This window comes from Amphibalanus amphitrite, unplaced genomic scaffold, assembly GCF_019059575.1.
Source record: "Amphibalanus amphitrite isolate SeventyFive unplaced genomic scaffold, NRLGWU_Aamphi_draft 001344F_arrow, whole genome shotgun sequence".
Taxonomy (NCBI): domain Eukaryota; kingdom Metazoa; phylum Arthropoda; class Thecostraca; order Balanomorpha; family Balanidae; genus Amphibalanus; species Amphibalanus amphitrite.
The window spans coordinates 113,823-185,911 of record NW_024882837.1 but is presented as its reverse complement, the minus strand read 5'-3'; the positions used below and the strand labels follow the sequence as shown (position 1 = coordinate 185,911).

General features: G+C 48.8%; 1 protein-coding gene across 1 annotated transcript; it reads right to left on the bottom strand.

The window, feature by feature from the left end:
• Positions 1 to 30,768: 30,768 nt before the first annotated feature.
• LOC122372316 (zwei Ig domain protein zig-8-like) lies at positions 30,769 to 63,669 on the bottom strand. Its single transcript, XM_043349385.1, has 6 exons — positions 63,072 to 63,669; positions 45,710 to 45,870; positions 44,023 to 44,233; positions 42,518 to 42,645; positions 40,856 to 41,018; positions 30,769 to 31,637 (listed from the first exon to the last, which is right to left on the bottom strand). Exons 1-6 carry the CDS (start codon positions 63,178 to 63,180, stop codon positions 31,534 to 31,536), a joined length of 876 nt encoding a protein of 291 aa, XP_043205320.1. The 5' UTR covers positions 63,181 to 63,669; the 3' UTR covers positions 30,769 to 31,533.
• Positions 63,670 to 72,089: the final 8,420 nt, after the last annotated feature.

Below are 72,089 nucleotides of genomic sequence, written 5' to 3'. Positions count from 1 at the left end.
AAATCTTACAAATCAATATCGCATCACCGTTCACAACACATCTGGCGATCCATCTCACAACTATTGTTTGGCAATTTGGCAGAGTCTTAGGTAATTTCCGCCTAGCGATTAACATAGCAGCGAGGAAGGAAGTGAGCTCCGACAATCAGGAAATGGCCAGGCAAACAAATAGATGTCTGTCCGCTGCAAACAAAACCACAGATATAGACGTTAGATCCAAGTCGGATGTCGGTTCGATTAAGGTAATTATACATAGTCTGCAGGCGTGTGGGTGATATTTCTGGTCCCTAATTTCCAGAAAGTTTCATTGCTACAGTTTCATTGCTAGAAATTGTATTGCTTAACCCTATTCCTGGCGGGGGGGGGCCTCAGGAGCCCCCCCCCTGAGGTTTTTTGGTTATATCTCCCAAACGCGTTGAGCTAGGAAGCTCAAATTTTCTGACTTTTCCTAAAAGGCTTCTACGCAACATGTCTGAAAATTTTGAGTTGATCTGACCTCAGGTCAGGTCACCAGAGGCGGTTTGGTGACGCTACCTCAGAAAAGTTTGCAATCACGCCAGAGCTAGAGTTTTTGACCGATCAATTTCTTCTCTTCAGGGTTTAGTTAGGGTACCAGTATGTGCAATTTGTATATCTCGGAATTTTGATATCGGTGACCTAAGGTCAGGTCAATTTCGCGACCTCCCCTTTATAAGTCAATGGGGGAAAAATCAACTCCCTGTTTTTACCACTAAAACGGGTCGGAATGGCCCCATATACCATACATGACTTCATATACGATCAACCTTCACTACCTTGAGGTCTGTTTTGCTGTTGGGCAGCTGTGAGGTCATGTGACGTCATCAAAGGTCACCAAAGGTTTTTGGCCAATAACTCCGTACAGGAACAAGATACAGACGCTTGGATGGTCTCATTGTGTTCAGCTCGTCAAGACGCATCGAATGATATACATGATGACCTCGAGGTCACGTGACCTGAGGTCAACCTTTGACCTTGACCTTTCGAGGTCAACATATATATCATTCGATGCGGATTGACGAGAGGATCACGATGATGCCCTTAGTTTGTTCCTATCTTGACTAATTCGAAAGTTATTCGAGAAAAACTATCTCCATATCTAGTGCCGCCATTTTGACTTTTTCGACCCCTGTGACGTCATCTTTGACCTGACCTGAAAATGACCTTAGTAAAAATTGTAGATCTTGGCCGTGCGTATCCGATGCCGTTTACCGCTTGTCGCTATCTTGCTTCGTTCTCGAGATCTCAGGGGGGGGGCCGAATCGGCCCCCCCCCCCGCCAGTTTCTTGTCCCGGCGGAGCCCGCCAGGAATAGGGTTAAGCTCATAGAGCATCCATTTTATTGGAAGATAATCATCATCTCCAACAACAGTTGATACATAAGTTACCGGTCACTCGTATTTTTGTTGAAGTGCGATAGCAACGCCAATGTAATTTGGGCTACCTCTCGGCTCTTGAAAAGGCTTTACAGGTGTTTCAAACTGTCGCTATTACTTTCATTCACACCTAACCGAGAGTGGTGGATTAGGCCCGAGTAAGAAGCCTGGTTGCGATGCTCTCCATCAGTACCAACTGTTTGCTCTCACACAGGCTTTCAGACAGCTTACCTCTCTCACACTGTGCGCCAGACAGTATCACTCACCGGCTCGCCCCAATCGATAACAGAATGTCGAAAACAACGGCAGGAGCACGTGGTTGCAGCTCTAGGCTCGGACCGCCTGTTCTGCGCACAAAACAGGCGGTGGGTGACCCTCAGCCGTGAGAATGCGAACTGACAGTGCATGTGAGGTGATTTAGTGGAAGGGTGGTTTTATGCACATAGTCTTCATTTGATGCGCGATATAAAGGTTTGATTTTAGTGAGTTGCCGAGTAACTCATTACTCGGCAACTCACTAAAACCGCATGCAAATCGGGTGACCCTCACTAAATTTGAATGCTGCTTTTCGATACTCAAGAAGTCTGTCTTTGCACCTGATCCGTTCCTTTAACCCGCGCCCCGCTGGGCTATTCAGCCATACGCGCCCTGCTGGGGGGGGGGGCAGATTCTGCCCCCCCCCCTGTCTAACTTCCGAAACGATGGTCGTAGAAAGACGGGGAAAACGGCAATCGAAAGCTCTCAACAAGGCGGATCTTAAGAGCCCAATTTGTTTTGCTTAAGTAGGTCAGAGGTCAGGTCAAGGTCAGGTCAAGGGTACAAAATGCAAGTTTCTACAGTATCGTCCTTGCACCGTAATTGCCAAAGAATAGACTGAGACTGATTGCCCAAAACGTGTTCTTAAACTACCAAGACAATATTCGTTGCATACAATGTCATTCAAAGGTCAAGGTCAGGTCAGGTCAGGTCAGGTCAGGTCACCTAAAACAAAATATAGAAAAGGGCATGTGCGACACATGTTTTATGGGTCATTTTACTCATAGAATTCAATAGGCACACTCAATAAGTGATATGGACCACCTCTGGATGAATTTCAGGTCGAGGTCAGGTCAAGGTCAGGTCAAGTGAGGTCAAATTTTGAAGTTGGTTGTTAAGGCCTAAAAAGGTGTCTATCTGATGCAGTTTTTCACGGCGAATCGAATGGTGCTATTTTTGTTTCCGTACGAGGTCTAGAACTTTCAAAAAAATCATTGTTCAAAATTTTGTGTGTCATGACGTCATAAAATTTTAAATAACTCCCACATTTTTTAACCGATTCTTCTAAAAATTGGTATGTAGGTACACATAGACCACTTCTCTGACATATATTCCGGTTTTTTCGATATACTCAAATTTTTGGATTTTATAATTATTTTCCCAAAAAAGTCAGTTTTTTGAAGAAAAAAAATTGACCAAAATCCAAAATTTTCAAAATTCCGAGATAGCCATTTGATAGACAAAGTAGAATCACGTATAACCTTTTTTTGTTACGTCTTGATTCTTTTAAAAATGAAGATGTTAGCGGCGTTTGAAATTTTGCCGTTTTTGAGGCGAAAATGGCGAACATGACGTCACTAAAACGTCAATTTCTCAAAAATTTCCAACGGATTTCGCTCAAATTTTCAGGGAACGTGTCAAATTGATGTATGATAAGGTACTGAAAGTTTGACGTCGCTGGCGTAAAGCGTTTAGAAGTTATTGGTGAAAAACGGGAGGGGGGCAGATTCTGCCCCCCCCCCCAGCGGGGCGCGGGTTAAACGTCTACTTCATTGTTGCCTTGTGAATACTTTCCTCTTTTCCATTTGTTATTTTTTTAAATAGACATAATTACAGCCAGCGAGTTCAGACAAAAAAACAGCAAACTACCTAGTACCGGCTGTCTCTCCCACCCACCTCTCCAATCTCCACACGGATTGTGTCCAACTATCCTACCAGTAAAACGCCTTTTGGGCGAAGAACGAGCGAGCGAGATAGTGAGCCCTGCACGTGCGGAAGGGCGAGAGAGTGCTTCCAACGTGAACGGGCTTGTGCAAAGCACCCTTCTAACCGGTCGCTAGCGGTGTGCCAAATTTGAACGCAATCGGCCCAGCCGTTCCTGAGATCTGGAAGCGGCATTCTGCACGTGCGCACGTGCAAACGGGGTCCAAAATGACTTTTGCACGGCACCTTACTAACTGGTCCCCAACCGTGTACCAAATTTGAGCGCAATCGGCCCAGCCGTTCTCGAGATCTGGAAACGCCCCTTGCACGTGCGCACGTGCAGTAGCACCCTAACCACAACACATGGGAATGCCTTGCCTGGTGGGTGCCTACCTGTATGCCAAGTTTCAGCGAAATCGCCCCAGTAATTACCGAGTTACTGAAATGGGAACAAATTTGGCACCTCTTATTGTTGTATTTTGCACGTGCAGTGGGGGTCACTCACATAGATCAAAAGTATCCGACCTTTGGTAAAAGGGATGAAGCTACGCTATAAAAATGACCGCAAGACAATCGCTCAAGCCGCTGCTGAGATATGGGCCTCTCAAAATCATTACTTTTGCAAAACTGCTTGAACACCCTTGACTTTTCACGTGGCACGTGCCACGACGGTCACTGAGATGTATCAAAAGTAGTCAATTACGGGGTAGAAGGGATGGGGCTACCCAGCAAAAAAGACCGCAGGCCAATCGGTCCAGGGGTTGCTGAGATATAAGCCTCTCAAAAGCGTTACAGGCCGGGCCGGGCCGGGCCGGGCCGGGCCGGGCCGGGCCGGGCCGGGCCGGGCCGGGCCGCTCATACTGAGATTTTTCCGTTATATTGAAAAGACTCACTTCGCTCGCTGCGCTCGCTCGCTCGTAACAAGACCATGCCCCCAGCCACCGCACACCGTGATAGGCGGTGGCCTGTCGCGGATGACCATGACCCGCCGCCACGACCGTCTGGCCTCCCTCTGATAAAGGTCACAGTTCGGAACACTCGAATTAAGCTATGGCACCCCACTGTTCCCAGAGCAGCTGCAAAGTAGGAGCCCTAGAATACGGCGGGCCCAGACGCGAATCATCGGCCGCACCGACTGGTTTTATGAGCAATTGATGCCACAGAGGACCGTTCAGAGATCTGTGTTCGATGTTCCTACGACGATATCAGTCGGCGTTGCTCGTCTTTTGTGGATCAATAAATTGACGGTCAAACTGTCTGTCTGCCCTTAATGAGCGGTGTGATTGCCTGGAACCTGACGCAACCGGACGGGGCCGGTGGTATTTTTGAACAGTCGTCAGAAGTCGGAAGTCGGTGAGAATCTTGTCTGTCACGTTTAATTATTCAGTTTGCGTGACGACCTGGCTAGGTTAGCCAGTTAAGGCAGCTACTTTCCTTCCTATATCGAGAATGGAGCCCAAGAAATCACGTTTCAGTTTCCGTGGATAGCATGATGAGCCTTGCTTGCTCAACACTTGCATGTCACTGACATTGAGCAAACAGGATGCCTGCTTTCTCAACCTGGCTGATGAGAAACATGTGGTCTTACCAGACACACCTTATCCAGCCCCTCTCTCTCCTCTCTCTCTCTCTCTCTCTCTCTCTCTCTCTCTCTCTCTCTATCTCTCTCTCTCTCTCTCTCTCTCTCTCTCTCTCTCTCTCTCTCTCTCTCTCTCTCTCTCTCTCTCTCTCTCTCTCTCTTCGCTCCAGCCACCAGGCAGTCACACAGCCCGTCACCTTTGACCTTTGGCCGCGCGGACGAGATGACCCCCAGGCCCTGGGGGCAGAGGCGTCATGCACGCACGCACTTCCGGCAGACCTGCGCGTGACTGTCACCGCAAGGAGGTAGACCCATTTGTTCGACTGCCGCGTGTCTGGCCCCATTAACTGCCCGTGACCTGATTTGGTCCAGCCAGAGGTGTGCGGTCATAACAGTTTCTCGGGGCATTTATGTAATTATACAATATACATTATACAGCAGATCAAAATATGCGATAATACTTACTGTCAGTGCAAGCACATAACATTATCACTGGAGTGACATGAATGACAATAACATGACATATTTGGCTCATAAAACTTTTAAATCTTATTCATTAGGATTCACCCGTAATAACATTTCAAAATAAAGCAAATCATGAAAACCTCGGTGCGCTCCTTTCCTTCTATGCTACAAAATTAGACGTGCCAAATCTCCATGGTCTTCGCGCCTCTATCCCAATATGCAGCTCCGGCCTGCTATCCTCACCACCACTGGGGCATTCCACGTCAAATCAAACACCGAAATCCGTCATCCCCTTCGATTTTTCTGAAAATTTGTAGGCAGACTGGGCATGGTTCAAAACTGAGTTACGTATAATATTTTCGAAATTTGATTAAGTTTCGCTGAGATATAGGTCATCGAATATAGCCAAAAATGCCACACATCAATTTTTGAAATGTCTATAACTCTGGTTCCTTTTCTGGTATCAAAATGATATTAACAGGGTCTTGTAGGCAATTGATAAGGCTTTATTTTTTAATTATAAAATTAAATTGAAATGACCTTAAAATGCATTTGACCTTGAATTAAAACAGAAAAATGTAAATAGCAAAAAACACGTCACCTTCGATTCGGGTAATTTTTACATATTATGTCCGTCACAATGTTCCTAACCATCTGTGAAAAAATTGGAGTGGGCCATTCATAACTCTCGCGGCAAACGCCGTTTTCATGCATCAACATCACGCAACCGCGCGTGACCTTGAAAGACAGTCAAGACATGCTTGCTTGTGTACACTTTCTGAAATGACTGATTGCTGATTAGTGATATCCCAAACTCTGCGAGAATGGAAATACATAGTCATCGTAGTCAAGCATTCAAGTTCCATAGCACAAGTGTCTCAGGCAAACGGTATTTTGCGGTGAATTTTGAGCCGTGTGAAAATGCATCATGAAGCCAAAAATTCAACGAAAACATTATCACGCAACGATATCTTCACGTCTTTTTATCTTCACTATACGAAAGAATAAACATTTTTGAGTATGTATGGGGAACTTCTAGTTAATCCAATAATAAATATGGCAGTTAGAGACCTGCTAAGAGTAACATGTCGCCGGCTGAGGTGGGATCGGCCGACGCGGGAAACGCAGCAATCACAATTTTGTGTTTACACGTTCATATTTCAATTGTTTACCAACCGATTTTCAAAATTCTTGCACCATAAGATTGCCTGTACATTTCTTAGTCTTCTCACAAAATTTGACGCGAATCGAACGTAATCAGCGGTAAGGAGCGCGATGTAAAGACGGAACCGTTCCGTTCCGTCCCGGCACAGTCTACAATTCAGGCGGCGGCTAGCGGTCGGCGCCGGCTGCCGAGTCGCCGCGTCGCCGCGGCGACAGGATGTTCACTTTACACCGCTATTACTAGACCAGTTGTGAAACGATTTTCTTCTTGCTTGCACGATGAGATGTGCAATTCAATTTTGGACAGGTAGCTATAATTAATTTCGCATTAATACTATAAGATATTGGCGAAAAACAGGAGGGGTGGGGCGAAATTCACTCTTCCCCCTCCACTGCGCGTGCTAACATACGTTTGCATATGCGCCATTTTCTTCAAAACTTATGAATGGCCCACTCTAATTTTTTCACAGGTTGTTAAGAATATGGTAGGCAATAAAATATATGAAAATTAGCCAAATCGAAGGTGACGTGTTTTTTGCTATTTCAATTTTTGTGCTTAAGAACAGAGTTAAGCAAATTTCAAGGTCATATATTTAAGTAGGTGCAATTCTAAACAAATGCTTAAGAAATTACCTAAACAGTAAGGTTTATTTCATTCAAATCAAGCAAGTACAACCAAAGTTATGGTCGTTCAAAAATATAAAGATGCAACATTTTGTAAAAATTCGATGCCCTATATTTAGCAGACCTGTGGTCAGAATGTGCAAAAAACATCAATGTAATGTTCGGGGCGACACAGGAACTCGCTCACAAATTTATAATGAAATCGCTGATGGTAAGGTGCAAAACAGCCGATTTTTGTTCGATTTGACGTGGAATGCCCCCACTATCCTCAGCTCTCTGAACTCCTCTCACTCTATCGCGCGCGGTCCGACCTCCACCTCGCCCGGGGCGGCGGTCAAGGGCCACAACTCAGGTCAAGGGTCATCGCATGACTCCTCTGGGAGCGCTGCGATCTCTCGACCGCACGGAGCTCGCGCGCAAAGCGGGGTGAGAGAATGTTTATGTGGGGCCCGCGCTGGAAGGTGTCCAGGAGGTCAGAAAACGGTTCGGGACTTGAATTAGAACGCACTTAGTGTTCTATAACTTTGCTGATAGCGGTACAAAGTGTAAATCGTCCAGTTCAGAGAGCTGGTGGTGGTCCGCTAGCTTTGATCATAATTTCATTTGGTTTTTATTTTGGTTATTTTATTCGTAGACGTTTAGCATAATCCTATTTAGAATAATTCGAAATTTACCAATCAAAGTGAGTTGTATAGTAACGTTATATCAGTCGTATTCATGCCCGGTGCTGCGATGTGTTACCAAGCACCAGTTTATTAAGTTACTATTCGGAGTTACCAGTCAGAGTTACCATTTGGCGCTACCAGTCGGTTAACAGTTTTCGTCAGTGTTACCAGGCTAGTTATCAGTCATCAGTTGGTATTACCAATTACCAGTTACCAATGAGTGCTAGTATCGGTTACCACTTATCAGTTCTTGCTCAGCATTCACCTATTACGGCAGCCGGTGTTACCCGTTTCCAGGCAACAGCTCCGTTTCCTCTGTCCATTCGACCTGCCCCTCTGTGTCAAGCACGACGCACGGCGGCTCGGGTCAGTCATCGTCCGCCACTAATGACTCTGCCCGGCCCGTTTATGTCAACAGAAGACACTAATTAACATGATATCGGGCGACCCCCGGGGCGGTGGCCCGGTAACGTGGACACCGGCCGCACTGGCCCCGAGGGCACAGTCAGAGCTGGGGTTCGGAGGGGGTCGCAGAGAGGGAGTTCGGTGAATTTTGCTACCGGAGAAAATCGCTGCTAAAAATATAAATATTTGATTAAGCACGTTAGACATTTTCCCAACATTATGGCCTTATTTGCTCGCATATGAACAAATGCAAACAAGAAAGGCGCACTACAGTCGATTTTTTAGCAATGACCACAAATCCGTTTGTGATGTTTTACTTTGCTTATGATCTTTGATAATTGATACATATTTACTCTGGATTCGAGTTAAAACAAGTTATCACAAAAAAAACGAAAACCATCAATTTCTTCAGAATAGCGTGGAAAACAACCGTTTATCTCAAAAACCTTTTCAGGAAATCAAATTCTTTGCGAGACGTCAACGTTGCGAAAGGAGCCATTTCGTTCCCTGTATTTTGAGCAAACAAATCCGTGGAGAAACGAGCCATCTCAGCGACTGAATTCTGCTGCTTCGATTGAACGAAGCCCTTGAGAAAACAAAGGAAAGGTCAGTGGACGTCCCACGAACCTTATCCATAGTGTGCAAAAGATGACGGTATGCTGCAGCAAAGGATTCTGCAGGCTTTGATCCTGTCAAAAATATGCTGTACGGGAAAGTGGGTTTAGCCATAGTGTAATAAATATTTAGTACACTATGGATTATCTTCTCTGACAAGGATTTGCATATTGTTATGTATGTTTGATTGCTTATAGGCATAAATAATTTCTGGAAAAAAATCACTTTTCTAAATTCTACATATCTCATTTTTCTTGGATGCTGGAATACCTTTTGAGAGATAGCTTGTTGAACATTAAAGCCGGATTATGAAAGCCAATGGTAATGCCGTAAGCCAAGTAATTGTCCACACCCCCTCCCCCTCCCCCCCCCAAAAAAAAACTTTTCCTTTTCTATAAAATTATGCCTGTGTGAGCCTGATTGAACCGATCGGCCATTTCAAGTAAGTCCTGAACATGCTTTACAGGGATATGATTCGTATAAAACACTATAAAAATTCCAACAATCAGTTCTTTTTAATTGCACACTCACGTTAGCTTATTATATATGTCGGTCAGTAGGTATGTGTTTTCGGAGTCAATCGCAGCGAAGTCTCATGTGAAGTGCTCAAACAGAGTGCATTGTAATTCTGGAATATGTTTTGATCCGTTGAGTCATTAGCTTAACAGTTTTTGTTTTTACTAGGCATGCGGAAATAAGGTATGCACACGAACAGCTTAATCGGCAACTAGCATGTCAAATTGACTATTTTGATTTATCTTGTTCAATTTTAAGCATCACCTGTAAGGTTACTTACGTAATCGCTGTAATGAACCATCTACCGGGCACATTCAGAAACCATACCCATGTGCTTGTAACAAAAATAGCTCTGTATACATATGTAGTTTCCACATTCCTACGATATTCATTTGTCAGAAATTACGCGTCAGCTGGCGCAAAAGTTATGATTGAAGGAGTGCTGCATATGGAATTTCAGTGGGCGTTCAATCATTTTGCGCAATATCGCCTTCATTTGTGAGAGAGCGGAGTATTACGCCCGATCTGCGTCCCGAGTCCCGACTGCAGCCGTAGAATTCATCAAAGCTCTGCTGTTTTGACGGAACGATCCGCTGCTGCCATTGGCGATGAAGGAGCCCTGTGTATAGTTTGATTTCATAACCAAACGAGTCCTCTTGTCATCGCCCAGCATTGCTGATGTTACCTGTTGTTGGTATACAATGCCTAACGTAATGCCTACATGCTTGGTGCATGATAATTTGTCGTCTTTGACAGCTTTCTATAAACAAAAAGAATTTTCATTGCGATGTGAATAATTGCTGACAAATTTGTCATCAAATGGAACCTTTCACCGTTTTGGTGGTCCAAATAAATTTGCTTTTCTATTAACATCCATTTTTCGCAGATGTGTATGCGCAGTCAGGCGTTCGTCATTGCATCCACTAATGCATACATATCAACCCTTGACAGAGCACACACACGACTAAAAAGAATGTCAAGCAACAGATCCTTCTTTCTTGTTTCACAGTCCTAAAACACATCATAGTTAGCTTAGTAACTGTGAAGAAATGCAGAACAAGATTTGCTACAAATATTCAATTATTAAACAGGCCCGGCCTGAGATCTGGCTTCTGTTGTGTTTAACGTCACAGCTGACGTCAGAGTGACGTCATAACTCCACGGCGGACGGTTGTTGATCGGTTAAAACGCATACATCAGTGGGTTCGAACAACGATGCTGACGTCGTTCAGGGAATACTTGAAGAAAGTTGACAAAGCATGATCAAATGCGCCTCTAAACACGCTCCCTTGCTTTACTTTGGATGTCATCCGCGCCCACTTGAACAGAACTGATTCCGTTTAGAGCGGATTAAGGTCGGAGGACAGAGCACTCTATTAATGAAAACGTCATTTAACAGCTTTAGATATTTTGTCTAGTTTGGATCGCAAGGGCCTTGCATTGACCTGTAAATGATGCTCCCTTGTTTATCTTTCAGGTAAAATGAAGTATCCTGTACCCCCAAGTATTATCATCTATTTATCAGGAGAATCCTGTTCTCTTTAGCTCTGCAATAAATTTATGAAAAGAAAAACAACAAGCAGCCTGGTTCCGCAAGGTTTTATGTAAATTTTCATAACACTTGTGGTGTTGACCCACCGTCCAATGCTGATCTACAAAGACGTGTCCCAGTTTTTTTTTTTAGCTTTCAGAATGAAGAGGTGTTTTGTTGAGAAGTGCGTGTGTGGCGCAGCATCCTCTTGCCTGTTTATGGGACCGGAGTCTGCTTCCGACTTGGACGTTGAAAGGTGTAGGTGGCTGGTGAGCAAGGGAAAGAGCGAGAGCGAGAGAGAGAGAGAGAGAGAAAGAGAGAGAGAGAGAGAGAGAACAGACAGACAGACAGACAGACAGACAGACAGACAGAGTGAGAGAGGGAGGAAGAGGAAGAGAGGGAAACAGCCAGCTGATCACACACCTCAGAGTAGAAGAGCTAACGGTGCTTGATCCAGCTGCCGAAGGAAAGAGCTGACTCGTGAGTCTGACTATGAGTCTGAGTCTGAGTCTGAGGCTGAAACACTAGGGGAAGTTGGGGCAATGCCGGAGTTGGGGCAAAGCCGAAATTCGAGATATTTCGAAAACCGTACGACATGGATGCCACCTGTCAGTGATACTCTGAAGCTTAAGTGACTACCAATTATCGCATGTTTGTTACCAGTCGTCATTCGGAATACTTCGGCTGTGAGGGCGCCAAGAGCGTTTTCAAGGTACGTTTCCTTTGCACTACATGCGTCTTCGAAGCTGCATTTCCTACTCATTATGCTACCGTTTGTCTGGCCAATTCGGTCAAGTAATCTTCAGCACGTCTTTGCATAAGTGTGCTGCCTATTCGAAATTTATACAGCACGTTGAAAAGTTATTGGCCTACAAGTGAAAGTATGGCTGGCTGGGGTAATGCCGAAAACGTGCAATTACGCGCGTTAAAGCACGCTACGTTAACTTTACCGCTGCAGAATAGCAACGCGCCTATTTTAGTCACACAAATTACACTTTTAACCGACACAACGGCCTGTTACCATAATGAATGATTTACCTGGCCTTTTCTTATTATATCACACAATTATAACTTCCAGCGTGCACCAAGCGTCCTCAAGCTCTTAAAACGCGTGTCAGCTTTGACGAATTCTGGATAAAATTTGAGATAAAATAGCAAAACATCAATTTCGGCATTCCCGTAGATCATTTCTTCCATTTTCGGCTTTCCCCGCAGTCCGGGGCAACGCCGAAAAAGTCACTTCGTTGATATTTTTAGTTTGTGCGCTTAACGGTATGCGAATTCATCAAATGCGCCTGGTATGTTTGAAAGGCAAAAGACTGGCCTCTCGAATGACGCCAACAAGAATAGCTTATGTTGTCTACCTTGCGTGCTACGGGCGTCAGAAAAAAAGTATTCGGCGTTCCCCCAACTTCCCCCTGGATAGATGCTGAAGAGATGAATTTCAACGGCAGGACAGGAGATCAGCTGACGGCGGCTGCTCTTACATTACCCTATGGAGAATTCGTAAGTACATACATTTACATTTGAGAGACAGACTACATGGTTTCCGTAGATAGCATTTCGGTGTGTGGTAGCCTGTGCATTTGCATGTTTTAATAATGAGCATATTATCATTTGCACAGGACATCTATTTTCAGTTAGCCATATGAACAACATTAGGCACATACATGAATCAGAGAGTCGGGTAATAATATAATGCAACGTCTCCAAGCATCTTTGCCGTGGGCGTCGCCTATTCAAACTGATACAAGACAGTGCACCGTTTACCGCCTTGCTATGTTGAAGTACTCGTATAACCACGATGTTCGCTTCATAATCACTCCTTGACCCCTGCGTAACTACCCCTGCACACCGCGTAACAACCCCCAGCATATCCTCTAACCAGCCGCGTAACCATCCTTTGTTTTTCTTTCCCATTTACTTGGCCGCCCTGAGGCAACAATCGCCTATGCGTGTGTACGTACGCGTGTGTGTGTACTGTGTACACAACAGAATCCTCGCCTCAGACGGAAGCACTTGCCGCGCGCTCCACAAATGGCAAACCTGGGCAACTTGCGTGTGCCGTTCTTTGGGACAGATGCCGTTGCCTGCGGTGCAGTTTTGTGAAGTCTGATTGTGAGCGCGCCTATATACTGTAAAATATACATGGAAAAAAAAAACCAGCCGCGTAACCATTCCCTCCCCTCTCGCTAGCGAGCCGACCGGCGCGGCCACGGTGGAGCGTTACCGAACATGCGCACGGGAGCAATCGGTCGTGTCGGTCCATTATTTCGCCCGACCGCCCCCATCGCCGCGCCTCCCCTCTCCCCTCTCCCCCCTCCTCTCCCCCCTCCCCTCCCCTGTCATCACACTTCCTCGGTTCCTTTGCTTCTTATGCGTCCCCGTCTCCTTGCTTTCGTTACTGATCCTACTATTCGCAGTGCGCGCATGTCTGCAAACTGGTTGGCAAAACCACTGTGGTTTGGGTCATCTGCATATTACTTAGTGGATAGGTAGTTTTCATTTGACAAATAGAGATAGGGAGAGAGAGAGACAGAGAGAGAGAGAGAGAGAGAGAGAGAGAGAGAGAGAGAGAGAGAAAGAGAGAGAGAGAGAGAGAGGAGAGAGAGAGAGAGAGAGAGAGAGAGAGAGAGAGAGAGAGAGAGAGAGAGAGAGAGAGAGAGAGAGAGAGACGAACCGACCCCTGACATAGCCCAGTATATACTTCTAGTACTCATGTTTTCTCAGGCCCAAGAAAATGTCGTTTCACTATATGCGCATCGTATACATGCGTAGCATAACTTCTGCAGTGTCCGGAATAACTTTACTGCAGCTCTGGAGAACAACTCCGACTGAACGCCAGAAAACTATCCATCTCAACGCAAAGTGGCCGGCAAACGCTAGGTTTTCTCAGTCAACTGTGGTTCCGCCAACTATTACACTCCTACAGACCGAGAAATGCACCGAACTGGGACCGCTTTTAGTGAAATCTGTCACTGGGGACAGAATGTCGAGCTATTTATGTAGTGGTCCGGACGAAAGCCTACTCGTGGCCACATTTCTGGACGCTATTTCAGTACCATTGACGGAGTTGGAAAGTGAAGTAGCCGTTGGAATGTATTCTGATGTTGGCAAGAATGTCAGGCAGCCTGAGCGAACGGCGCCAACTGCTTAGAGTTTTGCCGGCCGACCGTCCTATCTTTTAGACCTTAGCTCCTACGAGTTTCCTCCAAACGACTCCGCTTGGCTCCAGCTCACATGCATTCTTTCAAAGTTTGAGAATAGATCTGCATCAACATCCGGCTTTCAATGGCTTTTACTTTATTTTAAGCTTCGATAGGCCGAAAAAAAATAGCGTAACTGGTGAAATCATATTTTATTCAATCAAACGTGTCTAAGAACAAACTTCGAACACGAAAACAATTTCCGTCCAGTTCAGTACGTTCCCCGCCTCCTCAATGTAGCAGCCCACAGTAGAAAAACGCCCCGGCGCTAGACAATGTGTCGGCGGGCCTGCGGGACACGCCGCTAGCAGAGTGGATGGATGGGCGGACGAATATCGCCCTGCCTGCGAGGTGGTGGCTTGGAAGGAGGCCAAGGGCGGTGATGACGGTGACAGAGTGATGACACACGACACAACGGGCATACGTCCGTGGCGACATGTAGGGAAGAGCTAGTGGAGTGGTAAACTCTATAGGACTAGATCCTGGTGTGGAACTCGCAACTGCCACGCTACACATCTCTAACTTCTCCTGCTATTTTTCTCACTCGTTTTTTTGGTGTATTCCTGCCTGGTGTGCTGTCCCTCTCCAAATCTTCCCCTCTCTCCCTCTCCCTCTCTCTCCCTCTCCCTCTCTCTCCCTCTCCCTCTCTCTCTCCCTCTCTCTCTCCCTCTCTCTTCCTCCCTTCCCCTCTCTCTCTCACACACTCACTCTCTCTCTCTCTCTCTCTCTCTCTCTCTCTCTCTCTCTCTCTCTCTCTCTCTCTCTCTCTCTCTCTCTCCATTTCCGGCGTCTCACCTTCGCTCCGTGCTCCGATCGCTCTCTAATTACAACCAATCTCGCGTCGAGCACGACTGCTCTTACGGCGGCTCCTTGGACCCAGCTCGGGGACAAACAAGTCATCAATGTGAAGCACCATCTGTCGGCGTCCCCAACAAACACTGGGCTACAGAATGGAATGCAAATGAAGACGCAGCGCTACAGGACATAGTGCTGATGATTTGATTAGCCGCCACCGGCGCTGTTGTGTTAGGTGCACACAGCGAACGCAGCGGAAGGACCCAGTGGTGCGCATAGGCGGAGGAGATTCATTGTTTTGTTTTGATTTTGATGTTTCTCCGTGCTATGGTTTCGATTTGCAATTATTGTTGGAATGTAACTTTGCTGAGACAAGAAATATATGTCTCTCTCGACATCCAGGTTTAAGACAAATGCAATATGCTCTAAAGCCTCTTTCAGTAGTTAGGTACCTACGTAATATATACAGCCGCATTCCACAAAAGGCGATATCACTTATACAAGTTTTACGAGAAATCAATTTCTAAATTTGATATATTGCAAAGAAATAGAATATTTTTTATTTCTCTAAGCCGCACTGTTTTTCAGTAATGGCGCGAAATTATGAGTTATGTATTATCCAATCGTTAGGTTAGCGACCTTGAACAGCACTTTTTCAATCATGTTCAGGGGCCAATCAACAGCCTGTTTGAGCAGTCATTACCAAACATCAAATCACGGTTGATAATGCCAGCCTTCTATCAATAACCAGAGGTGAGGTCCCAGCACGCTATTGGTTAATAACCAGCCATGGTTCTGCGTAAACTGCTCGCCAACAGCGCTAAATTCTGATTAACTGTCCGTGAGTCCCCGGCAATTATATCAAAGTTCAGCTTTATTAGGCCGCGGGTTATGTCGTTAGCTGTCGCCGGGTGTGAAAACGCGTTGACAGGCCGGCTGGTTTATGTAAAGTGGTCGAATGTACCCAGCGACATAATCCATGAGCCAGCACGTTAGTTTATGTCGTGAACTGAAGCTGCCACTAACTCTGAGCAGTGAATTAATTACACCCGGAAATTATCATTTCTAAGATTGAAAGCGGTCCTACAGCAGGTATTTGCTCAATGCTGGAGCGAGATTTGGAGGGACAGGTTGAGAAATCGATTTGGTGGTCAGGCCAGCCACTTTTCGAATGTAAATACCTGAGTGTTACGACAAAGTAAGAACTGTAAGTACATAGGCAGTCGTTCTTTAATAGTTGCCTGTCGTCAAAATCCATGGAATGGTGTAAGTGATATGAGTTGATTTGTTTTCATTAGCTACAAAATATCTGTTATTACGGTTATTTGTGGCATTGCTGCAAGGGTCGTACCTTAGTTTGCAGCTAAGAATATTATTGCTTACGTCGTTGATGCCTACGTGCACGAATAATAAGATTCGACGTATTGTTCAAAGCAACTTTGAATCCGCTAACTCTTCTATAAATAAAGCAAGTATTTAGACGATCTTTATAATTCCAGGCTGAACAGTTCAAACCAATCATCAAGCTTGTGAAGAGGGTATGTCCCACGTATTCTATCTAAAACTATTTTCTCTTTGCTAACAAAAGAAGCAGCGCTGGCATTGATATGCAAGAATAAATATTCCAATAATTTCTCGTGTTTCTGAGGCATTGGCTTCGGACGCACACTTTGCACAATACACACCGTGCATACATCGACAGCAGTTATGGACAACAATCTAATGACTAAATTCATTCGATACATTATTTCCCCATTATTTATACTATTTCCCCTCCCCAGAAATTGTTCGCCAGGGGCCCGGCACCTCCCCTCCCCAAGGGCTAGGGTTCGAGGGGACCCCTCGGGACACGACCCACCGTGGGACTCGGGAAAAACATCACGGCTGGTGACAGCCAATCACGGTCGGCACTCAAGCTGGCCCCCAGGGTAAAGGGAGAGTGCAACTGATCCTCCCTCCGCGAGACAGGAGATGGATCCGCCGTCCGTACACAGTACACACCCAATCACAGCAGAGGAATAGTGGCGAGGTGGGGATTCGGGTGTAACTGTAGGGGTATGGGTCGTTCAGTGGATTCTTCAATTCGGGTTCCTTCAATGTTTATCATGACATTGATGATAGATGTCACCTAAATGGTTTTGTCCCAAATTACGCTTTTTTCTTTTTTCTGTGTTTAAGGTGCGATATGAAGCAAAACATTCATACTATTGTATAACATCCTGATTTGAAGAAAACATGGCATATGTTCATATAACTTAGAATATGATTTGCTATCATTCGAAGCACTTAAACAGTTATTCAACGAATTAAAATTTACAACATGTTTGGAGAGCGATCGCCCGTCCTTGATGCCCGTAATATTCAGTGTTCTGGAATGGTGTGTGACATTTGCATCATCCAAGAGATCGCTGTAAAATGAATGACCATCGTAGGCCTCTGGTACCTGAACACACGTCTTCAGCAAATACATACCAACATGTTCGCATGTTTGCTGAGCAGACCGGCGGGAAGGGAACCACTAGCACACAGACCTTCACCACACTGCAAACATAACTCGTTGTGACTGCCGCAGCCCATCGCCGGTTCCAATGTGGGCGTCTGTGTATTTTTCCGCCACACAGCGTGTTCGCAGTCGGCGACATTGGCGAATTAATGCTGCTCCAACATAGGGAATGTTTGTGGGGTGAGTGTACCGCCGGTCAGGTCACGCCACAGAGAGGTCCTGGGGCAGCTCCGGTCCAGCAATGGTTCAGCTACGGTCCAATTATGGTCCAGCATTGGTCCAGCCGCGGTCTAACTAAGCACACGGTCAACTTTGGTTTAGTACTGGTCCGGCTCAGGTCCAGCTATGGTCCACCACTGATCTAGCTCAGATCCAAAAAAAATGTCTTACTCCGATATATAGCTGCAGTCCAACGTTGGTCCAGCTACGTTCCCTTCCCCATTGTCTAGCATTCCTACAATGTGTAATTCCCGTCAGAAAAAGACAGGCATAGCGAATGTCGACTTCTGTAACAGCAGTAGCACCGACGCGATGGTCCTCAGTAACAGGCATGACCCTACCCGCGCTCCGGATGGACCGAACACGTAACATTGAATGGGTGCTGCAGTGACCTTTTGTGTTACCTCGAACATATAGCCTCTGGGTCGTTGTTGAAGTGATTGCTTTTATCAAGTGGTAGGTCTGAGAAGAAATGGGTTCTTTTTACATGTAAAATGTGCGCTGTGTTCTACTTTGTAAACTTTACGCTCTTCACTATTGGTCTTATATGTGTAAAAGTGTTGTTCACTTCGTTGAACACTGTAATAAAAAATAAACCAACCAATTGAAATGTGTAATGAAAACTAAAGCAAAAGCCATTCATCAAACAAAATACCACTATTGCACGCCACTTGGATGCATTTTCCGTGTTAGCCGGCCTTTATTTGTCGTCAAGCTGTGAGTGAGCACGCCAATTCGTTCACACTTCGCGTCCCTAACACACAAGTAACGTGTCCAAACTATGAAAAACGCCTCCCATCTTCTGCTGTCTTTTGGCATATCTTCGCAGCCTCGGCGCGTCTGGTCTTTCTGGTTTCATTTCCAGCCTTCTGAAATGTTGGCAGCCTGCAGAACTTGAATGGGCGACTGCGAACACTGCCAACGAGTCGTAAAATGGTGCGAGTGAGACGCCTCTGGGCACCACGTGCGGCTGAGTGCCTATTTGGCAGCCACAAACCGGTACCTGCGGGATAGGAGGGAGGGAGGGAGAAAACGATGGCGACCGCGGTGGGGCCTGCGCCTCACCCATCAGCAAGATTTGCCGCTGTGTTGTTTTGATCGGGTGTGAATACTAAGTAGTGTATAACGCGGATTGGTTGTGTAGCGGGATTTCGCGGCGTTGCGGGGCTAACCGGGCGGTCGCTTCTCAGCAGGTGGGCTGGCTCGAGTGGGGGTGTTAAAATCGGCCTAGGTGGGTGCGCTTCTACTCGTAAAAGCCCTTCTCGGTTCAGCCCCTCGCGAACTCGTCCCGACTCTGTCTTTGCATTCTCCGGGGCGATCAATCATCGGAAACACATAGGCCAGGGTTAGGGAATGGGAGATAATGATAAATGATAATCAATTACCCTCGATCATATTGGTATAGAAAATCAACTCTATTTAACAAAAAGTCCCACTCTCAAACAACAGCGCCTTTCCTAGCTGAGGGCTATCTCCCACCGGATATACACAACAATCATACTTCCACTCGTGCATCCCTTCTCACTTCTGTCATACGTCCAGTTATACCTCATAATTATCAGAGTTAGCCGTCTCCGATCCCTCCCTCTTTGCCTAACTTCCCCCGGTGGTGCTAAGGCGTGCGCAAGTCATTATTGAGTCATTGGCCTTAAATTTCATTAACCGTTATCCCTTCATAACCACAATGCTCCGTACATCAGACAAACGCTTCATAATGCTCACGCTACACGAATAGAATATACGAACCACCACAGATTTCGGCACTCCGCCCTTGAATTACGCGACTTATAGCGGGTCCAAGACCATGCCGAACTACCTACACACAAATAATAAACACACACGCACGCAGGTTGTTGAGCGAACAATGGACTTACAGCATGGGCCGGTAAACCTTTGCAACAACGTACGCAGCCCTTGTCTTACTGCCACTCACGCGTGGACCTACCTTCTGCTGCCAGTGGTCAGTCAGCATCTCTAACACACTCCAGCCCACGGTTCCGGAGCTAGAGCTCGCAGGGCACTCAGTAGCCCGGGCTTTCCGCGGCGGACGTATCTAAAATTTGAAAGCCGGGTTGGGTAACTAAAGTCCGTCCGTGATACTAATGACCGCATCTCGCACCAGCCATAGTTCAGGGTTTCCGGGCCAACCCGGCGACCTAAAAAAAGGTTAGCTCTCGTCGGCTAACTACAAAGACGACACGCGTCTTCCACGCACGCAGGTCCACTCGGGGATATCCTGCACTCAACACACATCGTCGACTACCAGCACATAGGCGTCCAAAGCCCTATCTATCCGTGGCTGGTAGTTAAGCTGTCGTCACAGACCTATTCGAAAGGACCAGAGCATGGCCGGAGCTACTCGACTGACTGCGGGTGGCCAGCACCGTCTGACTGCGATCACCCGACTCGAATGCTCGGTATCTAATGTTCACCCCCGTCTTGCGGCATTATACGTTCCTTCGCGGGGCATTACTCTTCCGGCGGCATACGATTCCCTCGCTAAGACGCCCGGGGTCCTAACCACCTCCGAAACTATCTATGTCGCTCTTCAAATGACGTCCCGCGCCGACCACTTGAGGGACCGATAGCGGGCCTACCTATCTTTTTGAAACCGGGCTGGGTAACTAAGGTCCATCCGTGATACTGATGACCGCATCTCGCTCCAGTCATAGTTCAGGGCTTCCGGGCCAGCCCGGCAGCCTAAAATCTGCCCAGCCTCCGAGGCTGTTAATCCGAGACGGAACACCGTCATCTCGCGGCGGCCCACCCGCCGATACACATCCCAGGCGACGGCCCACGTGACCTTAATTATCACCCAGGCCTACCCTGGGCCGGAACAATCGGGCCACTGGTCCCGTGTCCCGCTAGCCAGAGGTTAGACAGACTACAGCCCGTCGTCCCCTCCGAGCCAGGACACGAGGCTGACCGGGTAACATTTCTTGAAACCCTCCTCGGCGGTCTGTGCCCGACTCGCCTTCATCCTCACGTTTAATTTCGCGACTTATTGCACGCATCCAGGGCTTACTCAATCGAGGCCTTATATCTAGTGGGGTCTGTCCGAGTTTAGCGCCATTCGGGAAACCCGATTTTTCTATTTGTACAGTCCGCGTCTCTACTCGCGTCTCATCTCCCTCCTAACCCATGGCCGCGTCGGTGGATTCTCCACGCACAGGGGCGTGACGTGCATCATCTATCTCCCCGGTTCCATCCCTTGCAGTGTCCATGTAGAATAAAATTACATATATATTTCGTGTGCAACAAGGTCTAGTGTGTTGCTTGTGTGCGGACCGTTGGTAAATTGATTAGTGGAGTGCCAGGAAATCCGCTGGCGAGGGCATTTGGGAGTCAACCGGAGGAGCTCCAGTATCGGTTGGGCTAGGGAGGTCCTGTATGTGTTGTGTATAATCGCTATCGTTTGGACCGTGGGATAATTCGGGGAGGATGGAGTGCCAGGAAATCCACTGGCAAGGGCACTTAGGAGTCAACCGGAGAAGCTCCAGTATCGGTTAGGTCAGGGAGGTCCTGTGTGTATTGTGTGTAATCGCTATTATTTGGACCGTGGGATAATTTGGGGAGGATGGAGTGCCAGGAAATCCACTGGCAAGGGCACTTAGGAGTCAACCGGAGAAGCTCCAGTATCGGCTAGGCTAGGGAGGTCCGGTGTGTGTTGTGTGTAATCGCTATTGTTGGACCGTGGGATAATTTGGGGAGGATGGAGTGCCAGGAAATCCACTGGCAAGGGCACTTAGGAGTCAACCGGAGAAGCTCCAGTATCGGTTAGGCTAGGGAGGTCCTGTGTATGTTGTGTGTAATCGCTATTGTTTGGACCGTGGGATAATTTGGGGAGGATGGAGTGCCAGGAAATCCACTGGCAAGGGCACTTAGGAGTCAACCGGAGAAGCTCCAGTATCGGTTAGGCTAGGGAGGTCGTGTGTGTGTTGTGTGTAATCGCTATTGTTTGGACCGTGGGATAATTTGGGGAGGATGGAGTGCCAGGAAATCCACTGGCAAGGGCACTTAGGAGTCAACCGGAGAAGCTCCAGTATCGGTTAGGTCAGGGAGGTCCTGTGTGTATTGTGTGTAATCGCTATTGTTTGGACTGTGGGATAATTTGGGGAGGATGGAGTGCCAGGAAATCCACTGGCAAGGGCACTTAGGAGTCAACCGGAGAAGCTCCAGTATCGGTTAGGCTAGGGAGGTCCTGTGTATGTTGTGTGTAATCGCTATTGTTTGGACCGTGGGATAATTTGGGGAGGATGGAGTGCCAGGAAATCCACTGGCAAGGGCACTTAGGAGTCAACCGGAGAAGCTCCAGTATCGGCTAGGCTAGGGAGGTCCTGTGTGTGTTCTGTGCTCCCCGTATAATCCCTGTGTGCACTGTGTAAAATCAAACAGATAAAGAAAACTGATCGTTGTAAATTACTCTGGCCAGACACCTTGGAAACGACCTCTTTCCTGACTGTGTGGCTGGCATATGGCCTGTTATGTTCTATCCTCCGGTCCCTGCCCTTCATCACTTGTCACACTCGTATTACGATATTTACAAGTCCCATTTATTTACATTCTCCCTGACACAACGCTTTTCATTCCTTTACATGCCAAATTTTACGAAACGTTCTGGGACCAGGCCGTCCAGCAATTGGAACTCACACGCCGCGCGGTGCGGCACAAAGTCGCGTCGCCCGCCCGTCCCTTTCCCGACTCCCCACGGTGCATAATCCCCTCCGTCCGCCTTAATCACCACGGGGCGCCGGACGAGGGTTCACGTCGGCACGCGTCTCGCACCACGCGCACAGTTACATAATTGACCGAATTGAATGGTTAAATTAAGCTACCTAGACTGAAGGTTCTCAAAATAAATTGAACTACCTTAACTGAATGGCCTAATTTATTGCGTAATGACACCAAAAAAAGGGAAACATAATGTGGCTCACATAGCAGTAACAAAGGGGGGGGGGGGGGTATTTGAAGGATTTAGGGACTAGGTGCGTGCCCATGATCACCGTGACCTTACTTGAGATGGAGTCGCTGACATGATGGCCGTGTCCGTCCAACGCCCGGCCAGGCGGCCGGAGCCGCCGCCGGCGCCGTTATGCCAGCCGCTGGTGTCTCGTGGGCTGTCCACGATGTCAGCTGTGAGCCGAGAGCGAAGAGCGGCGTCCAATGCGTCGTCCGAGGGAGTGCCAGAGAGAGCGTTCCAGTTCCGTTTCATCAACTTATACTTTTGATGACGTCATACTTCAGAGGGCCGGGCAGCATCTCCTTGTCCAATCTTCGTCCTCCATTCTCAGAAAGTGCGTTTGGCTCCGCCTTCAAACGTTCGTGATTTGCTGAAGTTCGGCACCCCCGGCCATGCAGTCGCACCCTTTCACGTAGCGATCGGGTGGAATTCGCCGCCGGCGCTCACGGCGCCTGAGGTGCCAGGTGGCGGGCCTGGCCCTCCGCTCCCCCTTGTTTTGAAGTCAGCTCCGGCCAGATGTCCTATATTTTGTCGTTGGCGACCGAGTTCCATTTCATCCTGTTTTCGTACCAACCGGGTCGGTCCCCGCTCCCCTTTCTTGTTTTGGTTCAAATCAGGGCCGGTCTGCACTCCCCTCTCCTTGTTCTCTGGCGGGGTGCCGAGCGTGGGACAGAGTCTTGTCTTCCAAAGGCTAAACTGATTAATGGCTCGAGGCTGGCAGAATGGCGCGTTTCGGTATGCTATTTGTTGGCTTCAGATCCGGGTTCTCATGAAGTGGGGTGGTCATCTATAGAGGACCCCTGTTTGTCAGAGCCTACTGCGCCGTCTGTGTGGACGCCAGCTGGGACGGAGAGAGGGTATCACAGCCGATTTAGCCGGCTGACCGTGTCTGTGCGGCGCTCGCAGATGGCCGTGTTTCAGCTTGTGGTACAGCTTGCAGTTCAGCATGAAAGATGAAAAAAATGTAACGCATCTGCGTTACATTTTCAGACCTCTTTTTATAGTCGCGCCCCGCGACTAAGCGTTTGAGAGCCCGCTTCTGCCGTGCTATTTGGTGCCGTTTCGTCGTGTTTCTTGGTGGCTTCTGTGACGAGAGCGGGTGGCCGTCTTCTAAAGGATTGGTAGCTATTTCAACAGGAGTGTTCGGTTGGGGAGGATGGCATAATACGAGCTTGGATGATTGGGACATAAGGAGTGCGGGTTTTTGTGTCATTGCACAGCATTTCAGGCCATCCTTACATTTCCAGAATTAAAAACATTCACGTACTATCCCGTAAAACACCACCAACTACACATCAAATAATTTGCGCGCAAAACAATGGAAATTGAATGAAACCATTGAAATAATTAACACATGACAATACAAAATAACATTGGTACATTTGGTTACTATAATTCAGATCAAATTAGCGATAACATACCGGTGCAGATTGTGGTATGCCAAAGAAGTGAGCCCGGCACCTGATGGTGGCTCCATGAGCCACGACAGCTCCGGTCCGGGGTGGCCGCGATGACGGACTGGCGGTCGTCCGCGATTTGGTCTCGAACCGGCCGGCTGCTGCTGTAGTCGTGTCCCAGTTCCGGATTTCCCCAGTCTCGTAGTTGCAGTCGTAGTTCGTCATTGCTGCCGATTGCGGCCGCCCTGGTGAACTGTCCGGCTTTGCTGCGATCGGGTCCAGAACTCGTTGTCTGTGGCTGAGCCTGGTTGAACGTGGCTTCCAAGCTGTTTCTGCTGGTCTGGTGGCCGCAGAGGCTGCGCTCTGGTGTAGACTGCCGATGATGGTTTGGCTGTCACATCTGGCGGCAGGTGTGGTTCCACTGCAGCCTGCCCCATGATTACTTGGCTGTGACGTTGAGAACATCGCTCCGGCCTGCTGCAGATCACATGATCGGTCTCGAAGTTTGGGAAATGGGAGCCACCTGCAATTGATGAACGGCGGATCACCGCCTGCCAGTGCGGCGGGCGGTCCAGAAATCGGCCCGCAGACTGGCCCGGTCCATTACAGCTGTCCATTTTGGTTGAAACAGGCAGCATTGAGGTGTCCCTGAATGGTCGTGTCTAATGATGCTTCATGGTTGTAGTTGTCGTCACCATTACTCCGGTTGCCGTCTGATTTTGTCGTCACAGACGTGCGATGTAACTGCTAACAACATTGTAGTTTTGGTTCTATTCGTGTCTCCTTCTCCTTCTTCCGGTCTTCTGCTGTTATTTATTTCCGGCGTTGCCTTCATTTTGAGTTCCATTGGGCACTGGCTGTCAGGCAGTCGCTGTTGATGACTACCTTTTTTCTGTTCTTCTGTCGGCGTCTCTTCTTCTCTGTGCTGCACGTTTGCTCTTCCAAATGGCTTCGTGATGTTACAGTTCTTCAATCATTTGCATTTTACTCTTCTCAGCTGTCGTTTCCTTTCTGTGATTGCATGTATCCATTGCCATTTAGTATCAACGTCGTTTCCATCGGTAAACTACTTCAATGTCTTCTTTCTCGCCGTCACTCGGCTGTGTGTTGTCCTTCTTGTTCTTATCGCAATTCAGCTTTCCATACTGCTTCTAAAACGTGCCTCAATCATTTACAATCTGCGCTGTCACCTTCATTTCAGTATGCTGCGTCCTATTGGTGACTTTTGCGTTCTTCAATCCTGATTTTCATTTCAGCACATTCAATTTCTTCATAGCGTCGTGCTCAGTCGTATTTTTAGTACGTTCATTGGGTTCGGCAACATACATGACTGCCTGTTCTGTAACGGGGGTTTCCGTCACGGAGAACGGCTCGTGGACGGTTGCCGGTCTCCTGTCAGTTCTCTCCAGAGGCGGGTCAGTCCACGGGTCACACATAGGTCACTGCACCTTTTTGGTATAGGATGGGTACAATCTCTTAAAAATTGGGTTAAAATGGCATCCTCGGTGTGATTACTCTAACTTTGGATCACGGGATTTCACTCAAGGTTAGGGTTCGCTAGATGTGAGCCACATAATTTTAGTTAGCGATACCTGTAGCCGAAAAAAAATATACCAAGCCCGCTCGCCCGTCACTTAAAATTGATTCTCGATTTACCCTTATCACTTCATGATATATACACCCTCCAGCAATCCACGCTTTCTGATTTCAATCAAATCAATTTAACCCGAGTAACGCTGCACTGAGTGACCAGCTCCCACTGCATCTAGCTCAGACATAATACGTTTTCTCACTCACGCTCGCATTTCCTCTGAAATTTTAGCTTTGGGTTCGGCAATGCACGTCCGTCCACCGACTTCATGATTCCTTTGATTGATCCTACCCCACGTTGGGCGCCAAATCTGTAGCGGGATTTCGCGGCGTTGCGGGGCTAACCGGGCGGTCGCTTCTCAGCAGGTGGGCTGGCTCGAGTGGGGGTGTTAAAATCGGCCTAGGTGGGTGCGCTTCTACTCGTAAAAGCCCTTCTCGGTTCAGCCCCTCGCGAACTCGTCCCGACTCTGTCTTTGCATTCTCCGGGGCGATCAATCATCGGAAACACATAGGCCAGGGTTAGGGAATGGGAGATAATGATAAATGATAATCAATTACCCTCGATCATATTGGTATAGAAAATCAACTCTATTTAACAAAAAGTCCCACTCTCAAACAACAGCGCCTTTCCTAGCTGAGGGCTATCTCCCACCGGATATACACAACAATCATACTTCCACTCGTGCATCCCTTCTCACTTCTGTCATACGTCCAGTTATACCTCATAATTATCAGAGTTAGCCGTCTCCGATCCCTCCCTCTTTGCCTAACTTCCCCCGGTGGTGCTAAGGCGTGCGCAAGTCATTATTGAGTCATTGGCCTTAAATTTCATTAACCGTTATCCCTTCATAACCACAATGCTCCGTACATCAGACAAACGCTTCATAATGCTCACGCTACACGAATAGAATATACGAACCACCACAGATTTCGGCACTCCGCCCTTGAATTACGCGACTTATAGCGGGTCCAAGACCATGCCGAACTACCTACACACAAATAATAAACACACACGCACGCAGGTTGTTGAGCGAACAATGGACTTACAGCATGGGCCGGTAAACCTTTGCAACAACGTACGCAGCCCTTGTCTTACTGCCACTCACGCGTGGACCTACCTTCTGCTGCCAGTGGTCAGTCAGCATCTCTAACACACTCCAGCCCACGGTTCCGGAGCTAGAGCTCGCAGGGCACTCAGTAGCCCGGGCTTTCCGCGGCGGACGTATCTAAAATTTGAAAGCCGGGTTGGGTAACTAAAGTCCGTCCGTGATACTAATGACCGCATCTCGCACCAGCCATAGTTCAGGGTTTCCGGGCCAACCCGGCGACCTAAAAAAAGGTTAGCTCTCGTCGGCTAACTACAAAGACGACACGCGTCTTCCACGCACGCAGGTCCACTCGGGGATATCCTGCACTCAACACACATCGTCGACTACCAGCACATAGGCGTCCAAAGCCCTATCTATCCGTGGCTGGTAGTTAAGCTGTCGTCACAGACCTATTCGAAAGGACCAGAGCATGGCCGGAGCTACTCGACTGACTGCGGGTGGCCAGCACCGTCTGACTGCGATCACCCGACTCGAATGCTCGGTATCTAATGTTCACCCCCGTCTTGCGGCATTATACGTTCCTTCGCGGGGCATTACTCTTCCGGCGGCATACGATTCCCTCGCTAAGACGCCCGGGGTCCTAACCACCTCCGAAACTATCTATGTCGCTCTTCAAATGACGTCCCGCGCCGACCACTTGAGGGACCGATAGCGGGCCTACCTATCTTTTTGAAACCGGGCTGGGTAACTAAGGTCCATCCGTGATACTGATGACCGCATCTCGCTCCAGTCATAGTTCAGGGCTTCCGGGCCAGCCCGGCAGCCTAAAATCTGCCCAGCCTCCGAGGCTGTTAATCCGAGACGGAACACCGTCATCTCGCGGCGGCCCACCCGCCGATACACATCCCAGGCGACGGCCCACGTGACCTTAATTATCACCCAGGCCTACCCTGGGCCGGAACAATCGGGCCACTGGTCCCGTGTCCCGCTAGCCAGAGGTTAGACAGACTACAGCCCGTCGTCCCCTCCGAGCCAGGACACGAGGCTGACCGGGTAACATTTCTTGAAACCCTCCTCGGCGGTCTGTGCCCGACTCGCCTTCATCCTCACGTTTAATTTCGCGACTTATTGCACGCATCCAGGGCTTACTCAATCGAGGCCTTATATCTAGTGGGGTCTGTCCGAGTTTAGCGCCATTCGGGAAACCCGATTTTTCTATTTGTACAGTCCGCGTCTCTACTCGCGTCTCATCTCCCTCCTAACCCATGGCCGCGTCGGTGGATTCTCCACGCACAGGGGCGTGACGTGCATCATCTATCTCCCCGGTTCCATCCCTTGCAGTGTCCATGTAGAATAAAATTACATATATATTTCGTGTGCAACAAGGTCTAGTGTGTTGCTTGTGTGCGGACCGTTGGTAAATTGATTAGTGGAGTGCCAGGAAATCCGCTGGCGAGGGCATTTGGGAGTCAACCGGAGGAGCTCCAGTATCGGTTGGGCTAGGGAGGTCCTGTATGTGTTGTGTATAATCGCTATCGTTTGGACCGTGGGATAATTCGGGGAGGATGGAGTGCCAGGAAATCCACTGGCAAGGGCACTTAGGAGTCAACCGGAGAAGCTCCAGTATCGGTTAGGTCAGGGAGGTCCTGTGTGTATTGTGTGTAATCGCTATTATTTGGACCGTGGGATAATTTGGGGAGGATGGAGTGCCAGGAAATCCACTGGCAAGGGCACTTAGGAGTCAACCGGAGAAGCTCCAGTATCGGCTAGGCTAGGGAGGTCCGGTGTGTGTTGTGTGTAATCGCTATTGTTGGACCGTGGGATAATTTGGGGAGGATGGAGTGCCAGGAAATCCACTGGCAAGGGCACTTAGGAGTCAACCGGAGAAGCTCCAGTATCGGTTAGGCTAGGGAGGTCCTGTGTATGTTGTGTGTAATCGCTATTGTTTGGACCGTGGGATAATTTGGGGAGGATGGAGTGCCAGGAAATCCACTGGCAAGGGCACTTAGGAGTCAACCGGAGAAGCTCCAGTATCGGTTAGGCTAGGGAGGTCGTGTGTGTGTTGTGTGTAATCGCTATTGTTTGGACCGTGGGATAATTTGGGGAGGATGGAGTGCCAGGAAATCCACTGGCAAGGGCACTTAGGAGTCAACCGGAGAAGCTCCAGTATCGGTTAGGTCAGGGAGGTCCTGTGTGTATTGTGTGTAATCGCTATTGTTTGGACTGTGGGATAATTTGGGGAGGATGGAGTGCCAGGAAATCCACTGGCAAGGGCACTTAGGAGTCAACCGGAGAAGCTCCAGTATCGGTTAGGCTAGGGAGGTCCTGTGTATGTTGTGTGTAATCGCTATTGTTTGGACCGTGGGATAATTTGGGGAGGATGGAGTGCCAGGAAATCCACTGGCAAGGGCACTTAGGAGTCAACCGGAGAAGCTCCAGTATCGGCTAGGCTAGGGAGGTCCTGTGTGTGTTCTGTGCTCCCCGTATAATCCCTGTGTGCACTGTGTAAAATCAAACAGATAAAGAAAACTGATCGTTGTAAATTACTCTGGCCAGACACCTTGGAAACGACCTCTTTCCTGACTGTGTGGCTGGCATATGGCCTGTTATGTTCTATCCTCCGGTCCCTGCCCTTCATCACTTGTCACACTCGTATTACGATATTTACAAGTCCCATTTATTTACATTCTCCCTGACACAACGCTTTTCATTCCTTTACATGCCAAATTTTACGAAACGTTCTGGGACCAGGCCGTCCAGCAATTGGAACTCACACGCCGCGCGGTGCGGCACAAAGTCGCGTCGCCCGCCCGTCCCTTTCCCGACTCCCCACGGTGCATAATCCCCTCCGTCCGCCTTAATCACCACGGGGCGCCGGACGAGGGTTCACGTCGGCACGCGTCTCGCACCACGCGCACAGTTACATAATTGACCGAATTGAATGGTTAAATTAAGCTACCTAGACTGAAGGTTCTCAAAATAAATTGAACTACCTTAACTGAATGGCCTAATTTATTGCGTAATGACACCAAAAAAAGGGAAACATAATGTGGCTCACATAGCAGTAACAAAGGGGGGGGGGGGTATTTGAAGGATTTAGGGACTAGGTGCGTGCCCATGATCACCGTGACCTTACTTGAGATGGAGTCGCTGACATGATGGCCGTGTCCGTCCAACGCCCGGCCAGGCGGCCGGAGCCGCCGCCGGCGCCGTTATGCCAGCCGCTGGTGTCTCGTGGGCTGTCCACGATGTCAGCTGTGAGCCGAGAGCGAAGAGCGGCGTCCAATGCGTCGTCCGAGGGAGTGCCAGAGAGAGCGTTCCAGTTCCGTTTCATCAACTTATACTTTTGATGACGTCATACTTCAGAGGGCCGGGCAGCATCTCCTTGTCCAATCTTCGTCCTCCATTCTCAGAAAGTGCGTTTGGCTCCGCCTTCAAACGTTCGTGATTTGCTGAAGTTCGGCACCCCCGGCCATGCAGTCGCACCCTTTCACGTAGCGATCGGGTGGAATTCGCCGCCGGCGCTCACGGCGCCTGAGGTGCCAGGTGGCGGGCCTGGCCCTCCGCTCCCCCTTGTTTTGAAGTCAGCTCCGGCCAGATGTCCTATATTTTGTCGTTGGCGACCGAGTTCCATTTCATCCTGTTTTCGTACCAACCGGGTCGGTCCCCGCTCCCCTTTCTTGTTTTGGTTCAAATCAGGGCCGGTCTGCACTCCCCTCTCCTTGTTCTCTGGCGGGGTGCCGAGCGTGGGACAGAGTCTTGTCTTCCAAAGGCTAAACTGATTAATGGCTCGAGGCTGGCAGAATGGCGCGTTTCGGTATGCTATTTGTTGGCTTCAGATCCGGGTTCTCATGAAGTGGGGTGGTCATCTATAGAGGACCCCTGTTTGTCAGAGCCTACTGCGCCGTCTGTGTGGACGCCAGCTGGGACGGAGAGAGGGTATCACAGCCGATTTAGCCGGCTGACCGTGTCTGTGCGGCGCTCGCAGATGGCCGTGTTTCAGCTTGTGGTACAGCTTGCAGTTCAGCATGAAAGATGAAAAAAATGTAACGCATCTGCGTTACAGTTGTCGCATCAGCTGACGTGCTGACGCGTCAGTGTGGTGATGTTAAATATTGCGGAAGAAGATTCGCGTTATGGAAGCAGTGGGAGGTCACGCTTTTCGTATATATGTATGTATTTGGCGAAATTTGAGATCAGTTGACATCGTTAGCAAATAGCATAACATTGTAGAATAGCACTGTCTGAAACAGGAATACGGAAACATCAAACGGGCAACAGCATACTACAAAACATCAACTCTTTCCGCCAGTCATAACACAGTCAAAACATGACACAAGTGCGGCATTCACGACTTCTGTCGCGTTCCTCAGAGAGACATGTCCTTCATTCACAGAGGATATGCCGACAGACTGTTCACAGATCATGGTTGGTATATTTGTTCAGTGCTCACGTTTGTAATGATTCACGTAATATCTCAGCACTGCGAGCTCTTGGGTGCCCTTTGTTCACTTGGATCGAGTCCTTTCTAGCAGTTCACTGTCCACTGTTCATCGTCCACCGTTCATCACTCACAGTTTGCCGTTTAACACTCGCTGTTAGCCGTTTATCCTTTGCTTGCTTTCACCATTCACAGTCCGCCGCTCTTCATTCGCAGATCACCGTTCAATATTCGCGTGGAAGTGCCACATCGTCACACGAAACCAGCACCTCCTTTTGACAAAACATTTATCCCTTTTGGGTATAGCCAATCCCCAACTCACTGTCCCTTAGGGCACAACTCACTGATGCGTTCTACCCCTCAGGGCACTGGCCACTCGCTAAAGAGCACAAATCGCTGTCTCGCTCTACCCTTCAGGGTACAGCTTGCTGGCTCGCTCGTAAACGTTCCACATCGTCTACCTCACAGCGAAGGCGAGCAGCAACATCAGAGTCCGGTGCACAAGAGAGACGCCGCATTGGATGTTGGAAGTGCCGTGCTGCATTGCTGCTGGATGCTCTCCTGCAGTGAAGCAACAGTGGCGTTAGCACTGCGAACTGGGTATTGTGAACGTCAGCTAAGACATGCTGTGACCTTAGAGCTTCTTAGATGCCATTACGTAAGAAAGCATTTTAGGCTAGCAATCTTCAATTAATCTAAATAAATAAATGCACATAAAACATATCTAATCTAAGTTCTCTTGCTGTCTACCTTTTACGGCATTCATATATCTGTCTATATTATACTAGAGGTACAGGTTTACGCGATAACTGTATGTTTTGATTTATGTTATGTTACGGGCGCATTAGTTTGGGTGATTGACTTGTATTTTTAGCTGTATTATTTGGGTAGATTTGGGTAGCTGTTTTTGATTGAACTGTAAGGGATGGTGATAGTTGCGGGTTGTTCAAGTGTTTTGTATGTTGGGCCCTTTTTGAACTCAACCCTACCCCTACCCTACCCTACCCTACCCTACCCTACCCTACCCTACTCTACCCTAACCTACCCTACCCTACCCTACTACCCTACCCTACCCTACCCTACCCTATCCTACTCTACCCTACCCAACCCTACCATACCCTACTACTCTACCCTCCCTATCCTACCCTACCCTACCCTACTACCCTACCCTACCCTACCATACCCTACCCTACCCTACCATACCATACCCTACCCTACCCTACCCTACCATACCCTACCCTACTACCCTACCCTACCCTTCTACCCTAACCTACCCTACTACCCTACCCTACCCTACCCTACCATACCCTACCCTACCCTACCATACCTTACCCTACCCTACCTTACCCTACCCTCGTCCCTATACCCTACCCTACCCTACTACCCTACCCTACCCTACCCTAGTCCCTACCCTACCCTACCCTACTACCCTACCCTACCCTACCCTTACACTACCCTGCCTACCCTACCCTACCCTAACCTAACCTACCCTACCCTACCCTGCCCTACCCTACCATACACTACCCTAACCTACCCTACCCTACCCTACCCTACCCTACCCTACTATACCCTACCCTACCCCTACCCTACCCTACCCTACCTTACCCTACCCTTACACTACCCTACCCTACCCCTACCCCTACCCCTACCCCTACACTTCCCTACCCTACCCTACCCTACCCTACCCTAAACTACACTACCACCGACAGTCCAAGTTTCAGCTAAATCGGCCCAGAAACGGCTGAGATATTGCAAAAACAAATTTATCGTATTTACTGGCGAATCCCCTTGGCGAGGGGTGCCTTGTGTCGGCCTTCGTTGTCAAAGGTCAATGACCTGCCGGCTCTGATTATTTCCAGTCAGTTTTTAAGCGAACAACTGAGCCTAAAGCACGTGCCTTTTGCTCGGCGCCGGTCGCGGCCCCACCACGTGCACACCGCTGAACCCACACCGTCGAAAATTTAATACGACAAATGAGTGCACGCGCTCGACTTGGCGTGAAAATTTCAACCCCGTAGCCCTCACCGTTCCCGAGCAATAGCCTGTTTTTGCCGATTCTAATGCTAACCCTATGGCGCACATGGGCACGCGCCACGGGCGCACCCCCGGCCGCATCGTGCCCAAAATTTAATACGACCTGTTGAATGACGTGACCCACGAGTCGTGAAAATTTCACCCTCCTGCGTCAATCGACGGCGCCGCAATAAGCCTTTTAGGGAGTAACCCCGACGGCGTGGGCGGATTTTCTAGGATTTATAATATAGACTAGAGGTACAGGTTTACGCGATAACTGTATGTTTTGATTTATGTGATGTTACGGGTGCATTAGTTTGGGTGATTGACTTGTATTTTTAGCTGTATTATTTGGGTAGATTTGGGTAGCTGTTTTTAATTGAACTGTAAGGGATGGTGATAGTTGCGGGGTGTTCAAGTGTTTTGTATGTTGGGCCCTTTTTGAACTCAACCCTACCCCTACCCTACCCTACCCTACCCTACTACCCTACCCTACCCTACCCTACCCTACCCTACCCTACTCTACTACCCTACCCTACCCTACCCTACCCTACCCTACTACCCTACCCTACCCTACCCTACCCTACTCTACCCTACCCTACCCTACCCTACCCTATACCCTACCCTACTCTACCCTACCCTGCCCTACCATACCCTACCCTACCATACCCTACCCTACCATACCATACCCTACTAACCTAACCTACCCTACCCTACCCTACCCTACCTAACTCTACCCAACCCTACCCTACCCTACCCTACCCTACTACCCTACCCTACCCTACCCTACCCTACCCTACCCTACCCTACCCTACCCTACCGTACCCTATACCCTACCCTACTCTACCCTACCCTACCCTACCATACCCTACCCTACCATACCCTACCCTACTACCCTAACCTACCCTACCCTACCCTACCTAACTCTACCCTATCTAACTCTACCCTACCCTACCCTACCATACCCTACCCTACCCTACCCTAGTCCCTACCCTACCCTACTACCCTACCCTACACTACCCTTACCTACCCTACCCTACCCTACCCTACCCTACCCTACCCTACCCTTACACTACCCTACCCTACCCTACCCTTACACTACCCTACCCTACCCTACCCTACCCTGCCCCTACCCTACACTACCCTAACCTACCCTACCCTACCCTACCCTACCATACCCTACCCCTACCCTACCCTACCCTACCCTACCCCTACACTACCCTACCCTACGCTACCCCTACCCCTACCCCTACCCTACCCTACCCTACCCTACCCTACCCTACCCTACCCTACCCTACCCTACCCTACCCTACCCTACCCAACCCTACACTACACTACCACCGACAGTCCAAGTTTCAGCTAAATCGGCCCAGAAACGGCTGAGATATTGCAAAAACAAATTAATTGTATTTACTGGCGAATCCTCTTGGCGAGTGGTGCCTTGTGTCGGCCTTCGTTGCCAAAGGTCAATGACCTGCCGATTATTTCCACGCAGTTTTTTAAGCGAACAACTGAGCCTAAAGCACGTGCCCTCTGCTCGGCGCCGGCCGCGATTCTAATGCTAACCCCATGGCGCACATGAGCACGTGCCACGGGCGCACCCCCGGCCGCATCGTGCCCAAAATTTAATACAACCTGTTTTATTACGTGACCCACGAGTCGTCAAAATTTCACCGTCCTGCGTCAATCGACGGCGCCGCAATAGGCGTTTTTGGGCGTAACCCCTCCTGCGTAACCCCGACGGCGGCGGACTTTTTAAGATTTATAATAGTAGACTAGAGGTACAGGGTTACGCGATAACTGTATGTTTTGATATATATGATTAACGGATGCATTAGTTTGGGTGTAGAAACTTGCATTTTTATTGGTATGATTTTTGTAGAAGTGGGTAACTGCTTTTAATTGAACTGTAAGGTATGATGGTGATGCATGCGAGTTCTTCGAGCCCTTTGTAAGTTGAGATGTTACTGAACGCAACCCTACCCTACCCTACCCTACCCTACCCCTACCCCTACACTACCCTACCCCACCCTACCCTACCCCTACACTACCCTACCCTACCCTACCCTACCCTACCCTACCCTACCCTACCCTACCCTACCCTACCCTCCCTACCCTACAATCCCCTACCCTACCCTACCCTACCCCTACACTACCCTACCCTACCCTACCCCTACACTACCCTACCCCTACACTACCCTACCCTACCCTACCCTACCCTACCCTACCCTACCCTACCCTCCCTACCCTACAATCCCCTACCCTACCCTACCCTACCCCTACACTACCCTACCCTACCCTACCCCTACACTACCCTACCCCTACACTACCCTACCCTACCCTACCCTACCCTACCCTACCCTACCCTACCCTACCTTACCCTATCCTACCCCTACCACTACCCTAACCTACCCTACCCAACCCCTACCCTACCCTACCCTACCCCTACCCTACCCTACCCTACCCTACCCTACCTTACCCTACCCTACCCTACCCTACCCTACCTTACACTACCCTACCCTACCCTACCCTACCCTACCCTACCCTACCCCTACACTACCCTACTCTACCCTACCCTACCCCTACCCCTACACTACCCTACCCTACCCCTACACTACCCTACCCTACCCTACCCTACCACACTACCCTACCCTACCCCTACCCTACCCTACCCTACCCTTACACTAACCTACCCTACCCTACCCTACCCTAACCCTACCCCTACACTGCCCTACCCTACCCTACCCTACCCTACCCTACCCTACCCCTACACTACCCTACCCCTACACTACCCTACCCCTACCCCTACCCCTACACTACCCTACCCTACCCTACCCCTACCCTACCCTACCCTACCCCTACACTACCCTACCCTACCCTACACTACCACCGACAGTCCAGGTTTCAGCTAAATCGGCCCAGAAACGGCTGAGATATTGCAAAAACAAATTAATTGTATTTACTGGCGAATCCCCTTGGCGAGCGGTGCCCGGCGTCGGTATTCATTGCCAAAGGTCAACGACCTCCCGGCTCTGATTTCGCTCAGGTTTGCAAGCGAAGAAACTGAGCCTAAAGCACGTGCCCTCTGCTCGGCGCCGGTCGCGATTCTAATGCTAACCCCATGGCGCACATGAGCACGCGCCACGGGCGCACCCCCGGCCGAATCGTGCCCAAAATTTAATACGACCTGTTGAATTACGTGACCCACGAATCGTGAAAATTTCACCCTCGTGCGTCAATCGACGGCGCCGCAATAGCCGTTTTTGGGAGTAACGCCGGCTGCGTAACCCCGACGGCGGCGGACTTTTTAAGATTTATAATAGTAGATAGACTAGAGGTACAGGGTTACGCGATAACTGTATGTTTTGATATATATGATTAACGGATGCATTAGTTTGGGTGTAGAAACTTGCATTTTTATTGGTATGATTTTTGTAGAAGTGGGTAACTGCTTTTAATTGAACTGTAAGGTATGATGGTGATGCATGCGAGTTCTTCGAGCCCTTTGTAAGTTGAGATGTTACTGAACGCAACCCTACCCTACCCTACCCTACCCTACCCCTACCCCTACACTACCCTACCCCACCCTACCCTACCCCTACACTACCCTACCCTACCCTACCCTACCCTACCCTACCCTACCCTACCCTACCCTACCCTCCCTACCCTACAATCCCCTACCCTACCCTACCCTACCCCTACACTACCCTACCCTACCCTACCCCTACACTACCCTACCCCTACACTACCCTTCCCTACCCTACCCTACCCTACCCTACCCTACCCTACCCTCCCTACCCTACAATCCCCTACCCTACCCTACCCTACCCCTACACTACCCTACCCTACCCTACCCCTACACTACCCTACCCCTACACTACCCTACCCTACCCTACCCTACCCTACCCTACCCTACCCTACCCTACCCTACCTTACCCTATCCTACCCCTACCACTACCCTAACCTACCCTACCCAACCCCTACCCTACCCTACCCTACCCCTACCCTACCCTACCCTACCCTACCTTACCCTACCCTACCCTACCCTACCCTACCTTACACTACCCTACCCTACCCTACCCTACCCTACCCTACCCTACCCCTACACTACCCTACTCTACCCTACCCTACCCCTACCCCTACACTACCCTACCCTACCCCTACACTACCCTACCCTACCCTACCCTACCACACTACCCTACCCTACCCCTACCCTACCCTACCCTACCCTTACACTAACCTACCCTACCCTACCCTACCCTAACCCTACCCCTACACTGCCCTACCCTACCCTACCCTACCCTACCCTACCCTACCCCTACACTACCCTACCCCTACACTACCCTACCCCTACCCCTACCCCTACACTACCCTACCCTACCCTACCCCTACCCTACCCTACCCTACCCCTACACTACCCTACCCTACCCTACACTACCACCGACAGTCCAGGTTTCAGCTAAATCGGCCCAGAAACGGCTGAGATATTGCAAAAACAAATTAATTGTATTTACTGGCGAATCCCCTTGGCGAGCGGTGCCCGGCGTCGGTATTCATTGCCAAAGGTCAACGACCTCCCGGCTCTGATTTCGCTCAGGTTTGCAAGCGAAGAAACTGAGCCTAAAGCACGTGCCCTCTGCTCGGCGCCGGTCGCGATTCTAATGCTAACCCTATGGCGCAGATGAGCACGCGCCACGAGCGCACCCCCGGCCGCATCGTGCCCAAAATTTAATACGACCTGTTGAATTACGTGACCCACGAATCGTGAAAATTTCACCCTCGTGCGTCAATCGACGGCTTTGCAATAGGCGTTTTTGGGAGTAACGCCGGCTGCGTAACCCCGACGGCGGCGGACTTTTTAAGATTTATAATAGTAGATAGACTAGAGGTACAGGTTTACGCGATAACTGTATGTTTTGATTTATGTTATGTTACGGGTGCATTAGTTTTGGGTGATTGACTTTTTAGCTGTGTTATTTGGGTAGATTTGGGTAGCTGTTTTTAATTGAACTGTAAGGGATGGTGATAGTTGCGGGGTGTTCAAGTGTTTTGTATGTTGGGCCCTTTTTGAACTCAACCCTACCCCTACCCTACCCTACCCTACCCTACCCTACCCTACCCTACTCTACCCTAACCTACCCTACCCTACCCTACTACCCTACCCTACCCTACCCTACCCTATCCTACTCTACCCTACCCAACCCTACCATACCCTACTACTCTACCCTCCCTATCCTACCCTACCCTACCCTACTACCCTACCCTACCCTACCATACCCTACCCTACCCTACCATACCATACCCTACCCTACCCTACCCTACCATACCCTACCCTACTACCCTACCCTACCCTTCTACCCTAACCTACCCTACTACCCTACCCTACCCTACCTTACCCTACCCTACCCTACCCTTACACTACCCTACCCTACCCTACCCTACCCTACCCTACCCTACCCTACCCTACCCTACCCTACCTTACCCTACCCTAACCTACCCTACCCTACCCTACCCTACTCCTACACTACCCTATCCTACCCTACCCCTACCCCTACCCTACCCTACCCTACCCTACCCTACCCTACCCTACCCTACCCTACCCTACCCTACCCTACCCTACCCTACCCTACCCAACCCTACACTACACTACCACCGACAGTCCAAGTTTCAGTTAAATCGGCCCAGAAACGGCCGAGATATTGCAAAAACAAAGTAATTGTATTTACTGGCGAATCCCCTTGGCGAGCGGTGCCCTGTGTCGGCCTTTGTTGTCAAAGGTCAATGACCTGCCGGCTCTGAGTAATTCCACTCAGTTTTTTAAGCGAACAACTGAGCCTAAAGCACGTGCCCTCTGCTCGGCGCCGGTCGCGGCCCTAATGCTAACCCCATGCCGCACATGAGCACGCGCCACGGGAGCACCCCCGGCCACATCGTGCCCAAAATTTAATACGACCTGTTGAATTACGTGACCCACGAGTGGCAAAAATTTCACCCTCCTGCGTCAATCGACGGCGCCGAAATAGCCATTTTTGGGAGTAACGCCGGCTGCGTAACCCCGACGGCGGCGGACTTTTTAAGATTTATAATAGTAGACTAGAGGTACAGGTTTACGCGATGACTGTATGTTTTGATATGTATGATTGACGGATGCATTAGTTTTGGGTGTAGAAACTTGCGCTTTATTGGTATTATTTGTGTATAACTGGGTAACTGCTTTTAATTGAACTGTAAAGTATGATGGTAATGCATGCGAGTCGTTCGAGCCCTTTGTAAGTTAGGATGTTACTCAATTCAACCCTACCGTACCCTACCCTACCCTACCCTACCCTACCCTACCCTACCCTACCCTACCCTACCCTACCCTACCCTACCCCTACACTACCCTACCCTACCCTACCCTACCCTACCCCTACCATACCCTACCCTACTCTACCCTACCCTACCCCTACCCTACCCTACCCTACCCTACAATCCCCTACCCTACCCTACAATCCCCTACCCTACCCTACCCTACCCTACAATCCCCTACCCTACCCTACCCTACAATCCCCTACCCTACCCTACCCTACCCTACCCTACCCTACCCTACCCTACCCTACCCCTACCCCTACACTACCCTACCTTACCCTACCCTACCCTACCCTACCTTACCCTGCCATACCCTGTCCTACCCTATACTTACACTACCCTACCCTTACACTACCCTTCCCTACCCTACCCTACCCTACCCTACCCTACCCTACCCTACCCTACCCTACCCTACCCCTACACTACCTTACCCTACCCTACTCTACCTTACCCTACCCTACCCTACCCTACCTACTAACCCACCCTACTCTACCCTACCCTACCCTACCCTACCCTACCCTACCCTACTACCCTACCCTACCCTACCCTACCCTACCCTACCCTACCATACCCTACTACCCTAACCTACCATACTATACCGTACCCTAGTCCCTACCCTACCCTACCCTACCCTACTACCCTACCCTACACTACCCTATCCTACCCTACCCTACCCTATCCTACCCTACCCTACCCTATCCTATCCTACCCTACCCTACCCTAACCTACCCTACCCTACCCTACCCCTAACCCTACCCTACGGCCTACACTACCCTACCCTACCCTACACTACACTACCACCGACAGTCCAACTTTCAGCTAAATCGGCCCAGAAACGGCTGAGATATTGCAAAAACAAATTTATCGTATTTACTGGCGAATCCCCTTGGCGAGGGGTGCCTGGTGTCGGCCTTCGTTGTCAAAGGTCAATGACCTGCCGGCTCTGATTATTTCCAGTCAGTTTTTAAGCGAACAACTGAGCCTAAAGCACGAGCGTTTTGCTCGGCGCCGGCCGCGGCCCCACCACGTGCACACCGCTGATCCCACACCGTCGAAAATTTAATACGACAAATGAGTGCACGCGATCGACTTGGCGTGAAAATTTCACCCCCGTAGCCCTTACCGTTCCCGAGCAGTAGCCTGTTTTTGCCGATTCTAATGCTAACCCTATGGCGCACATGAGCACGCGCCACGGGCGCACCCCCGGCCGCATCGTGCCCAAAATTTAATACGACCTGTTGAATGACGTGACCCACGAGTCGTGAAAATTTCACCCTCGTTCGTCAATCGACGGCGCCGCAATAAGCCTTTTTGGGAGTAACCGGCGGCGGACTTTTTAGGATTTATAAATAGTAGATAATGTTGATAATTGACCAGGATCGTGTCCATTTGTCCATTGACTGTCTTGCAGTTCTTACCGTCTAGAATGTGGACCAAGACCGTGTCTATGTGTGCCATGGACGGTCTACACGAGTAGTTTCCAGAGTCCAGTCGCGTGGCCTTCGCTATGACGAGGTTTGATGTCCGCTGACGTCGGTTTGTGACCACCAACATACCTCCCCGCTCTGTGTACTTTATCACCTGAAAATGAGAAGTAAGGTTAATGCTAGAACTATTCTGCCTACACATGTCAAGCTACAAACATGCATACGTCAGCCACACTCGGCATTATTATGCATATTAAATGTCAAGGAGCTGTGTTGATGCAGCTGTGTATCTAACATCTGATCAACCCAAACAAAAGCAAGCCGCATGTTGGAATGCTTACTTTTTTATTGATATTTTAAATTGCAACAGTTCATTTGCATTTACTTTGACCAACTGTTAATGCTAACACCAAGTTTCACTAGCCCAGGTAGACCATATTTCATTAGAGTGGCAAAATGGTGCTTTTGATACTAAACACCAACTTTACAGGAGTTGGTGGTAATTTTCAAAACCAGCCCACCAAAAATAGCTAAAAAAGATCAAATGGAGCGTGACGATGAACTCATCACTGAATTACGCCATCGTGTTTGTCTGCAATATCTCTCTGGGTATTGAATGAACACAGGACCTTACTTCTTTCACAATGTCGCCTCTATTATTTGTCTTTTAGAGTCCTGCTGATGGAACAGTCATGTAAGGCTGCAATTGGATTATTGAATTTACCTCGGAATGGCTGAGAATGAAAGAATCAAATAGGATATATTGTGAAAAGCGCATCACAAGAAAGGTTAGACGTAAAATAGACATGCTAACATATTATAATATATACCACGATGCATAGTGATCCATGTCGAATGCTATTTGGAGAGACAAAAGTAGCTGGTAGATTTATGTACGTGATGTTAGAGTAGTAACAAATTCTACTCATAATTTGCCACCATCAAAACATGCTGTCGAAAAGGGACATCATATGCATAGGATAAAACCAATGAAAACTATGTGAGCGAACATCACGATATGCAAAACTGTTGCATTATTTTTTATTTCTAATCATATGCATAATGCTCTTGTGTTGGTGCTTCAGCGACAAAGAGCATTTGTGCAGTTGTTTTGATTTTATCTTGCAGACTATTCAAAGTTCAGCAAAGTCTTGCCCAGGTTAAATGTTTCCAGAGAGGGTCCAAATGTGCAATGATTCTTGCAAGCTGCCTTGCAGCAATTATGATAAATATTTGATTCAGTAAGCAGCCCGAGCAACTAGTTAGCATCCTCTCTGCATTGTCGAAAGTCGCTGGCAAGAAAACTTCATTCACGAACCACAGTCGTCTTCTATACCTATTATCAAATCTGAACAGACATTATAAGCAATTTACTGAAGCCAGGACTGTCTCACCATGTTTTACCCTAGTTCTCATTCTTTTCACCGCCACTCATCATGTTCTCGCCACGCCACCTCTTACCATAATCTCACTCAACCATTTTTCTCACCACTCTCTCATCCTCGACCTCTCATCATGCTCTTATTTCTCTGCAGTCTTCCTTCCATCGTGCTCTCACCCCACTGCCTCTCAATGTTCTCACTCTGCTCCACGGCATCTCACCACGCCATCATCCCGCCACTTCTTACTATTTCTCACCCCGCTACTTCTTACCATGTTGTTGATGTGCCAGAGGATGTGCTCCGGTGGCTCCGGCGCAGCCAACACCGTACACGTGAGGTTGATGCTGCTTCCCCTCTTCAGGTAGAGCTCGCGGGGCCCGGCGATCACCGCCCGCGACTCTGTGAAAAGGAGAGGAGAGGGTTCGTAAAGGCACCTCTACGCGGATAGCTCTGTCTACATAAGTTAGGACACCTGCGAATCATTTTACCCATATATATATATATATGGGTACATCGTTGCATAATTTTCACTAACGTGGCTTTTCCGACAATGTGACCATTCTGGTAAATTTCGAGTAGCTCCGTTGACGTAGAGATAGACTGTAGCAGGGGCTCTGACACTAGCTCTAAGTCTCTAAAGCAAAAACACCCAGTGACCAGCAGTAACCCCAAATAATAACCCGGCAGCGACCGTCACGTTCAGCCACTGACGGTGCCGGCGCCGGCAATAGCACGTTTTCTCCTGAAAAAGCCCTCTGTTCGGCGTGCCCGGCCGTTGGCCCAGCCGAGTGACAGGCACACGAACGCCAGAAAACGAGCGGCCCTTCGGATAATGGTGGCGTGGAACGCGGCAGTGGTGCTGGTGTAGTGGTGAGGCTGTTGGTGTTGGTGTTGGTGGTAGTGGTGGCGGTGGGGGATGGTGGTGTCGTGGATGGTGGTGACGGATGATGAAGATGGTGGTGCTTGCGATGGTTATTTGAGGTCAAAAAATGGTGCAAACTAGTTTCCATGCAGGGTAATGGTTACAAATTGATTTTCAAAGTTGTTTTGTCATCAACAGCACCTATCACCATTCAGATGTATAAATTAGGGAGAATGGGATTCCATTTGCAAACTGCTAATGTGAATCCTAGCTCTCAACAAATACCCCGATTTTCAAACGTCTCAGCACCTCTTTGGCAGTTCTCAATAAAATATCTATTCCCTCTTACACCACCCTTGCGTACGTGGGCACGAAAGACACTTATGTAGTAGGTGCTGCGCCGGATATGACGCCCCAATCGGCACAGGTCCGGTGCGAAGGCGTTTGATCAATAGTGTCCGGCTTACATAGGGTAATGGATCACTGACGGTTACCATTGTCTGCGCCCCTAATGGTCGCTGCTTGACGCCGCAGGAACATTGTGAATGTGGCAAGTTTGACGCAGTAGGAACATTGTGGATGTAGCACCTAACACTGAGGATTGGCGCCTGAGACGCTGTGAATGTGTCATCGAGAAGTGAGGGCTATAGTACCGGAGACGTTAATTTTGTCACTGAGAGTTGCTTGGGGCAGCCGGTAGCTGTTCGTTGGGGGTTTGATGTCAAGGTTTTCAAATATAGCACATATTATTCTAGCCCGTCTACATTTGCATTCCATGCTGCGTCAGCCTTGAGCATTGTGCAATGCAAGGGTCCGGTCATATTGTTTTGGTGTAGCCTTTTCATCCTTGCATCTTTCTTTTAAAGCAAGTCCCTCACTTCTCGCCCAGCCCCAATTCAATTCGCACAACTCACCTGCGACTTGTAGATGTACTGGCAGGCTCATTTTGGGCTCAGTGGACACCTGACACTCGTACACTCCCGAATCCTGTTCGGTGGGACTGGCGATTCGCAGCACCCACTCTTCAGAGCCCTCCGAGTGAGCTGCTGTGAACCTGTGGTCGGAGGTGTAGGCGAACATGCCGACCGTGAGGATCTTCAGGTCACGACGACGCACCCACGATACCTGGAGAGGGCGGAAAGGGTGGGTCACTTAATGGGCATGAGGATTGCGATGAGAGGGTCATTTTCACAGACAGGCAGCGAGAAGGAATCACTGTGGAGTGCAGACGCATACAGAATCGAGGGAAATCATATACCGGTGCCGTTTGCACATAAACAATGAACATACATAAATTAAAAGTTTTATAAGAATCTAAAAAAAAAATCACACCGCACCAGGAAAAGTTTTCACACAAAAGACACATTGTCCCGTTGAGCACATTTTACACTCATAAATCAGTAACTTTGGAAATCAATCAGTTTAGCAGATTTACGCAACTATCCATCATGCTAGATTTATGCCTCATGCGCTGAGTTGTATTCGTTTGACTACTGACTTCAAGCAGTTATTTACCAGCTGCATAATATATATTATTTTGATTTTAAAAGTAATCCAAAACATAATTGCAACAGAAACAATGCTGTTGTTTCTGTTGCAATTATTCTCTAAATATTATTGTCCTTTGTTGCGCACCGGCTCGCTGCATCATATTCCAGTTATTGTTCACCGATTTCTAGCGCACCTCTCCCGATAGCTTGCCATAGCTCATTGCGCTGATATCGAGGACAAGATTGGCTTTGTTTGTGCGGCTCTGCTCAGCCTTGGCTGTTATCGACGCGGCCCCACTCGTCAGGACAGAAAGGGCACTGTGGCGCGACGGCCCCGTTATCTTATCGTCATAACGGCTAGCAGCTAAAGGATTCGCGGTCTAGCCAAACAATGGACAATGGATAAGGGGGAGGCAATGGTCAAGGTTATCCCAGTCGCTTTGATTTTTCATCGGATATATCGGATTCTTGTAGTTCAATAACACGTTTTAGGACATCGCTTATATACTTTTTTCATTTGCCAAAAAAAAAAACGTCAAATAATGATAACCTCTGGGTTCAATTTCCCTTTAAGCGTATTCGGTTAAAATTTTCGTTAGACATGCCTCTTATGTATACACCCAACACAGTGCGCTACACGCCTATACATGCCTAATGCCTATACATACTTGATGACACCATAAAAGTGCAATAAATAGCACGGAAACATCAATTAGAGCGTCTCCAGACGATAACAACTATTGAATAATATAATACATTGGCAAACCTGCCAACGACAGAAGAAAACAGATTGATGCGTTGCTGTCCAAGGAAAGTTAGTTAAGAATATATATTTTATGGAGCTTTTAGCTTCTACACCAAATTGTTCTGGCTTCATTCTCATTTCGTTTGGCTTGGCAAACACTGTATTTGTTGGTAGCATGAATGACCGCGTGCCCCAATCATTAACTTGTAATTCACTATAGTTAAGCTGTATCCTATACATATACCTATCTTTCTTTATGCAGCATCTCGCGTATCAAAATAAGCCACAAGCCATTAGCACTACCTGTTGAATGTTAGCCCTGTGACCCAGGCCAGGCCCATGTAACCGGCTATAACCAGTCCTCACCGCTCTGTCGCCCAAGTTGTGCACTCGACAGGTCAGGTAGACAGGCGTGCCGACTTGACCTATGACCCGCAACCGGGTCAGGTTCGAGAACCGCGGCTGTGAGAAGTTGCTCTGCTGCTCGGGACGCGCCGGTGGTTCTTGGTTTGGTCGAGAACCTCCACCTGGGGACAGAGAGATGGCGGTTAAGTCGCGACACGGAACCGTCAATGGCCTGCGTACTTAGACAGACATTTTGTGAAGGCGTACCACACAATGTCGGGGTGGTACGTCTTCATTTCAAGCATTTCAAGCTAGGATACAGCAGAATAGGGCAAATGCTTTACACATGGATAGTTTGGTAATGTTAGAAAAGCCACCTCCGAACAGAAAAAAATAAATGCATAAATTAAACGAATCACTAAGTGAGGTAAAAAAAATCCCATATGGCAACGTGGTAATACATCACATAATGTTTGATATTTTCGCTCAGCCGCCATTTTCACACAGCCCTCGCATCGCCAGCATTGCCTATGCTGTTCGGCTGACCGAGATTTGGCCCTCCCGCGCCGTAGGCAGACGCTCAAAGTGGAACACAGCCGGCGCCAACACTCTAAGTGGCCCATCCGTCTCTATGTCCGCAGCGCGGCCGGAAACTGTCGACAGCACCGCTTAGTTCCGCGGGACGACGGCTTCACAAACTTGCACCCAGTCGTCTTGAATGAAGTCGAGGTCAACACGGATGCAGCATTAGTGCAGTGTGAGGCACACTTGACAGTACACAGTCATCGCATTGAGTTCCACGGAGCTCCAGAGTTCTACCTCTTCAGGCGACGCCAGTTTGGCAGGTGATGGGTTGTTCCGGCGACAGTCCACTCTGGAGACTCATCAGTCTGATCTGACCCGGGAGACTCGACCCTGAAGAATCGACCCTGAAAATTTGACCCCGGAGACTTGACTCTAGAGACTCATCAGCGGAGTCTTAGAACGCATCTCTCCCGCACGACTATTTCGCAGACATTTTTATACCATTCTGCGCTCGGCCCTCTGACTGCTGTGCTCATACCATCCAATTTCAGATTCACACAAATGGAAAACGGTGGCCGACTTTTGAGGAGCGCGCATCTCCCACGCCGTGTGTTTGCAGCGGCGGTTCTGTTCTACAAGATAAACGGCGGTAGAGAGTCTGTGTGCCGACCGCCAGTCCCCAGAGACCGGCAGTTTTCAAATGACGTAAGTGCGACGCACGTCTGACACAAACGAAAAGCGACATTGTTTCTCTGGCAAATGTGTTCGCTTGTTTGCTTGAGTCCAACTAAGAAATGAATGCGGAGAGAACGCATGTGCAACTTTCACGATGTTAATGGCGCAAGATGCCACTGCATACAGCTCAATGTAACTACGATAAAACATTTTAACCCGCGCACCGACGGGGGGGCGGATATCCGCCCCCCCCCCTGAGGTTTTTCGCGGATAGCGGGAAAACCGCGGCGCGTAGCGCCGCGAAATTTGGTACGACTATTCTCTCATCAGTTTTGCACATGGTGTGCAAGTTTGAACCTCCTAACTTTCAAGGTCAGGTCACCAGGTCACTTTGAATGACCCAACCTCAAGTCACTTTTTGCAACTTTGTCACCGTGCCAGAGCTACAGTAGATGTCGGAGGCCTTTGAAAGTCGCAGGATGTTATTAGGTCATTAGTAGCTACAATTTGCATATCTCGGAATTTTGATGACGGTGACCTAAGGTCAGGTCAATTTCGCGACCTCCCCATTATAAGTCAATGGGGGAAAAATCAACTCCCTGTTTTACCACTAAAACGGGTCGGAATGGCCCCATCTACCATACATGACTTCATATACGATCAACCTTCACTACCTTGAGGTCTGTTTTGCTGTTGGGCAGCTGTAAGGTCATGTGACGTCATCAAAAGGTCACCAGCGATTTTTTGCCAATAACTCCGTACAGGAACAAGATACAGCCGCGCGGATGGTCTCATTGTGTTCAGCTCGTCAAGACGCATCGAATGATATACATGATGACCTCGAGGTCACGTGACCTGAGGTCAACCTTTGACCTTGACCTTTCGAGGTCAACATATATATCATTCGATGCGGATTGACGAGAGGATCACGATGATGCCCTTAGTTTGTTCCTATCTTGACTAATTCGAAAGTTATTCGATAAAAACTCTCTCCATATCTAGCGCCGCCATTTTGACTTTTTGGACCCCTGTGACGTCATCTTTGACCTGACCTGAAAATGATCTTAATAAAAATTGTAGACCTTGTCCGTGCGTATCCGATGCCGTTTACCGCTTGTCGCTAGCTTGCTTCGTTCTCGAGATCTCAGGGGGGCGGTCATCCGCCCCCCCCCCCCGTCGGTGCGAAGTTGGCGCAGACCCCCGTCGGTGCGCGGGTTAAATATGTTTTAAACAGAGGCATATAGCAAAAATCAATTACATTGCATCTCAGGGTAGAGCTAAAAGCGAGCTAACGACGTGGCACCATCTGCAGCCACCTCTCCAACATGTTAATCAGGACGTAACGTAGCGCATGTGCGTCTTCCCACCACCCTTTACTATTCTTTGCCCTCCCGAGGCAGCGCCTCTCGTCTACTAGATAGGCCATCAGCGCTGCCATATCCCAAGGACACGCCATTAGTGCTGCCATATCCGGCCACCGGCGATGGCAGGCCTACGGGAGCTGTCAGCATCGCTCCTGAAGAGTCTGGCACAAGGCGGTGTCAGCCTGCCGACCGATCGGGGAGGGAGGGGAGGGGGAGGGAGCGCGCGGTGCCTGCCCGGAGGGAGGAGTGAGGTTCGCTGTGCGGCTGTCTGGCAGAGGGAGAGCTGTCTGTTTAGGGAGAGAGGTATGACGTCTGCCCAGCGGGCAAGGCTGTCCTTTCTGTCCAGGGGAAGGAAGAAACGTCTATTTAGGTAGGTTAAGAGTAGGTGCCCGCTGTCACGTCCCGTGGAGAGGCTGCGTTTCTTCCCGTCGTTGTGGAGCTACGGATGCGTTATTGCGTTGTCTGCCTCGCGCGGTAGGGGTGCGGGTCTACCCATCTCGATGGGGTAGAGGAGGGGGGGGGGGCTGTGGAGATGTGAGCCGTGTGCCCGGAGGGTATCATTAGCTCCAGCCTCCAATGGGTCGTCGTTAGAGACGGTGAGCTGCAGACCTCGCCTTTTTCCGGAGCACTCACAGCTAAAGAACTTAGCTTCCAGGAGAGAGAGAGAGAGAGAGAGAGAGAGAGAGAGAGAGAGAGAGAGAGGGGGGGGTAAAGGGATGCTACCATCATCGTTAGCGAGATGGTATATTTACGGAGATAATATCGAATGAGCTTAGAACGGTCCTTCATGTGGAACAAATCATTAGCAAATGATACCGCAACCGTAGGAAGCGGACAGCCATGGAGTGTTTGTTTGTTTTTTTTTTTAGATAGGCTTCTTACATGGGATTGTCATCCTATATAGCGCAGATACCGTCTGTCGTTGCCATCCCTGGGCGCACAATCTATAATACAGCGCTAAGACTCTTAGCTTTGCACTCAAGAAACTAATTTTGAGATGATGAAAATATGTAAGAGTCCTACCTAACAAGCTTCGAGAAGAAAAAACTTTTCTTCAGCTGAGTACGGGAACTATGATGTAGCAACACGTTACCTGAGCAATTTTATGAATGAAACCCGCCCTAAGGAAAACAAAAGACTGTAAATAAAAGACAAAATGTAACGAACTGTTTAAGAAGACGACAGGAAACCCTCAGAAGCGTAGAAAACAAGAGGATGTGTGGGTGGCGAAACAAAAGTATGCGTTTATTGTAAAGGTCGAGGGGGCTTGTGTGAGATTGGAGTTAATTCAGGTTTGACCTTTGAGCCGTGCTGGGTGATATCGAATCGATCATTGAGCCACTGCTATAGCACCACTTGACTGGCTGTGACTGTCTTAACCCGCGCCCCACTGGGGTCTGCGTATAACACGCCCTACTGAGGGGGGGGGCTCTCCATAGCCCCCCCCCCCCCCCCTCCTAACTCCGAAACTACCGGGCCGATCGTCAAAATTCAAACGGCGTCTGATAGCCCCGGAAAAACTGTCGAACGACACCTAATTTGATTGACCTCAAGGTCACCGATGACGTCACAGGTCAGGTCAAAGTAAAAATTATTAGCATTTTGGCTTGTTCACATTTTGGGCTCTGGCCGCCGTCTTACAAGTCAGATCAGGCTCATTTTTGGTTTACACACTCGTGAACAGATGTTCTAGATACCTTGAGGGTACCAAACTTGTACTGTGATTTTCAACTCAGGGTCAGGTCATCACAGGTCACGGAAATATTATATCATGCCTCGGTCACGTGACACATGTTTTATGATCCATTTAGGCAATAGATTTCGAATTTGATGTCGTCTGTGTCATTCGAGGTCATTTTGAGTCGAATTTAGCTGAGGTCAGGTCATTTTCAGGTCAAAAAAGGTCAAATTTTGAAGTTAAATTTTTTTCTACAAAAAAGGTGTCTATTGGATGCAGTTTGAGCTCAGGAACACGATGGTGCTATTTATATTGGTGTATGATGTCAAATACGTACTGAAAAATTGTTTTGAAAAATTAATAATTGTGAATTTTTGCAATAATGCGTATAACTTGGCCATTTTTTTAAGATATTTAGCTAAAACTTGCTAGGGTTAGTCAGAGGCATGCGTTCTGTGACATGTATTCCGGTTTTTTTCGAAAAGTCAAAAACTTTTTGAAAAAATATAAAAATATAAATTTTGAATATTATTATATACAATTTTCGAAATTTTCAAAACTTTGAAAATCCGAGACAGCAGTTTGATAGCGCAGTCAATTTTAGTCCTTTCATGCAAAGAAATTAGATCTCGCTTAAAAACTGAGCTCTTGGGAGCGATTGCCGTGGTTCAATGTTTTGCGTCGAAATCGGCCGAACATGACGTCACTCTGACGTCATTTCCGGCCGATCTATGGTAGCTACGAAGTTCAAATTTTGCCACAAGGTGTCAAATTGATGCAGCCGAAGGTACTGAAAGTTTGGCGTTGATACGTCAAGTGGTTTGGAAGTTATTGCAGAAAAACGGGAGGGGGGCTATGAATAGCCCCCCCGTGGGGCGCGGGTTAACTTGTCATGTGACTGGCTGTCGATTGGAAAGTGGAGTGTACAGGATACATTACGAATGCTATATTAAAATTGTGTTATGAAGATCAGTGATGTCAAAAGGTATAAATATAAAAAATAAAAATAAAAACGTTTCTCATCATTCGTCGCTAACACTTTTGTCATACGATTTTCAAATCATGTCTCAGAACTGTTTCATCCTATCTCTCCCTCTCTCTCCCCTCCCTCTTCTCTCTCTCTCTCTCTCTCTCTCTCTCTCTCTCTCTCTCTCTCTGTCTCTCTCTCTCGCTCTCTCTCTCTCTCTTTTTCTCTCTCTCCTCCTTCTCTCTCACTCTCCCCAGTCCCCACACACATAGGTAAACAAGCACTATTGTCTCTCGCTCCTTCTATTTTCCTCTCCACTTTTCCTTCAGTGACACAAGCAGTGACATTGACAAAAGACGTTCCGTCCAGACAACCCAGCCTTCTTCGACAAAGCCCAGCCCCACTGTTGACTGGCCTGTGCTATACCGCCTACCCTACGCCTGGTGCGTAGTCCGTGCTATGACGCCTACCCTACGCTTGACGCGTAGTCCGTGCTATTTCACACCCCGCACGCCTGTTTGGTGCATACATTTGCCAGCTATGCCTCCGGTCACCACTCCTATGCCGACAAATAAAGCTCAGCTATGCCCTCTCCTCCCCTTGCCTAGTGTCCAGTCCGTGGTTTGATGCCTATCTCACCTTTAATTCGTAAACCTATTCCGTGCTACACCGCTTGCTCCCAAGTTCTTAATTAATGCGTAGGTCGCACTACATAGGTCCGCGCTAAGCAAATGTCTCCGCGACTGTTGCCTAGTCCACGTATGCCGTCTGTCCAGCCTGTTGACCAGAGTCGACCAGTCCACGGGCCGTGTTATGTCGATTCAGTGGGTCACGACAGACCGTCGGAGGGTTAACAGCTCTGTTTGTCGCATCGAAGACGATGTGTCCGGTGTCGATGGCGGTCACCCCGACTCTGAAGAGGGGGTGAGGACCTAGGGGGTGACCGAGGGGGTCGAGGGGGCGTGGGGGATGGTCAATGCCGAGTGGTAGCCAAAAGCCGCAGCAGGGAAGGCTTGCGGATCCAGTGCTGACCGTGGGTAGAACTAGAAGGGGTCAGCGGGTTCGCGATTGGGAAAATGTTCGGATCACTTGCCACTTTCCAGCGCACTATCTCGGTTATGAGGATCTTAGAGGGAATGAAATGTCACCGTAGATAGTCCTTTGGCCCCAAGCGCTTACATAATTGAAAGAAGATGGGTTAATTTAGCCAGAAATCCAGAAAGGAACGCTCTTGATCAAATCTCACGACGTAAGATATATGCCATCGGTTAAACGATAGCTGAGATACGGGTCATCTGTTTTATATTTCGCGTTTTAAGCGAAGCCGTTTCCAATCACAAGGGTCACTCGAGATAGTTATTATCTCACTAAAATACATAGTTCTTCTGTACTCTGTAGCCACCATTACCCAATTTTTACAGAAAAAGGAAAGCGTCGTGAATAAGCTGTTAAAAATCATTGTAATACTCTTTGCGCCCCATGATTTCCAAGTCCGCCTTTTCAATTCTAGCTATCATCTATCGCATCGCATAGGAATGAGGCCAACTTCTCAGTGTCGGTCCAAAGTTAGGACACCGCACCACCTCCTTGTTTTCAACTGACCGACCTAACTTGTCAGTCCGGGAAGTTGCATGTTCCACGTAACAGACAAAGCACTAAGGGTCGTCTCTCGGTCCAGTTACGGAGCTTTACCCATTGTCCTTATCCTGAACGACCTTGAATGATGCGTCTGATGTTGGGATTAGTGTTCCATGAACAAAATAAATGGACATCCAAAAGGTCATTAAGCCAAATGGGTGGCCATAGCTTTCCTGGTGGATAAATGGGACGCTTTGTCAGCCTCATAAGGGACAGGAATTGACGGTGGGTGCAGGCACCGTGTAAAAACATAGCCAGGAAATACCAATCACGCAGAGGATGTGAGTCTGCTCCTACAGCTGGAAAGAAAACAAATCGGCTATCCGCAGAGGATGGATTTGATGCTGGAGATCTTGACCGTAACAGAGTAAGTTAAGTCATGATATCAGCTCTCGGCTGGGAACATATCACGGCATTCATAATATCAACCTCGTTTGTCATCTCTGCATGATTTCATAGGCTTAGCGTGTGAAGGCAGGGGGAATATTTTGATGTAATAGATTCCCCTGTCTTAAGCACAGCAAATCGTCAGCATGTGTTGCGTTCGACAAAGTACCGTACCTAAAAAGCGCCTTCATGTTCTCATATCAAAATGGCTCGCTAAGTCAGAAGGTATGACGATAAACAAACAGTACTGTAAACTGTTTGGAAATGAATCTTTTTCATTTAACCCTCGCCAGGCCTTTTCCATAACACGGACGGCGAGGGGGGGTTGGTACGACCACCCCCCCCCCCCCCTCCCTCGCGATTGGCTCCTATGGTACTAAGAAACGACAAATTTACAGGGTAGGTGGGACGTGGGACGTGGGTCCATAGGAGATCTCGCCCCTGTGAAAGTTTGGTGACTCTAAGTCAATATTTAGGGGGGTTGGGGGTATGAGTGCAAAAATTTTGCTACAACATGTTAAAAGTTTTTCGCTTATAACTTTTTACCGAGTAAAGATAGAGCAAAAATAAAAGCACCAGTGAACTCAGGACGTCCGTGCGCATCGAATAATTTACTTTGTTGCCAATTTTAGTAAACTCTGGAATTCAGTTGCCGCTAAGCTAGTCCAATTTTTCCCTGACCTTGTACCGGTTTTTGTGACCTGGTGACCTGACCTGAAAAGACTGGAACTTCAAATTTTCAGGAAAGGTGCGAAAATGTTGCCCAGAGGGTATGCCAAATTTGGCGGCGCTACGCGCCGCCGTTTTTACGTTATTTGCGAAAACCCTTAGGGGGTTGCATCAACCCCCCCCCCCCGTCGGGCGAGGGTTAAGATCTTGGCATAGAGATGAGATACCTGTGATTTGACCTTTGAAATGATTTTCATTTTCCACCTCCGGTGTCAAAACGTACAAAGCATTTCCACTACTTCTCAAATACCACTGCGGCCCCAGAGTTGCCCGCGTATTTCTCACGGCAGCTGACCCCACTTTAAATACCAGAGGCCACCGCGCGACCGCCAGACTCTCTTCTCACCCGGAGCGACTGGCCAGGTCGATATGAACCACTGATGAAATTTTCCGGCCAGATTGGCGCTGCGCGCAGGCGGGGCGTCATTCCCAGGAGATTTCGAGCCTACCGGGTCACTAAGATCGCTCGTAAACACAATCAACACGGCCGCTGGAGCGTTAACGGCCGCCTCACCGCTGTCCCGACACATATTAGAACTCTAAACGCGCCGTTAGTGAAAATGATTGTGGCCATGTCTTGTTCGGAGGGCGGAAGTTGGAGCTTCGATGGTGCTGCGCTGCGGTGGCAGGGTTTAACACCGCTCTGAGTTTGGTTTTAAATGTTTGGTGAGAAGGTGGTCAAATGTTAATTTGGATACCTACCTACCTGATATGATTTATTTCCTTTTCAATTCTCTTGGAGACTAAAACAAAAACACCAAAGCAGTGAAATGTTAAGAACAGGAAATTAAACGTCCACTGACAGTTTGAGACGCATGCCATCCGAACCACTTCCTCACTGACAGAAAAAAGCAGGTGGCAGTAAAATGTTGACACTAATAAGTGGTTGATTAACACAGTTCACACAGGTGCATGCCAACGCTGCCCCAAAATGCACCGCACACCACCCTCGCGTTCCCCGTCAGCTCCCGGCATGTTCACCGTCAAAAGAATGACTATTGACTAACGAGCACACCCGCCGTGCCCGGCGGTTTAGATGCAAATTAGTTCGCTATTACTCATGGTTATATCACCAAGTCAGTAACTTATGGTTTGTAATCCAAGCAACTACAATCGTGAACGAGGTGATACCTACATAAGCACATGTCTGGAAGCCTGTACGTGATCCGCAGCCACATATTTTTCATGGTGCTCTGGGGAGAGATGTTTTACGCATCTGTCTAACTCGGCTCCTGGGATACGTATTGGGAAACGGATGGCTGCCGCTTAAAAATGCGTCAGATATTGGTAAAAGGAACAGGATCTCAAGTGGGGACACGATTTGTCATTGCCTATGGAAGGAAAACTAATAAGCTTTTTAATCCTTTTCTTAGATGTTTCTTATATGTTTTTAATCCTTTCTAACATTCTATGTTGTTTTATAAAGCATACACTGACCACAAGCTCCAAGCGGTCGAGCTCCTATGAGCTTGTAATTGTCGCCGCTAGATGGCACTGGTAGTGCTGCGCCTGGAAGTGTGCTGTGCCGCAACACTCCTCCTGAGCCGCCAGACGGGCATCCTTCAATAACAAAACTTCCAAAGGCACAGAGGGTAGCAGGTCCCCCACAAATATGATCAATGATCAGGTCATGTCTAATTAATTCTGGTAGATGGTCACCTTCTACTCATAATTGGCATTTCATTAATGAAATACCGTCTCTATCCGCGTGCATTTGACGTTCTACGAAGTAATTTTAAAGCGGTCGGCGCTCGCGTCCGCAGCCATTCATGTGCTTCAACGAATCGATTCGCGGGACAATTGCTCGAGTCGACGGGCTGCGGCAAGCGGTGCATGACCTAACGCCAAGTGAAGGGCGCTCGATGAATGTGGTGATCGACAGAAATTGATGCAGCACGACCGCCTCCAAAGCGCCACTTTAAACTCCTTGTGCTTGTTGCTTCACTTGCACTAGGTATGCGTCAAGGCGTCAGCTGACTGAATCTGACTACATTCACGCGAAGTGCGGTGCTGTTGGAAGAAATCCACGCATAACTTATGCCAAAGGGAACTGGCTATAGGCCATTGACCTCTACCACTGCTTTATTGGTCATTGCTATACGTATGTAAAAAAAAATCAAAGAACTCTAAAGCCAGGTTAATTACTTTGCTTTGAGACTATTGTTACAGGAAAAGTACTTCGATTTATCATTCATTCGTAATCAGATTAATCAAGAATGTGGTGTTTGCTGTCACGTACCCTACACTTGCCATATCTGTATCATCAATGTTATTGCCCATTGCTTAGGCAAAGTGCACAACGGCAAGTGTGGATGCTTGCCAGCAATTTCCACTTCGTTTAGTTGCCACCCTTGATCCACCCTAGCGCTGATTAATTAACCTCCTAATTATGAAGAACCTGATATAATCACTGAATGGCCTCGGGCAGCCTGTTGGTTCGCAACAGCGCTAGAGGAAAACATGGTTTTCAATTTAAGGTGTTATGCATTATATTCCTATCAGTTTATAGTGAACAGCAGTTAGGTACGATTATATCAGGACACGGTGAAAGCCGTGACCTGGATAGCATAATATCGTGAGACATTCTCGCTATGTTTTTCGTTCAAAGCCACTGTGGACTAAAACCGCCCTCCACCTCCAACACGACTTCGTACAACTGTAAAACTCATATCGCCCCACCTTTCCACCGCCAGAACAGCATAATTACGCCCGGGGCCAAATTCCACCGTCCGCCGCCGACGAAATTCTTCCAGCGCCCTCCGCGCACGGCATGCAAACTTGGACGGCTTACCTCCACAAGGCAGCACTCTTATGAGGCGCCACAGGCCCGGTACGCCCGACTAATCTTAATTAAATCGATCTGATCACCGAAGATTGAAGCAGAGCGCCGTCTGGAGGCCCAGACTGCGCAGTGTGATGGTACGAAGAGCGGCAGCAGAGCGACGTCTATGGAATGACAATCAGTGCGCAGGGGATAGGTGGGGCGGTGACCTGGATGGGGGGTTATAGATAGGAAGGTGGAGAGTTGGTGCGATGGTTCCGTAGTGGTTTTCTTTGGTGTCCCCGTGAGATGTCAGCTGGGTGGTGGTGCTAACTGCTAGTGTATGGTGTCTTGTCTTGTGATACCGAACTTTTGAGCTTTGACATTTCCAAGCGTGTTTTTGGAAAACAAATGAAATCATCAGAAGGACTGGATCAGGTGAATGTCTCGTACAAAACGTTTGTTTAGGTCACGGAATATTGAAGTGAATGGACCTTTTCACAAATGCCAGGAATCATTTAATGTAAAAGGTAAGCAGCAACTCAGTGGTAACACGCAACGCTTCCACGCGAATTACCCATTCAGAAACACCACTGGCAGCGAATAAAAAACATAATTAAACAATCCAACTATTCCTAATTTTTACTGACTCGTAAAAACTCCGGCTAATGCCGGTGATATTTCCCATGTAAGGCAGCACTCCTGGTGCACTCGGTTTAACTGGCCGAGTGCACAATAAAAATCCGGCAGTGTGGCTGCTACCACCGCCCTAACGCGGCCTGGGCATGCGTGCCGTGACCTGAAGACGACTTCCCCTGTCCGGAGTCACAGGATTACGGTACGTGCCTGCACGATACGCTATACTCCTTGAAAAAAAAATTTGAAAGTAGGAGGGTAATCAGACATTCTCTTTTAGAATCTACCAAATGTCTTGTCTGTTTCAGAGGTGTATTATAATAATGTATTAGCAAGAAACTGATGTGTGTAGTTGAGTCATACTCGCATGCATTCTAACTAATGAGCTGTTTGGTTAATGCCGCAAATGTCATCATTTGCTGCTGTGCTGGTGGTGTTTCGTGTCGGGCTTCGCTGACATTTTAATCGGCCGTGAAACTCATACACCTACTGTCGGCAGCTCGCGGCCACAGCAATGGTGCCGACTGCAGACCAGCCCACAGGACGTGATGAGTGGAATCGGAGCAGTTCAGCGGCGACTGGAGCGGCAACTAGGGATTGTCGCCGTCACTAATGTCAGCTTCTTCGTCATTGTCATTGATGCGGCCGAGAAACAGGAGCCCTAGAGATCGACGATGGAACGAAACCAAGTCTCCAAGGAAAACGTAACAGTCGAGAGCGAATTGGGAAAGTTTGTCTTTCGTTAAGATATCAAACTTGACGACTTTGCAATCTAAATTAAGCCACAACACTGAATTCGGATGGAGCCGAAATTGGTTGTGACAGCCTCTCATACAATGTTGATCGCGTTACGTAACTAAAACTGAAAGGAGGCAAACTGAAAGCCTTGAAGTATACCGATTTCTTGTTATTGTTGTTAGCAAAATCGCATTGTTCGGAATGTAAGTCAATGCATAAAGCATCGGCGTCCCCGTGTCTGAACAGTAAACTCCCAGCGTATCGGGATAGGCGTGTCACAGGGCTTTCCAAGGCAACATTGCGCCCCCTGACAGGCGGTCTGATCGAATAGTCTGTTTTAAAGGCGGATTAGGCCCGTGTCTCTGGAGCTTGGCTGACTGATACAGCGTTAATCCGCGGGACTGAACGGACGCTCACCCCACTTCTACCGTTCCTGAATAGGATCCCGTTGAGAAGAGAGTTTGCCAGATGTTAGCTTTGTTGCAAAAACCTCGCACATTCAGTGTGGGCGCATTAGGCTGCTGCCACTCAACAAGGGTATTCGAAACCGGTGTTGCGCCTCAAGAGCGGTCTTGAGAGCGGATTGAAGTGGTACGGAATATGGTTTACCCACTTACCAAGAATACAAAAGTAGCATTAACAATAAATGCGGAATTTAGTGCAATTTGTCTCTGATTGGAGACAGCTGGTCGGTGTAAAATCCCTCCCCTACGCCACCGTATTCTCATCCCTTCTCTTATCACACCCACCGTCATTGAGCCCAGCACACTACCCAAGCACACATACCATTGAGGCAGCTCGTCGACGCCAAACTGTCCCCATGGACTGTGTCCATGGCCATTTTCCCGTCCATTAATCATGACCGGCAGACAGGGCCGCTGTCGACGCCTGTGTACGGCGGTCCCCTGGTCCGCTTTGTCCATAGACTGTATCAGACTGGCGTCGTCGCCGACGCCTTATCCAATCTTCGTAACGACGCCGATTGCCTGGGTTCAGCGCGGCAGGCATAAAGCCAACGTCAGCCACGGAGCCAATTCGGTGTCGGCCGCCATGCGCGCATGACGCATGAGATGAGCGCGGGCAGAGGCTAGAGGGGAGAGAGAGAGGGGGAGAGGGGCGGCAGGGAGGGAGGGAGTGATAGAGGAGAAAAGGAAGGATAGAAGGAGAGTGAGAGAGAAGAGTGAAAGAGGAACCTGTTTGCAATTTACTGCTCATTATTTGCTGTTTTATCGTGACTTAATGATGGTAGCACGTTGCTTAGTAGGAATAAAAACTTATCAAAATGTTTTACAAAATCCATATTTCATTTGTCAAATCCAAACACCGGTACCACAGTTTCCTGTACAAGGCCGATGCCATGTCACACTTCCCCTAGCTCAGGTTTTAGGAATACTTATGATAGAGTATGTATAACAGTCATGTCTGTAAACGTCGTCTGTGTTCAGTGAATTAAACAACGGCCACAAACAAACATGGCAAAGGCTACAAGACAGTTACATCCCAGCTATTGATTGCTGTAAGTGGAATATCCCCAGCACATAGTACGGAACTACTAAATGTTGATTTAGCTCCTAACAGATTCCAAGCAAACGCACCATAACACTCCATTATATGTGTCCCAAAATGTTAGACCCCGTTGGCACACCCGAGGAGCGAACGCTCGAAAACCTCCTAGTCAGCTGATGGCTCACGTAGTATATAGTTAGTTACAGTTAGTTATAGTTATAGTTAGTTTTCTATACCAAGATTTAAAAAACATATGCTGCTACTCCGGGCCAGCAATGGCTCTTTTCTGGAGATTCCCCGGCTGGAACTCTACGGAGTGCAGTTTTTACCGTTCTTGTGCTTACGTAAGATGTAATGTGTCTTGCACCGTTAGGAAATGAAACTGGGACACCCATGGTAATCTAGTAGAGGTTAAGAAAACATTGCGGTCGTAGCAAGAGACAATTACCGTTCGCCCTACCCATTGTGCCTCTCCGAAACTCTACCAGTGCGTCGTTGTGTTCTTTCACTGCTGCTGCTAAACCCAACCATGGGCGATGTTTCGACAACAAAATTGAATGAAATGAAAGTCTTCTTCGCTAATGAAATTTAATGCACACGTAAAATGCTGGTGCTGCTCAGGAACGTAAAACTAAAATGCTCTTTAAGTGTCTCTTTCTACGAATACACATCTCTAGAGGTCTATGAACCCAACCAAATTACCGATGTTTGACCACATTAAATGTCATTTGACTTATAGCTGTTACAGGCCCGACCAATTGCTTCACCGATTTGTTTTATTGTTCATACGACCGGCATATCATATATCCCACACCTTTTCCTGGAGAATATCCTGCATTTACCAATCAATAATCAACACGACGTAGTGTATCCTTGTGCCAATACACCGAGCCTGGTCATCAGCTGGTCTGCCAATATCAGCGACAATGCAGCGCCTACGGGAGACCTCCGGTGGGAGCACACCCTTTCTCTGGCTGTCGGGTCAAGGTCGGCTGTGCCCGCGGGCAGAAGATGACCTCGTTCCCCGCCGGATGGGAGGGTGTGTCTATGCCAGACGGTCAGACAGACGGCTTGGGCAGGCACCAGGGAGGGGTGTGGGAAACAGTTAAGACCTGTCTATATTAAACAGTTCAGACATGCGAAGGCTAGTTACCAGAGCGGAGAGGATCGTTATTCCGACAAGACTGTCTTCTCAGTTTGTACCAAAGTGAGACGGCAGGGCCCTCCCCCACCGGAGAAGTGGGGAGGGCATGGGAATAACCCAGACCTATATCTGCCAATACAGCAGACTGGACAGAACGGCAGAAGTGCCAGTTCCCGAGAAGAGCCGTCCAGGCCTGTCTATATCACATTGGGAAGACGGACAACGGGACCAGACCCAGAGCGGGATGGGGGACCGTCCAGACCTGTCTATATCACACGGGGCGCAGACAGGCGGCGTGGCCAGGCACCTGGTGGTACCATTGATTTCCCGTTACGGATAGTGGTGCCGGCCGGCCGGCCAGCCCGACAGATGAAAGACTGCCGACTGACCAGCCGGCCGGGCGGTCGGTCCAGGCTGGGTGGAAGATAGACGGCCGATCGGTCGAACCAAGCTAGGTGCCAGATCAGAGCCCTCAGTAGGCTGGCTAAAATAGTGAATCATGTGTTTCTGTAATAAATAATGTTGATTAATGCAGAACTATGTATCCCGAGACAGCGTTAATTAGCACATTTGACCATGACCGAATCACACAATGAAATTGAACCACATTCCGCACAAGCTAAATTTGACTTGACAAAGGTTTGCCCGCCGTGGTCAAATCATCCTCGCCCTACCGACTCGCAGTTTCGCTGACTGACAGACGCAATAGACTACAAACGGGGTGATTCACGCAGCTGAATTGGCCACCCAGAGCCACTAACTGACATCGTGACAGGCGTTCGCGAGCTTCTGAAGTAGCACGCAACTGCTCCATGAGAGGTTTACTGTAAGTGATTCGAAATTTGATGGATTTTTATGTGTGGGTGTGTCAATTTTTGCGGGAGGGTACAAATTTCTTTGTGTTTTCCAAAACAGTTGGGACTTGGGAGCAACCATAGATGACATACATAGATAATGTTATTTATGGAGTAAGATAATCCAGCACTTACAGCACCATCAGAAAATCCTATTTGAAATATGTAAGCAGAGATCAAGAGCTGTGAGCACTAAAGCAACGAAAAGTATGGAGGCCAGGAGTCTTCAGAATTTAACTATTGCATAACCCACCCCAGGACAAATACTGCTACAGTTGACAACGGGTTGTCGCCTTACGTGTAAAACCCTTACCTACAGGCTTCTCAAGGTTTAGAGCTTCAAATGCACGGCGTGTAATGTATAAGCGCTGAGACGGAAGCCTGCGTGACACCGCTGGGGCAAGGCTTTATGTTGGAGTGATTAACACTTGGGCGACATGGAAGTCGGTTTGCTGGGGGGCGGAAGCGGTCGGCTGTTCTCAAAGGGAAGTGTAGAGGTCAAGTGGAGTCCAACGCAGCTGCAAAGGCGCTCTGTGGGTCACCATGTCAGTATTCAGTTGTATGACAGCTGTTGTAGAACTGGAATGGGTACTCTGTGACCTGAATTGACTTTTGTTTCTCATCAGAAGTGGTGAGACTGCTTGATCTAAAATAGATCCTCAGATTTCCTGCAAATTGAGGTGATAAAAAACTGGTAGCCAGTGAAATATTAATGACGTATTCGTATCGCAATCCCAATTACTTTTCTTCAGTTTCACCAAGAGTTAACCTTAAATCATAATAATCCAATCATAATAATTCAATCAAGGCTAAGCGTTAAGCATTCTAATATTTCTCTTTGTCTTCGTTGTCAAGGTTATACTTCAATCACGAGCTATCTGGCGTTCTAAACGTTACACTGCTATAGTAGTGAAGCAAGGGACAAAATCGTTAGATGTGTTGCGTGAGGTGATAGGGTATCACGCACTGGCGAGGTTAAATGGGTTCACCATCGCTTTGTTTAACTTCACCAGGCAAATCAACACTGCTAAATAATCCAGGCAGCCAATTTGAACAGTGTTGGAGCAGGTACAGACTGCACATCAATAACTCCCGCACCAACATCGATCTATGGATTGCGGAGCGGCGACGCGGCGCGCGGGGCTTTGGGAAGCCTCTCGGCCTGCTGCCACCTTCCGGGGTTTGATTAGGCACCGGTCTGTCAGACTGACACGGGTGGCAGTCTGGCACACCGTCAAAAAACGTCACTCGTGGGTCTGTCACAACGTTTAAAACCATTACAAACGGGTCTGCCATGCCGGTGTAATGACTTGGGCACAGAGCGGGTGGGATCAGCCTGGAGATAACTGGAGCTGTATCCGAATTACGGACTCAGCAAAACAGTGAAAATGTGGTCGGGGGTTTAGGAATATTTTAGTGGTTTTCCCGAGGCCATTATTGATAAGTATTCATTTAAGTATTACTTCGTTCATCGAGATGTGTCGCTTTCTCTGAAACTTTCAGGTTACGCAACATTAGTAATTGTTCATAAATTATTGACGACTTTTTTCAGTGTCAATGCGTGTCAAATGATAATTTGGAGAAGTTTGACTTTGCGATAACAAAACGATTATCAAACTCAGAGACCTCCAGCCAATAGCTGGCTGTTTGGTGATCCCTTCTGACTGCGTGAATGCATTATTTAACATCTACAACTGTCAACAACGCATAGCGTGAGCGGGCTCGACGTCCGGCTTTAGAACTAGCCGTCGCATGTGGCACCTGGATACTGGACAACTCACCTGCCATAACGCATAGCAGAAGAAGGAACCCGACGAGCTCCATCGTAACCAGTCCGAACCGTCGGCCCAGCCTGTTCCCCATCGCGCTGGAGGCACGTCCATCGGCCATCACTTGATATCACGAGTCACGGCTGGTGCGTCATTAAACTCGTGCACCATAATCACCAATAGAGATGTGATAGCACAGCGGCACTTCCACGACACCAACGCAGTGACACCAGTGTAGTGAAACCACCTTGAAGTCACAGAAATAACTTAGATGTCACTATGCGAGTTGAGGCGAATGGCCCCTCATTTCACTCAAGGACTTCACTGTCGCAATGTCTCAATGGTGAGCTTTTCAGTGATCGTAGTTCAAAGAAGACATTCGCAACATGGGATGGTGTCCGCCCAGTGACTTCGGAATCAGTGTGCGTCTGATGGGACCTTGGACAACACGTTCAGTGATGTCGGCATCAGTTGATATCTTCCTTGATCGGCGGAGTTCGGAGAAAACTGGATGTCGGCTGACTTCTTCTCAGTGTCAGTCAGGTTGATTGTTCAGGTTTGCCATCACATTAGCTGGTATGTGATGCGTCTCAAATGAAGCCCGTTTACTCTGAAATAGAGGAAAAGAGTTTCAGGTTCAAGTCGGTGGCAACTATTCAAACAAACAAGCTGCCCCGCTAACCGCGATGTAACTACTAACTTTCAGTCGTTTTCAGTCGTTTCCAGTGTCAACACATTCCTCCCCATGATCTACAGTGTCGCTGTCCCATTAAAGCTACCATCATCTGTGGCCAGATTTCAGCGTTTTACAGCGCTGTAATCACAGTCAGCTGATCGACTATTAATCTGTTACCGGGAGCGTCCCTCTGAGGCCGTTCCACAGCCGTTCGCCGACCCGGTACACATTTCCCAGGGGTGTAGATCAATTATGTATGCACTCTGTCTGACACGGGCTAGTGGCTGGATCGGTTGGAAAGAGGCTGGGGTGTGTAGGATCAAATATCAGGCACGGTGACCAATTTGGACATGAGATAGAGAGAGAGAGATGGAGAGAGAGAGAGAGAGAGAGAGAGAGAGAGAGAGAGAGAGAGAGAGAGATTAGAGGAGGTTTACTGAGAAAGTGACAGGTGACAATCTGTCACTGAAATGGGGTGAATTTCCATGTTTGGCACGCTTGACAGACCTGTCATCACGTGTCGTCATCGGAATAGTCATCTTTATCAGTCATCTATCGCTCTGCTGGCATTGGTCTGTGACAGGTAGTAAGTATCCTGTCACCTAGATGGCCGATGGGGTGAACTGTCACAATCTGTCATCAGTCACCTCTGACGGGTGGTGGATGCCATGAAGTGTTAGGTTTCTTACGTCATCTCTGGCAGATAACAAAAATAATTTGAAATTGAAATAAAACGTCATTTTGTGGAATCAGCATCACCTTGCCACAGTGATTGGACGGGCATTACAAGAGGCACACAATTGAAAGCAAGCAAAGTGTTTTAATGTGCATGATCATTGAGTGCCAGAAAATATGTCAATGTTTCTGTCTGAACGGAGCATTTCCATGAAAACGAAAGCTTCAAATTGCTTGGCGAGAAACACATTTGTTGCCATTTTCCGTCATTAGCCCCCGGCATTGGAAAACTGAGGGCTGCTGTATTGCCAAGTTACATAACACGTTTCAAGGCGGAGTCTATTGACCAAGTTGAAAGGTTTCTCGTAGAAAAAAAAATAGATAGACTCATGTGAGAAACCCAGTAAAGAGTACAAGAAAAATGCATAATATGCAACTTTGATGCACATGATAGCGATAAGTGAGAGTAAATGACGATTTCAACTATCAATTTTTCCAGAGCACTCTCCGCAATGGCAAATCCCTCAAGCCTTAATAAATCATCTTATGACGCTGGAACAACCTTTCATTTGTCTTTTATACGCAGCAAGTAATTTCAGTGAAACTCTCATTGATCAATTTCGTTTGGCAGCTGTCCATCCTTGAGAAAATCGACACAGCTAGCACATGTTCGGTGGCCAAGATACAGCGCCACCAAATCCTCCGAGTGCTCAATTCGAGCCGTGATTGGCACGCCCGTGCTCTCGGTCCCAGGAGATCGCTTTCTGTTCTGAGGACGGGAACACACGGTGTGGTCGGAGCGATAGCTGTCGAAAAGAGCTGCGGATGGTGCGTAAGGCTAGAGCTGACGACGGATCTTGGCTTCAGTGTGGGTCATAGGACACAGGCCCAGCGAGCGTCAACCAGTATCAGTGAGCACTGGGTGCTGAGAGAGAGAGAGAGAGAGAGAGAGAGAGAGAGAGAGAGAGAGAGAGAGAGAGGAAAAGAGAGAGAGAGAGAGAGAGAGGAAAAAGAGAGAGAGAGAGAGAGAGAGAGAGAGAGAGAGAGAGAGAGACCCCTTAGCTCCGACAGACCCATCAAAACCGATGCGGCCTCCAACAAATACATTTTCCCAGTGAACGCAGGCAGAATTTAAGCCAAGTAAGTGCTAACCAGACCTTTCCCCTTACTCCAAAGATAGGTACTTTGGTTTATTCTTTCATTGTAAAACTTAAGAGGCTTTTGAGGAGACATTCATGTTCTGAGGAAATATATAGGTAACGACTAACGATGGTAAGCTAACAATTAACATTATTTGTAAACAATTATTGTGTTCGTGATTGAGCTACTCCTTGTTTAAATGGTTCTACGGCACAATCACAATATCATTGAATCTACCTGGGTTTCTATTTCATTACGTCAAACTAACTAAGAGTTCACCGGAGTTATGATAAATTAAAAAGGCTAAATGATGGTAAAAAAGTCATCAGATATTCCTTCAGTGTTCACAACACACTATATAGTAAATACAAAAGTATGTATATCGCTACTTGCGTGATCTGCTGACATCTGTAAATGTCTTTATTAGATACCCCCAATGTTTAATTTCAATTAGCAATAAGGCTTTCACTTTTATATTTAGTTTTCAATCTGCTCACTGCTCATAAGCCAACAGCAATCGCAAAGCCTCCTGATTTTCGCACGCTGCAGAGCCTGTAAATGAGAAAACTGATTAGTCCCAACTTAGATGTGATTTCTGACTCGGTGTAATTGTGTCATGTCATTCCAATTGCCAGCTCCGACTAATCATGTCCCAGCTCATTAAACCGACTGAGACTGCTCCTCCGTTGCTAGTTTGTGCTGGTCAAGATGCTCTCAACGCCTGGGAAGATTGACAGTCTAATGGCATTGGTGATGTTTCAACAGAGACCCGAGACCGATCTAACAGGTCTCCAAGAATAGTTTTGGAGATCCAATTGGGGGAAAGGTGCGACAATCGCGAAGCGGGCTAATTTGGCATGAAAATCTGGATAACCGCAGGTTGGTTTGAAATAGACAAACACTATTCGTTAGTATGATACTGCTCGGTTTTGTTAGACGATTGTCACTTGCAGACCTATTATAAATGCTTCGTGCGTGTCATCGTAGTCAGCAACTTTTTTCTTAAAAGCTACTAGGGAAATTTTAGTGTTATCAAAAGGACGCCTTCAAGGAAAAATGACACAAAAACGCACTTAAACCTGAGAAAGTGATATCTATATCATAATATGTCGAGCAAACAGCAATCGCTAAGAACGCAAAACTCGGATAGATATTGAAATAAGTTTATCCAAAAATGGCCGATAGCTAAGAGTATTGGTGAATAGCGCACGAATAGTCTGAAATTCATAGGTTCAAGGACAGCGGAAAATCTAGAAGTTTCTCATAAATCTACTGCTCTCAAAATCATGTCATCGTTAGGGTTTCATCGTTTGCAATTTGCATCACCATCAACACTGCTGTGGGTATATATTGCACGCTCGTATGCACCTCCGTATACCGCTGCCATTAAATGCACAAAAGATAAACTCTAGCGGCCGTAAGCCCCTCTACAGCTGTGAAACATGCTAAAGCCAAGTTAACCCGCGCCCGGCTGGGGGTCCTGGATTTCCACGCCCTGCTGGGGGGGGGGGTGTCTGAACACCCCCCCTGCTAACTCGGCTCCTGGGCCACGTAGCGATACGCGGAAGGCGGCGTTCGAAAGAGCGCCAAAAATAATGACGAAATCACTTCGGTCAATTTTTTGGTCAGGTCAAAGGTCAGGTCACCAGAGGTCATTGAAGGCAAAATTTTGCCGATTTCCAGGTCGAATGTCGACAATTTCCAAGAAGCCAACGCATAACTCGGGAACCAATAGAGCTACAGCGCCGCGGAAAAGCGCATTCGATAGCCCTATTAACGCCCTTTCTGAATAATTCTCTCAGATTTGACCTAACGTCAACGGTTTTGCCTGCAGGGGGCAAAAACTGCAAAAATAGCTGATTTTTTCGAAAACAGTTTTTCTGCAATAACTTTTGACCCAAGCCTTGTACGAGCTTACTTTTACCGGCATCGTGTTCCTCTCGTCAAGACGCATCGAATGAACTATAACTTGACCTTGAAAGGTCAACTTGAAAATTTGACCTCAGGTCAAGGTCATGACCTGACCGGAAAGGGTCATGTTGCATATCAGTCGATCCGTATCGTCGAGCTGAACACACCTAAGGCGTTTTCATCGCTCTAGCATGCCGCTATCAAAAGTTATTTGCGAAAAACTGTTAGATACCATTCAAGTTCAAGTTCAAGTTCAAGTTCGGTGTATTGAGGACATTTCCACATAGTGGCTTAATATTTAGTCCGAGTCAGAGTACATAGATAAAAACATGACACAGTCAAAATCACAGTAAATCACAATCGAGAGATAGGTATATAAAAACACGGTCCAAAGTCGGACAAACCAGACCCTCGACTAATTCGACAGCCGGCGCAGAAACTCGGTGCGGGTTGCAGAGCCGGTGACAGCCGGCGACAGGCGGTTCCACGCCGCGGCCGCTCGGTAAGAAAACGCGCGGCGCGACGCGGACAGGCGGTATGGAGGCAGCTCGAGAGCGCCCGCCTCAGTCGACCGGGTGCTGCGCCGGGAAACCGCTGTACGAGGGACGAACAGGGAGCGGATCGCCGCGGGAGCGTGCGGGTCCCTCAGCGCCCTGTAGACGCCGAGGCAGTCACGGCGCTCAACCAGCTCGCGCACGTCACACCAGCCCAGCGCAGCTAGGATCGGCGATATATGGTCATGCCTGCGCACGCCAGAGACAACCCTCGCACCAAAATTCATCGCCTTCTGCACACGGTGAAGGTGGCATGCAGCGGCGCCACCCCAGACAGAGAGGCAGTACAGGATGTGAGGAAAGGTATGACACTGGATAAGGAGCTTAAGGATGTCGGGACTAAGATGATGGCGAATTTTATACAGACATATAAGGATGGAATTGCACTTTTTGACAACGTTGGAGATGTGCTTTTCCCAGGATAAGGTGGGGTCTAGGGTCACTCCCAGCATCTTCACGAATGGCGAGGGTGTTAGTAAGTAGTCTGGCAGGTTAAGGTGGAAGGATGAGGTTTTCTTAAGGTTTTGGGCAGTGCCGACAAGGATCAGAGTGGTCTTGGATGGGTTCATTTTTAAGGAGTTGGATGTGAAGTAGGAGAGGACAGCACGGAGAGTATCCTCCTGTCGGGATTTAAGGATGGATAGATCTTTAGGACGGGCCGAGTCAAGTAATTGGGTGTCGTCGGCGTAGGAGATGAGGCGACCGTGAGGAAGATAGGATGGAAGGTCATTTGTGAAGATGCTGAAGAGGATGGGACCGACTAGGGAACCTTGCGGAACCCCATGGGAAAGAGGCAAGGACAAGGAACCACCTCTCACCACCTGCCGTCGGCCAGTCAGGTAGCTACGAAACCATCTAGAATCAATGCCATACCAGCACAGCTTTCTAAGCAGAACGTCATGGTCAACACTGTCAAATGCCCGGCTCAAGTCGATGGACGTGACGGCGACAACATCGCCATCGTCGACACGCCGCGTCATCCACTCCACCGCGTCGATCAGCGCGTCCTCCGTTGAGTGTCTAGATCGGTAAGCATACTGTGACGGAGCTAAAAGGTGACAGCGAGCGAGATAAGATGACAGCTGAGTACAAACAATTTTTTCACACACTTTTGATAACACAGGTAAAATAGAGATTGGCCTAAAATTGCCTGGTAGATCTTTGGCACCGGACTTGTGCAAAGGCACGACTGTAGCGAGCTTCCATGTGTCGGGAAAAGTACAAGAAATGATGGACGCGTTCACAATGTGTAAAATATGAGAGCCTATGACAGTAAAACACGATCTTATAGCCTGCAGCGGTACACCATCATGCCCGACTGCGCGGGACGAAGACAACCGGCTCAGAGCCAGCGACAGCTCCGGCAGCGTGGCAGGCTGCAGACGCAGCCCCGCCGACGTAACACACGGCGGCCGCGGCGGGAGTGGGGAGGGGTCACTGGCGGACAGCTCAGCAGCGATTCGCGGCCCAACAGCTGCGAAATGGGCGTTAAAAGTGTCCTCTTGACCCGGTGGTACCCCCTCGCCAGCACCAGCTCCACCACGGGAAGGACGGAAAGCGAAGTCCCTGATGTTGCGCCAAAAGGCTCGGCGATCGGAAAGCATGTCACTGGCTAAAAAGTCGCGCTTGCACTTGATCAGTCCACTTTTCACACAGTTCCTCAGTCTCCGATACTCGTCCCTGTCCGTGTCCGTCCGAGAGCGGCGCCACACGCGGTACGCTGCGTCTCGCCTACTCATTAACTCCCGCAGCTCCGGGCAGTCCTCCAGCCACGGGCAGTGGGGCCGGCGAGGTGTGACACGCTTCACAGGACAGTGCACGTCAAGTACGCTCCACCAGATGGCCAGAAAAGCACTCACTTTGTCGTCAATCGAAACTGAGTCATAGACAGCATTCCAGTCGGCCCGCAGAAGGTCCAGACACACCGCGTCCCAATTTACCTTGCGCCACAGGCGCGCGGTGAACGGGGCCGGTCGGCGACCCCGCACGCCCACGGGCGCCCGGACGATGACGGTGAGATGATCCGCGATGACGTCAGGTGGTGGGACTACCGTCGCGGTGAGGTCCGGGACGTCGGTGATGATGTGGTCGATGAGCGTGCCGGCCGGCTCCAAGTGTGTCGGCTCGGTAACCAGCTGGACAAGGTCCAGCTCGTGTAGAGCAGCCTTGTACTGGCGCACACCTGGGCCGTCTGGTCGCAAGATGTTGATGTTCGTGTCGCCGAGACAGAACACCGGTCTCCCATACCCCCGCGCCGCCCGCAGCTGGTCGTGCAAGTCGTCCACTGCGCCAGCGACAGGGCTGGACGGGGGACGGTACACCACCCCCACCGTGGCTGAACGGCGTCCTCCGCCGCTGATACACAGCCACAGCGACTCGCACGGGCCGCCAGAGGGGATGGGCAGGACAGCGGCTGACAACCCTTCACGGTAGATCACCGCTACCCCGCCCCCACGGCCGGTGGATCGTCTCCCTCCTCCGGGAGGGGGAGGGCGGTCTCTCCTCTCGATACGGTAACCGGGGAAAACCAGTATCCTGTCCTGCGCCGGGTCTGTCAGCCAGGTCTCCGTCGCACAAAAAACGTCCAAATCGTGTTGTCGGAGTAGCCGGTTAATGTCGTCCATCTTGGGCACGATCGAGCGCACGTTCGAGTGGCCGATGCTGAGCGCACGTTTCATTGTGCGCTCAGTTCGGCTCGGCTCCCAGCACGCCGTCTGTCGAAGCGTCAGGCGAGCGGGCGAGACCAGACAGCGCGCACGGGAGCCCGCGGAGCCGCCAGTCCGGTCGGGGTCACGGTTCCCCCTGCTCCGCCGCTCCTGCACCCGGCGGCCCGCACGGGCTCCGCGGCGGCGGCGGCCGGCTCGCCGCCCACCGGCGGCCCCAGCACGGCGGCAAGCAGCGGCCGCTCTCCTCGGCCCGGCCGCACCCCAGGCCCACGGTCTGGCATCGCCCCTGATCGGGCGCTGCGGCCCCAGCCAGAGCGGCAGGTGGCCTTGACAGCAGACCAGGTCCGGTAGAACGCGGTGGAGAGTGGTGTGGCTCGCTGATTGGCGGACAGTCTTTCCACCTCTTCCCAGACCGGTAGAATGCGGCGCGTGTACCATTCGTGACCTAAGATGACCTCAGGGGCATAAACAGGGGTCACAGACACCATTTTCATGTTCAGTGTGTCTAAACCACTTGTAATTCAGTGTTTGGGAGTGTTTATAATGTCATTTATCCAAAAGAGGCGCATTTCAATTTTCTCCCATTGTCTTATAATGGGGAGGTCGCAAAATTGACCTGACCTTAGGTCATCGATATCAAAATTCTGAGATATACATTTTGTACATGCTATTGCTCTTAGCAATCGCTAAAAGTTTCAAAGCCATCGGTCACTCGGTGTAGCTATGGCAGACATTGAAACTTTTTATGAGGTGAGGTCACTTCAAGTGACCTGGTGACCTGACCTTGAATGACCTTGGTCTGAAATTTTCACAACATGTGTAGAATTGATGTATAATAAGGTGTACCAAAAACGGCGGCGCTCCGCGCCGCCGTTTTTGAGATATTCGCGAAAAACCACAAGGGGGGTGTTCAAACACCCCCCCCCCCAGCAGGGCGCGGGTTAAAAGACTTGTAAGCTATTACAAGATCTTCAAAAGATTACCTTGCCTTAAATGCGTCCATCAATTTCCCCGAGAAGACCTGACCATTCTTCGCTTAAGAAACGGACTTAAGCATGCAAGCTTCACTGGCATAGCTGGCTCATTTTCAGACTATTAGTCGGTTCAACGGCCACATAAGTGTAGTTTGATTGTCAGACACGATATTAGCTAAATGCACCAGCACCAGCTTATTTCAGTTCTCCACTTTCTGGTAACGTGAGGTGAAAAGCCGGCGATAAAAACACTTTTATCTGTCGTGCTTTTGCAAGCCTGCTGTTCGCTGGCTCCATACATTTCACAGAGAAAGTATAGATATGATTTGTCTATCATTATTCCACCAAAGGCGTGATGATCCAACTTATTCGTCAGTTTTACAACGGCTTTGAAAGAATCGTAAAAACATAAATGAAATGCTACCAACCTTATT

What these genes read in the sequence shown, in the direction of transcription:
- LOC122372316 (XM_043349385.1), bottom strand. Translation starts at nt 63,180, where the DNA reads ATGGCCGATGGACGTGCCTCCAGCGCGATGGGGAACAGGCTGGGCCGA. An exon ending in AGTACATCTACAAGTCGCAG is followed by an intron (nt 42,646 to 44,022) that starts GTGAGTTGTGCG and finishes TCCTTTTCACAG; the next exon opens with AGTCGCGGGCGGTGATCGCC. An exon ending in TCTGGCACATCAACAACATG is followed by an intron (nt 41,019 to 42,517) that starts GTAAGAAGTAGC and finishes TCTCATTTTCAG; the next exon opens with GTGATAAAGTACACAGAGCG.